Source organism: Abramis brama (assembly GCF_963993115.1).
Source record: "Abramis brama genome assembly, chromosome: 16".
NCBI lineage: Eukaryota > Metazoa > Chordata > Actinopteri > Cypriniformes > Leuciscidae > Abramis > Abramis brama.
The window spans coordinates 29,880,711-29,942,348 of record NC_139978.1 but is presented as its reverse complement, the minus strand read 5'-3'; the positions used below and the strand labels follow the sequence as shown (position 1 = coordinate 29,942,348).

Here is a 61,638-nt window from a genome sequence, read left to right as displayed (position 1 = left end):
CGACAGTGGGTCCTGCAGGTCCAGAGAGACCCGCGGAAGCAGCGAGAGCACTTTTAATGGAAGCTCAGGGACAGAGTGGGATGCGGTTGTGCCGAATCAGCACGTCTTCTCAGCGTTTCTCCAACGCACCCACACAACCTGCCAAAGCACCTCAACTCTCAGCCCATTCCCAAATCTTCAGAAACTAAATGTTCAAAAGCAGCTTATAATATACACACAGCCCAAATGTCTGAGACAACTAATGAAATGGCTTCTATTTCAAATTTCTCTAATTTATGACTTCATTTTTTCATTACAAATGATATAACCAGCATGAGAATTTGAGTGCAAAAAAATAAACATAAATTTCATGATGTCTTAGAATTTGGTTTGTCTTTTGCTTTAATGACAGAAACATGATGATCATGTTATTTAGCATGATTTGAGAATGATCTAATTTGTGTACACTTGATTAGTAACCTAGAAATAGTGCAATATAATAAATATTTCTTCATTGTATTGTGTCATAATATTTCTTTGTTAAAGTTGGCATGAAACAGAATTTGTGATAGTCTTTTCTTCCCTATTGTGACGTATATCAGAGTGAAACGACTTCTCAAACAATTGATTGGATGGTTGGATGTTTGTGGTTTGCTATTGGTTGCTCTCATGTGAGTGACAGGTTGATCCCGCCCTCGTGCCACTAACCACGTCCGACGAGAAGAGACGTCGCTGCAAGAGGGGAGGGGAAGGTATTTTAATTAAAGATTATGGGGCACATGAATAAAAAATGTAAAAAAATGATGATTTACACAGATAAATCATTTAGAATAAATTATGGAAGCTTGTTCCCGCCACTAAATAAAAAATAAAAAAGGTAAATGCGATTTTTATCTCACAATTGTGAGTTTATATCTCTTTATAAAAAATAAAAATAAATCTTTTTTTTTAATTATTTATTACTTCCTTTAATAAATAGTGCAATGTTCCATACAAAAAGAAAACGAAAAAAGAATTTTGATTTTATGGTGACTTTAAAATGTAACACTTACTGTTTATTTCCAGGTTTAAAATGTCAATGTTCAGACTTCTGGACATCACTGTAACATGCTTTTTTTTTTCTTTTCTTTTTTTTGACAATAAGGGTGAAGGAAGAAAATTAAGAAGTTTGTACATTTACAAGATACACTGAGAAAAAAGCATGGACACTATGTTTCACAAATACAGTAAAATTAGGCAAGTTCCTTCATTTTATGTTGTTTTGGCACATTAAAGCAATGTCACACAGGAGAAACCACTTCAGCATACTCACATTTTTTTATGATTAACTATACCTGTCGAATTGACATGATAAATGGAGTTTAAAGTCTGTATATTTACATGGTGCACCGAGAAGCACTTACATCCTTAGGGAGCCAGTAACACAACTCGGCCAGACTCTGATTCAATTTAATTAATGATCAGCTATACTCTGAACAATCATGTTCCTCTGGTGTGCAATATGCACTTGTTTTATTTAGGCTCTAATTAACTTGCCTTCATTTATTTATGATGAATTAAAACTGCTGACTTAGGCGAATGAACATGATTAATAAAGAAGCTGAAAATCCCTACATTTACAGTACATGGTGCCCTACACAAATGCACTACATCAATCAGGAAACGTTCTCTGGAATTCACGCTTTGCTTCTGTAAGCTGTAAACCCCGCCTACTTTGATTTGATTGGCCATCTCAATCATTTTGTCATTGACGAGCGCTGTTAGTTTAGACTAATTTTTTTTATCATTCTAACAACGTACAGGGTGATCCAATTTGGCCATTTCTAATTATTTAATTATTACAACAACAACAACAACAACAACTCAGAACACTCAAGAAACCACGTAGCAACACCCTAGTAACCGCCTATGACACTCAAGAACGAAGCAACATCCTAACAACCACTTATGCACTTGTTTTCAGCCTGGTAAAGTGTTGGCAGTGTCACACCACGTGTCAGGTCGGGAATAGGGACAGATTAGAGGTCTTGACACATTCGGACACACAAACCACGTGAACGAACACAAGGAGCCACACCACTGATCCTTTAAGCGAATTAAACCGGGAACCCTGCGTGTAATGTGAGTGTGTGGTGTTGGATGAAGATTAAAAAGCTGCTGAAGGCAGACACTTTCATTGTCATTAAAAGGGAAATATCACTTATTTGCATTTTATTAATACAACTAAGTATTATTTTATATAGCCTAATAATTATAATAATAATTTTACATTTTCTTTTAAGGTGTCGTAGTTACATTGTAGGCTACTTACTTCCTCAATTAAGTACTGAGCAATATTAATTAACTACATGCACTTACTATAGACTTACGGTTAGGGTTTGGTTTAGGGTTAGTTACTTGTAATTATGCATGATTTACTGCTATTGCAATAAGTAGCCTACATGTAACTGTCACCTTACAATAATGTGTTACCATAATTTATTATAATTTTTATTATTATAACCATTTTGGCATTTCATTTATCAACACGACCATGTATTGTTTTTCTAATCAGAGCATTTAGAAAACTAAATAATATAAAATCTCATTATTTTCTTATGTTTATGCAGAATGTAGGTTATCCTTAAAAAAAAGCATAAAATAAATGAAGACGTCATAATTCTCTTCAAACTCAGAGAAGCGCAATGCAGTCATAATTTTACGCAGGTTCTCGCATATAAAAATGCATTAAGAGGCACCGCTGCTTATGACAGAAGTTTTACTGAGATGAAAGTCACGTACCTTTCTGTTTAACCTTTCGAAATATCCTCAGAAAGTTTTTCTACACAAGCTCATTTCATGTTTGAGCATCTCGAATGGCCTCGCCTCAGAAGTCAGGATTGGAGTGTGTCGTGTCTCCTGGTGACCAATTGGCGCTCGAGTGTTTTTGGTACTTTAGCAAAAGCCTTTTGTCGCGGAGTGTTCATCGATCGTGTATTTCCGTAAAGTTTCCGAACGAAACCGAAGGACTCCTCGTATATTTTCGTAACATTACCGAACTAGGGCGAGTGCCTCATGGAGAGCCTTTTCTGGCCTTGCTACTTAAAAGACATCCAGCAGAGGGCGCGGTTGTCTAGCATTTCTTATCCCATTTGCTCTTACACATTCGACGCATGTCCTAAGTTGAAAAATGTACTTTATTTAATAAATACATACATAATCTTATGTGTGACATTGATATTCAATTAATCTTACACTTTTTAAATTACGTAAATAATTGTTATATATTATAGTAACCTCTACTACATTTCTACTTTGCTATTTGTTATTTATTGCATATTTTCATATTGTTCTGCATTAATAAACGAAAACAAAACTTTACACCGTAAATAACCTTGCTGTAGCTTTAGCTATACTTTCAAAAACAGATCAAACTTAAAATTCAACATTTTATTGAAAATAGAAAAGACAACAAATATGTAGATAAACATAAATGCTGTTATGCACATGAGAAAAACAAAAAAGCATTATCTCATTAACATTAGTTAAAATGCTGAAAATGAATGCCCTATAAAGGTCACTTTTAAATCTTTCCAGTTTTCATACAAAAGGGTAAAAAAACAACATCTGAACAAAACTTATTTGATGTCTATAACAACATAAAATAAATGGAACTTCAATATTTGATCTTGCATAGATAGTTGATTAGTTAGAAATAAGCAGTTGTTATTTGTTTCAAAAATAGTGTGAAAATCACAATAGCCCCAAATGAATCAAATGCAACATAAACATCTAAAGCTACATGAACAGAATTCTTGCATATTTGTACAAATTTGCATAGTGTACCACTGGCACTGTTTTTACTATCACTACTGAATTTAAAATTCCAGTTTCGCTTTGTGATTTAAAATTCCAAATATTATCTTCTTTCACAGAGGCAGTCAGTTGTTTAAAAAATAAAATGAAAAGAATATTTTTAATGGTGTGCAAGTTTAAATATCTGCCACACCTCGGAAACGAGAACTTTCATGGTTTCTGACTTGAAAACAAGCAGTGACCCACAGTTACACCTTGACAATTACAACACGCATTCACAATAAAACACACTTAAGTCAGCTACAGTCATACACAAGGAAACTGACTGCATTGATGTCAATGCAGGTGCAAATTACTCAGTCGGAAAGGATTGTCCAAAGTACATTTCTTTTGCAACAAACTCATGCACCGCTGTAATCAGCTGACCTTGAGGTTAGAACTCACAACCACACCCAAATCACACACAAACAACAGAATGACAATATCTGAATGCTTTATGGCATTTTACAGGCTATATGAAGTCAAGCAGATGTTTCCAGTGAAAGAACATGTTCCAGGAAATGGAAAGACTTTGAAAGGTCCTCGTTTCCAAGGCAACCATCTTTAGGGCTCAGGTTAATCATAAGCACCGGGTGAAGCCAATGTTACAGCAGTTTAGGATTCGGGCAGCTTTGGTCACACAGTCATTTAAAGGCTTCGTCATGGCCGCCCATGATTAGTTAAATGAAAAAATGTCGAAAAAGGAGAGCATTGGTACTGTAGCTTATTACTGACCGCGGTCGTAGATCTTAACTATTCGTTTAATATGGAAAAGCTTGTGGCGCAGTTTGCGACATTGGTGCTTCTTGTTTTGATAATCTGGCATCTAAGCAGAGAGAATAAGGGAAAGAGAGCTCATATTAACATCAAAAAGCAGAGCATCTATTACTATGAATGCAAGTCACATGTTTAGTCATTCTTTAGTTTTATGATCAAGACTCACCCGTTTTAGGTCTTTCAGACGATTATATTCCTCTGCTACAGCCTATAACGTGAGATAAAAAAGAAAGTCACGTATTTGAACAACAGGGAGTTGAACTTTTAATTTAAAATGTTTCAGTCACTCACCTGGTACTTGGACGTTCCCTCATCAAGTGTGTCCAGCTCTCTGCTGAGCTTGTTTAGCTGATCGCTGACGTCATCCATTTCGGCACACAGTTCCTTATAGGTCCTGAGGTCCGAGTCAAACTCTTTCTTATACTCGTGTCGCTGGGCATCAGACGTGATCTCTGGATACAGACTGATTGGGAATGAAACAGAAGGCAGTTAACATGGAAGTACACAGGAACATGGATGTTGTGATGTTACTTGCTGGCTGCCACTTATGGAACATGTATATTCAGCTTTAATGCAGGGCTGCCAACTCTCACGCATTGAGCGTGAGACTCACGCAATTGACACTTTTCACACGCTCTCACGCCACACATCCATTTTCTCACGCACAGAAAAATTGCGGAGCAAAGAGGTACCTACTTTTAATATTAAACTAATTCTCAGCTCTTAGATTTCGTCAATTTTATTACGAAATTCAGACAAAAATACGTTTGGCGCTTGTAAATGTGACGTGACAGATCGCTGAGCGCCTCAGTTCAAGTGCACGTTAACCGATCATCTGTTACTTTTTTATTTAAAGATGCAGTACAACTTACCGAAAGTATACATAATATCGACCAATTAGTGTTTTTAAACCACGGAAAGAGGTCAATATAACAGCAGGAGAACAATTATGTCACATAACGTTACATTTACCTCAGGAAAGCCATTTAATGACCATATCATGTTAACTGAATAGAAAAAATAGCTAGAGGAGATTTTGCTGAGCACTATATTACATATTTATTATACTTTTACTTATGTCATTAAATAATTGTTATTATAACAAAAACTGCATTATATTTAATTTAATTTATTTTTAACCTTTAATAATACCAGCAGATTGGGCCCTCTATGTTTACAGCATTAGGTGAGATTATTTTTCTACATAAAATTTAAAATAAACATGTATCCAAATTAGTCAATATTGAATCAAAATAGGAATCAAATCACAAGAATGGAATTGAAATCTTGAAATTTTTGTCAAGCAATAATAAAAACTGTATCCTACCAGTCATTGTACAATGTAAACATTGTAACATGTTGTCACTAAACTTCATAAAATTCTATTTAGGGGGTCAATAGTTATTTGGTAGTTATTTAATGAACATTTGTCCAAAGAAATGGATAAACAAATACACTTTTTTTTTAACAACAATCCCTTTGGAGCGACCTAGAGTTAAGCATTTTGATCAAGGCAACAATGATGGTATTTAATGGATTAACTGCTGTGGAGTTTGAGCTGACAGCCTTTTATTTGCCACAACGCAGAAAAACACCCACCATTAACAGAGTAAAGGCGCACACATTTACCCTTGCTCAGAGAAATTTTGCCATTTTGCTAATGTTAACTATGCATCACCATTTGCCAAAATTTCACTAATGTAAAATGCTACCATTCACTGAAATTTAGCTTTTGTAAAATTCTACTATTTGACAAGATTTTGCTAAAGAGAAAAATATCAATATTCAAAGAAATTTCGCTCTTCTGAAATAATACCATTCACTGAAATTTCGCTTTTGTAAAATTCCACCAATCAGACATTTTGCTACTGTAAAATATCACCATTCGCCAAATTCGCTACTGTGAAATTCTGCTATTCGCCAAAATTTCCCTTTTGTAAAATTCCACTATTTGCCGAAATTTAGCTAATGTGACATATTTCGCTGAAATTTGCTAAAGTGAAATACCACCATTGGCAGAAATGTTGCTAATATGAAATATCAGTATTTGCTGAAATTGCACAAATTTACTCTCTGAGTAATGTGGCCACCCAAACTTTCATCAAACAAACATTAATATGGCTAGAATTAGCCATAATGCAGTGAATACAATTATTTTATATTGGGTAACACTTTACAAAAAGAGGTTTTTATTTATTAACATTAGTTAACATGAACTAACAATGAAAATAGTTTCTACTTCTACATTTAGTAATCTTAGTTCATGTTTCATGTTCATGTCTCAACATTCACCAATAAATTTTTTTAAGATTAAAAGTTGCATCTGTTAACATCAGTGAACTAAAATGAACATTAAAACTTACATTAACAAATGTCAATAAATGCTGTTAAATGTAAAATGCTAAGAGATTTTCCTTTCATGGTCCAACATGGTCTGTTTTTTTAACTCATCAGAGCAAACCAAACAACACATGTAAACATGCACAACTTTGCAAAAGCCTTTGAGCCTATAACCCAAAATTAGTCTATTATGTTAGCATGTGGACATGCGTGGCAGAGATGATTCTCTCCTAAAAACTTCATTGCGGTGTCCAGGGAATGCATTACTAAAACTGAGCCTACAACAACTCCTCACCGTGCCCATAGATCCTCATCAAAATCGTTGGCCGTCTCTCCTCCCGTCGTGTACTCAGTCTCGTACTGGGACTCGTCCAGCTCAGGGTTCCTCCTGCGTCTCTTGCCCCTGGAGGCGGATGGTTTGCGGATGGTGTCGGTCTGGTCGGAGGGGCTGGAGCTCACTTCTCCTGACGGGGATGTAGAGTGAGATGGGTGGCTGAAAGAGCGCTCAGGGTAACTGTGGGAGGAAAGAACAACGTTACTACTGTATCCGAACAGAGAATATATTCTCAAAATATTATAATCAAAATATTCTTCAGAATACTGTATGACAATCTGAAAAAAGGGGGTTTAAAACTGTGTAGTTATGAGGAAATAAATGAACTGAATGAGGAAATGCATATCAGAAACAAGATTAATGAGAAAGATTCATAAACAAAATATAGGCTATACACATATTTAGGCTATTATACCCTGTTTTTAAATATAGTATTAACAGAAACCTGTTGGCAATATTGTAGTAAAATATTATTTGCTCAATTTATAAGCATTTAAAATATTGAGGAATTCTTTAAATGGCCTCATAAATTGGTGTTCGTGAGGACATTTTAGAAAATATGGCCCTCACAAGTATAGCCAAACCAGTATTTAGCGAAAAAGCTTTTATTATTGTACCTCAATGTGATTTTTTTTGGTGCTTGTTTTTCAATAAATGTTGACTATTTAAAGAAATGAAGAGCCAATCATCTTTTACAAAGACATTGTCTGTTTGTTAAATCTTAACAGGGACTTTTCCAACACAGAAAGACAGAGGCAGACATGGAGGGAGAGACTTAATTTAAAAACAAATTAAAGTGAAAGAACATCTGATTAAAAAATGCAGCTAGTTTGATCTCAGGCCAAGACACATCAAATCTGGTGTAATCTAACCTGACTTCATGAAACTAATGGCCCAGACCATTAGCCAGACTAATGGAGCAGATAACTAATTTAAAAGCACAATAGCACTGCTGACCTAACTTCATCTAGCAAAGGTCACAAAAAAAGAGTCTAAAAATACCACAGCACGGGCTAGTTTTAATCGGTAGTAACTGTACACCATCGTTCCAAAGTTCGGGCTCTTGAGCAGCAAATCAGCATATTAGAATGATTTCTGAAGGATCATGTGACACTGAAGACTGGAGTAATGATGCTGAAAATTCTGCTAAATTCTAATAACATTATCTTATCTAATAAATTGAGCCCCGGTGACCATGAGACTTGTTTAAAAAACATTTTTTCAAAACCCAAACATCTGATCAGTAGTGTATGAAAAACTGGAATGCAATTTCAAATGACTTTAACCTTTAAACAGGCAAGAGTGGAAAATGATCAGCAAATATATCATTTCATGTCACTTTTTCATATCATCTGGACTTTTGGAAATGTTTGATATAGTTTAGATTGTATGAGATGTATCTCCCAAGATATCTTGCCCTATTAGGGTATAAAAAAGTAAAAATCTATGATTTATTTAATGCAAAAAAATATGTAATATGCTAAATATACTGCATGTATGACATGTCTAAGAATCCTAAAATTACGGCATACACATTTCTTGTATGTTTAGTATATAATGTAATTGATGATACAACATATAATTTTCTAAGTAATCCTGAAGACATCATCTACCATGTTCGAGAGAAAAGAAGATAGCAGTCAGGAGGAAAGACAGCTTGTAGGATAAGTGTGCCGAGTAAAGTGTGAGTGCCAAGCAGCATGCAGGTGCTGCCTTGAGAACAAGACCAAAAAAAGTTATGTGCACCCCTGGCAATAATACAATAACCTGTGCAGGGGGCCAAGTTTATCATGAGACACCACTCATTGTCAATACTGTGGATAATCCTTTTTTTTTACCATAATCTGACTACGTAATCTCAGACTCAAAATGCAGTAAATAACATCAGGAGCAACATTTCTTTTTCAACAAAGACAATGTTCACAATTAATGTTAGCAGTTGTTTGGCATTTTTTGCTTAAGAAAGATTAATATATGCCTACTTTCTACAAAGTCAGAATGTCCAGAACTATGGGCGGGCGTGTTGGCTTAAGGTCAAATTGATAAAACGAGAAATGATATGAACCAAGTCATGTAAGCCACATGCTCAAAACAGACTCAGCTATGAAAATGATAACAGGATTGGATGAAAGATTCTTTCTCATGCCTCCTCCAAGAGAATAAATAGTATGTATCCTGTGGTACATGTTACCTGTTTAAGGGTTAAGCAATAAAGTTAGCGGCACAATTTCCTTAGCAGGGTCATGCAATATTGCCTGTTTACATGGAGCTCAGCATTAAATTCTCCAGCTAGGCCAGGGCCGGCCCGGATCACTCACCCGATAATATTGTGGGTCTCAGAGCTAAAGACGCTGCCTGTCTTTAGGGGGATGGAGCCGACACTGGGGGCAGAAACCAGAACAGGAGCCATCTTCTCTGAAAACACAATGGATGCCTCCTGCACGCTCTGTCCATCCTGTACACGGTTGACCTGAAAAAGGAACAAACTTCCTGTTTAGTACAAGTCTGCAAACTTCGATACATATCTGAACAGAGAGTCTGACGTGCGTAAAACCAGGAAGCGACATTTTTTCAGATAATGTTTTCAACATTAAGATTGTTAAGATTAACATGAATATTTCTACATACAGTACAAGGTCATTAAGCAGATGCTCTTATCCAAAGTGGCTAAATAAAATAAATAAATAAAGATCAGTTTTAGAAGATGAATTTAGAAGTATTCAGTGTCACATGATCCTTCAGAAATCATTCTAATATGCTGATTTTGCATTATTATCAATGTTGAAAACAGGTGTGCGGCTTAATATTTTTGTGGAAAACGATGCATTTTTTTTTGGGGGGGGGGGGGGATTCTTTGATGTATAAAGTTCAAAAGAAAAGCATTTGAAATAGAAATCTTTTGTAACATTATTAATGTCTTTACTGTCACTTTTGATCAATTTAATGCATCTTTTCTGTTAAAAATCTGTAAAGTTAAAAAGGAAAAGTTACTTAAAATAAATAAATAAAGATCAGTTTTATTTGTATAAGCGTATGCCTACCTATAAGGATGTTATGTATATTGCTATAATGTAAAACTCAATTATTAATTCAGAAATCTGCCTTGAATGCAGTTTTTTAAAACTGAATTCTGTGCAGAACATTATACAAACACAAACCATTTTGGATCCATTGTTCAGACTTTATTTTCCTTCTGCTAACGTACAGGAAAGTCCGCAGCGAATAAGAAGTAAAAGTGCTTCCTGTTTAAGTTTGATTTCAGAGGATGTTCTCGACATGTACCTTTTGTGACAAACACACAATGCCAATAGTTATGACTTCTGGTACAATATGAGTGTCAAAAAAACTCCTTATTTATAATATTTGTTTCTAAAATACAAAGGTGTAAAAAGGAGTGGATATGTGAATATAAGGAAAAACTTTTCCAAACAGTACACTGCTATAACAATGAAAGCAGGTGTATGTGTCGGAGGGATTGTTTGTCTTGTTCTGGAGAGGTTGTATGTGAATGTATGTTTGTGTGTGTTTGGAGGGAGGACGCAGCAGGAAAGAGGGTGGAGGAGCGTTTCCTTGCAGCTGGGGAGAATGGGAAAAGCCACTGTATAGAAGAGCCCAAGTCATCCAGGAATTCCAACAATGCTTTCCCTGCATGAGCTACTGCAACGACTGATCCGTGATCACGCTACATAAGCAGGGAAAGAATGCTTGAGAAAAAAAGAGGGTCGTTTCATGCTCGTGACCTCCTTTCGCACCAGAAAAAAAGTGAAGGAGAGATAGAAAGGCAAGGAGGGAAAGGTATTCAAAGGGAGTGTGTGGAACGCTGTCAGATCTCATAGATCTACTGAAAGCACCAGGGCAGAGAGAGAGGCAGACCAGTCTCATGATGGTAGTAATTATGTTTCCAATGGACTTGGAACGGAGCCTCAACTAGCAGCTACAGGTTCATTAACAACCTGCAGACTGGACGAAAGATTTATTGCTTAGAAGTTGCTCATTTATAGCTCAGGAGGATTTTCAGTTATAGCGTGTAGCAACTTTGTTTCAGACATTTCTCCTAAAATTCAAACAATAATAAGTAAAATAGAAACAAATGAGGCTATTTTAGCCTGCGTTAAGAGTATAGAGCTTTAGAATTATGGATGGTTTTGGAAATGTAATGAGAAAAGTTTAAATTTATACTGAGATCTCAGACTTTTTATTGCAGACTTTGGTATTTTGGTAAATCTGAGCAGTGAGCACAGTGTGATCTCTTCTGAAATGCTAAAGGAGGCACATTTTTCTAGGGTCTCGAGAGACAATCTGAGGAGCCATTAGCTCTTCATTTAATCTGTCTAGGAAAAACAATTAAAGATGCCACATTACGCCCTTTTGGGGTCTCCTAGAAAAGGTTTTCATGCTTAAATGTTATATTTGACGTTGCTTCATCTGGACTGTGTTTGTCAAAAGCATCGTGAGCTAAGTTGATCGAAGGGTGACAAAGGTTCTTCTATCTACTTAGGGTATGTTTACACAACAACGATGTACTAAAAGTGAAGAGTTTATTTTTTTTGCGTTTTCAGCAAAGGACGACAAGGTTGTCAAAACAATCCCTTTTCACACAAATCACCAAAAACGACTAAAAACACTGTATTATTCATGCCAGGCCAGTAGTTGGCGATGTCACTTTGTAAAGAAACACTACACACCTATAGACTGAACACGTGATGCGCATTACGTCACCGCTTTCATACATTTGCGTTTTACACGAAGACAATAACGGTCGGAATCGTTATCAAAAACTTGCACTTTGAATGTCGTTTTCAAAATTTTGCATTTTCAGACCCCCAAAACGCTGTTGTTGTGAACGCCCATAATGCATAAAAAGTTTTCCGTTTTTAGTTGAAAACAGTGTTGTGTAAATGTACCCTTAGGCTTACAATGCTTTTGGGAAATGCATCCCTGTTTATTTCCTGTCTCTATGAAAACCTGACTTCCGGAAAGCACATTGTGCTCTGATTGGTCGGCTGGACCAGTGTGTTGTGATTGGTCAACCGCTTTGAATATTTTTCTGAAATGTTCCGCCCCTTGGCCCTTGCCATAACTGTGGGTTTCAGCACACTACTATCGCAACTCAACCTGCGTATGCCTTAGATGGGAATTATTTAATTGAGGAATATTGTGATGTGTACGTTCCTGGAAGAAAACTCAAGACTGCAATCAAGGTGTTTCAGGGAGTTCAAACACAGTGCTTACTGATGTAGAGAATAACTCCCTTAGGAGTGACATTGTGCTTTGTAACATTGCAGACATTCTTCAAACAGCAACATTATACACTAAAGAAAGATGAAAATGTAAGAAAGCATAATAGGTCCTTTTTAAGATCCCATTTGTTATTTTTCTTCGCTATGATGAGCTTTGTTCTCACAGTAATAAGATTTTATTTAATTTGATGACAATTAAATTAAAGTAAAAAAAAGCCTGTTTTTTAAATGACCTTTATTGCTTGAATTGCTCCTCTTTTTCAAGAGTCACAATGAGTAATGCAATGTTAATGTGTGATGCACACATACACAAAACATGACTAATGTTCTTTTACACAGCACAAAATGTACTGTATCACTGAAACACACCGTTCTGTAACACAAATACAATCATAGATACAATGCAAACATGCGTTACTATTGTCAAGTGTCAGTTGATGTTTGGGAGTTTCAGTTTGTGTTTTGATTGGTTCCTGTTTTCCTTTGTTCTTTTCCCACCTTTGTTTCTACGGTTACTATCATTATGAGTTCATTTGCCCCAGCTGTGTATGATTAGTTATCTCGTTTCTGCTTGCTATTTAAGATGCACCCCTTCTTTCAGTCTTTGTCCGATCTCCGTTGTGTGTACGTGTGTTTTCCCTGCCTGTCAGCTTGTTCCAGATCACTATTATTAAAGTTTGAGTTTGCATCTATAATCAGAGTCTTCAGTCTGTTACTGAGGAAACCACATTGTGACAACTATATTCTGGCTAGTATGATATATTTTGCTATTTTTAAAATAATCAGCATTAGATGATAACAAGTCTCGCATAGCTGATTAACAGTTTTGTTAGTTACAGGACTTACAATGTAAATGAGTATTCATCCAATTTCAGAAATCTTTGACAGAAAAAAATGGCAAAAAATATGTACATGAATAAATAAGATTTAGCTACTTTACATCTATTATTTTTCATCCATTTTAAATATTTTTATAAATATGTTTTCAATCTAGATAGATTGCATTTACCCAAAATGTATTTTAAGATTGTAAATGTATGTTCCTGCTACTCCTTGAAGTATATTTTGGAATGTATTTTGGAATTTCAAGGTTTAAACGAAATATATTTTTAATTTAAAACTGCCACACTCTTTAAATATCTCCATCAATATTGGCCATTAAAAATACTTCTAATAAATATGTGTATACGTCAACATTTCATTTATTCAATGAATTGCAAACAAATATACTAATTCAAGTATGCTTCCAAACCGTCTGGGTATTACAAACGTTTAACAGTCCACAGTCCCAAGAAGTTAAAAGCTACTCGACTCTTTCAGTTTGGTTAATGATCAATCACAGCGAAACTAGGCTGGTCGTTAACAAACAGACCGTATCAGCGATTCATTCAACCTCGTGACTGAATTATCACCAGTGTCGCACAGGCCACTGAAACTATTAAAGGCTTCAAAACACCTTTAAACCGCTCCCATACCTAAACAAAAGGTCTTGGTTGACTATGACAAACAATTTAGCAGAATTAAACCGCTTGTCCTATGTATGATCACAGGGATGCTAGAGCCTATAACATGCACATTGAAATGTATTGGATACTGTTTGCTTTAAGTTTAGAGACTAGCAATAAGCCTGACACTAGCCTTTCATTTTCATCAGCTTAGGCAAGACACTTCATGCCACTTTGATCTGGGTGTGCCATTTAATTAGTGACCATGTGATTCTTCGTTCATGCAGCACGTCTCAGCCTAGAAGACTAAGTGGTAATATGGAAACTCACCCAATCCTCCACATCTCTGCCCTCGGTTCCTCCCATCAGTGGTCGGTCCCAGTAGATGTTTGGCTTCCCGTAGTGCCAGATTTTACTTCTAGTTCTATAGGAGAAGAAGGCTGCCACAGCCAGTGCCACCACAACCATGAACCCACAAACCATTGCAACTGCCTGAGAAAGATGAAATTGTATCGTTAAGTCCAATGCATACAGAAATGTTTTTATCATACTAAGCTAACATAATGGTAACACTTTACAATAAGGTTTCATTTGTTAACATAAGTCAATGTATTAACTAACATGAACTAACCATGAGCAATACATTTGTTACTGTATTTGTTAATCTTTGTTAAAGGGATACTCCACTTTTTTTGGAAATAGGCTCATTTTACAACTCCCCCAGAGTTAAACAGTTGAGTCTTACCGTTTTCTAAACCATTCAGCCGATCTCCGGGTCTGGCGGTACCACTTTTAGCATAGCTTAGCATAGATCATTGAATCGGACAGGACCATTAGCATCTCTCTCAAAAAAATGACCAAAGAGTTTCGATATTTTTCCTATTTAAAACTTGACTCTTCTGTAGTTACATTGTGTACTAAGACCGACGAAAAATGAAAAGTTGCGATTTTCTAGGCTGATATGGCTAGGAACTATACTCTCTTTCCTGCGTAATAATCAAGAAACTTTGCTGCCGTACCATGAGTCCAGCAGGCGTAATGATATGACGCAGCGCCTGAAAATAGTCCCCAGCTCGGTAACTTCCAACGTGACCGGGACTAAGTTTGTCTAACCTATTAGACCTATTTTCAGGCGCTGCGTCATATCATTACGCCTGCTGCACTCATGGTACGGCAGCAAAGTTTCTTGATTTAACTCTGGGGGAATGAGCCTATTTCCAAAAAAAGTGGAGTATCCCTTTAACGTTACTTAATAAAAATACAGTTGATCATTGTTTGTTCAAATTAGTTCACAGTGCATTAGCTAATGTTAAAATACAACTTTTGATTTTAATAATGTTGTTAGCAAATGTTGAAATTAACATTAACATAGATTAGTAAATTCTGTAGAAGTGCTTATTATTCATTATTAGTTCATGTTAACTAATGAGGTTAACTAATGTTAACTAATGAAACCTTATTGTAAAGTGTTATCATAATAATTTAGTATACTACAAGTATTATCTTTATAATTATCTCCCTCTTATAATTAAATATTCTATATTAAAATGATAGTTCTGGGTTATTAACAACTACATATTATACACAATTATTTTGACTCTTCACTGAATAAATTTGTTTCTTAGCTTGCAAAAATGAACAGAAAAAGTGTTTACAGTAATGCACTCACAATAGAAGCCCAATAATATTTTTAAAGCATTTGGATTTTCCATTAAAATGTACGTTTTATTTATTTGAGGTGTAACTGTTCTCAAACAAAATAGTTGTTTTGAGGAAAGACTACTTTTATTTATGGTTATACTTACAAAATACACTGAAAAAAAATGTGCTATATTAAACAACTAAATTAATCGTTTTAAGAAATAAATCTATTTATTTAATAAATTAATTCTATCTATTCCATTTTGTATCATTAAAGTTCGCACACAAAAAAAAAAGTGTCATCCCAAATCCTCTATACTTTAATTTCGCAAACAATTAGGCAAGTTTGAGCTTCCATTTACCATATTTGATGTGCTCTATGTATGTGCGTTGACCAATGTTTATATGTGAATAAAAGCCTAAATTAACTTCTCATCATATAAAGTGATCGTCTCTCTTCAGAAGAGTTTTGTTTACATGGACTTTCAAATCTGGCAGGTTTCATAAAAAATATCTTCATTTCTGTTTTGAAGATGAACGAAAGGCTTATGGGTTTGGAACGACATGAGGGTGAGTGAATGATAACAGAAATACTATTTAACATCACTAAATCAACCTAAATACACTGAGAAAAAAATTTAGATGCACTTTTCACAAATTGCAAGTAAATTTCATAATTAATTACAAAAAATCGGCAAGTAGCATTGAATTAAACATGAAATTTTTAAGTAGAAAGACTGAAACTTCAAACTTTGAAAAATATTTTTTTACAGTGTACTACAGATTGCTCTTCAAAATGCAATGTTAGGGCTTGATCAGGCTTCCATTGTAGGTGTACATGCACTTCCTGTCAGATTTTACACAATAAGGGACAAGTTATGGTCTGTTGTAATCCTTTGATTGTAGACTATAAAGAAAACACAAATTAAATAAAGACATTTCCAAACATCCTGTAACTTTAAATAGTACCTCCTGAGGGTCCACGTAGCAGTAGTGGTACAAGTACTGGTTATAGACAGGAAAGCCGGCCCCCATTCCTGTCACACTGCTTCCGTAGAGGTTCTGACACATCATAATCATGGGGTTGTAGTACGAGCTGGTGGAGCTTTGGGCCATTGGGTTCACTCCTACAATGTACACAATGTTTATAATGCCCTGAATCACTGCCATTATAGAACTGACAATAAGAACCACCAGATAGAACTTCCTGCTGCGGAACGTGTTTGTTTTGGAGAAGCTGGCTGCAAAGAATCCTAAAGCGATGATGAAGTTTATGGCTGCGACGGCGATCATGCTGGTCTTTGCCGAGTAAGGGGTCGGGTAAGAATTGTAGCTTCCGTAACCATATCCACCACTTCCATATCCACCACTTCCATATCCGTAGCTTCCGTATCCGTACCCACCTCCATATCCAGAATATCCAGATCCGTAACCTAATCCGTACTGCATGTCCCAAACCAGAGTCGAGGCCACGCAGGCGAAGATTCCTAGACAGAGGATTATAACCGTCCCTATCATAATCTTTACAATTCCCGGAGGGGAGAACCACTTGTAGAAATGCTGTGGTACCTCCTCGCCAATATAGTAGGATCCTGGGGGTGGAGGGTAGGGATCAAATTCACTCCGTGGGTCATGGAAGCTACCCGGTGGTCCAAAGCCATTGGAAGGGGGAGTGTACATCGGGGGACTATCGTAGGGTTGTTTCTCAAACATCTCTCAATGATGACCAATGACTTGCTAAAAGAAGCAATTGAAAGTGTCAATATGAATAGCATCACTCAGGTATTGCAAGCAAACAGATTTTCAGATTTTCTGTTTGCTTGCAGAAATTATTGATTAAATTAATATTAGGTTATTAATTTACTGTTTAAGACAAAAATGAAGACATAAAAACACCATAAAAGGCCCAATTCAAACAATGCACCATATTCCAGTCTAAGGCATACAATAGCTTTGTGTAAAGAACAGATTGAAATTTAAGTAATTATTAACTGAAAAGATAAAATAAATCATTTTATAAATAAATCATTTTATAATATCTGACAACTTAAATTATATTTAATTATATTATTATTTTATAAATTATATGAAGTTACATTACACAAGAACGTACTAAAGTTTGGGGCCAGTATGATTTTTTTAAATGTTTTTTTTTTTTTTTATGCTCACCAAGGCTGCATTTATTTCTTTATTGACCAATAATACAGTAAAAATTGCAATATTGTTTAATGTTAATACAATTTAAAATAACTGTTTTCTATTTAAATATATATTAAAATGTAATTTATTCCTGTGATGCAAAGCTGAATTTTCAGCATCATTACTTCAGTCTTCAGTGTCACATGATCCTTCAGAAATCATTCTAATATGCTGATTTGCTCAAGACAAATTTCTTGTTAAAACATTTGTGCAGTTCAAAAGTTCAAAAGAACAATTTATTTGACAGAAATGTTTTATAACATTGATCAAATTAATGCTGAATATAATATATCATCCTTGCTGAATATAATTCTTATTATTTTTGACAGAAATGACAGACATGGTCACTTTGGACAGTAATTATCCTATTGTGTACTCTGGAAAAAATGACAAATAACCGAATACAGGTTTGAAACCAAACGAGTGTGAGTAAACAATGACAGAATTATCATTTATAGGTGAACTGTCCCTTTAAATGTCTTTGGTCAGCACGTCGTCAGTGACATCAATTAATGGACAGGCCAAAATGACGTTACCCAAAACCACAAGCCGTGAAATCACTGTGCTGAAATAACTGTGCTGTTTATCAGTGTGAGGTAACAACAGAGAGTAGAGTGGAGACATCGGCACCAGGGATCAGAGTCTGTCCACACAATGCCAGTGTTTACAGGCCTGACCGTGGGAGTTCAACTCAATCTCAACCATTGTCCAGCACTGACTTTGAAATGCACAGATTTCAATTCCTGCCAAATATGCCGTTTGTTTAATTTCAGATCATATGGTCTAGGCATGAGGTCACAAACAGGGCAAAACTAGACAAAACAGGACTTACAATATGTCTAATAATCGGAGGTTATATTATATTATGGTCGAATGTTAGTTGTAGTTTCATGTAACCATAGATAGATACATATTTCTAATTAAATACAGCGCAATCTACTGTGAGATATTTTGCGTTCGAAAAAATACTCTTACTCAAATACTCAGTTTTAATATAACACAACAACTTCTTGCTATACCTTTTGTTTTATTTGTAGATGTGATATGAAAGTCCTTGTATTGTTTTCTAAATGTATAATGCCTTATGTTATAAATTGTAATGTCATGATTTTACTGACTTCAATATAATATATTTATAATTTATTTAAATGGTTAGTTCACACAAAAATGAAAGTTCTGTTATTAATTACTCACCCTCATGTCGTTCCAAACCCGTAAGACTTTCGTTCATCTTCGAAACACAAATGAAGATCTTTTTAATGAAATCTGAGAGATTTCTGTCCCTCCATTGACAGCAACTGACACTTTGACGCTTCATAAAGTTCATAAAGAGGTTGTAAAACCATATGAATTGAGCGGTTTAGTCCAGACTCGATCACTTTATAAGATGAGCAGATTGAATTTAAGCTTTTATTCACATATAAACATTCAATGATCAGCGAACAGTTTTATCTCTTTATGAACATTTTAAAGCTTCGAAGTGGTAGTTGTGTAGCTGTCAATGAAGGGACAGATCTCTCAGATTTCATCAAAAAGATCTTCATTTGTGTTTCGAAGATGAACGAAAGTCTTACGGGTTTGGAACAACATGGGTGAGTGATTAATAACAGAACTTTAATTTTTGGGTAAACTACCCCTTTAAAAGTCTTCTGTCTTAGTATCTCCTGTAGTGTGGAAAACAACAGAAGAAAGCATACAACACTTTCAGAACTTGGCAAAGGCCTAGATAAGCCATTTTGTTTGCCTGGTTACTATGTGTTCACCTACTACCCAGCCTCCCCCAACTTCTCTCCTTTGTTATAGCAAAAAGTCAAGGCTGCACTCTGTCTGCGCATGGTTACCATGGTAATAAAGGCCTGAGGTAAAAAAAGAGAGGTTTGGAAAGAAAAACACAAGAGCTTCAGTGTCTGAGAGGGGGTGCCTACGCAGGCACATACAGTTGTAAGGATCAGGTGTCCTCAAGAGAATCCTTTCTTATTTACCATCCCGGCACAGGTTTGATTTAATGATTCATTAATGGATCTTTTGAATGTCCAACAACAGGTGAGAGGGTTAAAAAAAAGAGGGGTTTTTTTTTTAGGCTGAAACTGCGGTCTTAGCCTACATAAAAACTATAACAGTGCCATGGTAAAGTGATTGTATATATACACAATAGTAAGTACATGGTAGTACAAGTTGGGTTTTTTTTTTTTTTTTGTTTTTTAAATACTACCACATGACATGGCCAAAAAACATGATATTACTGTAGAATGATACTATGGTATAAAAGTAAAAAACAACATGGTACATGAGTCAAAAAAAGTATGGTATTACCATAATTTAATGCTCAAACGTAATAGTACCATAGTAACGTTATTTTTGAAGCAGATAATGATGTATGAACTCCAGACACACAAAAAGTAGGAGCAAAAATCACAAAACCTCTTTGCTTCTCGTCGTGAAACTGCTGCATGTCTATAACACCCTACAGTTAGTTTCATTTAATTGAGACAACAACAGTTTTATAATTTTATAAAAAGCTTTTATAAATAGCTCAATATTTATATTATATTTTAAAATCTTAACCATAAAGATAATTTTTTAAGCATATGCCTATCTAAAATCTAAAATAAACAAAGAAAAACATTGTTTACCTTTTTGAATCTGTCTTCTGATGAAAATATATTTTTATTATTATCCCAGATTATTCTTCTTCGTCTTCAAATTCAGTTCTTAGCTGCTGTTGACGTCTATAATATAAAAAAAGGTTCAGCAGGTGAAAGGAAAGGTGTTGGTCGAGAGTTCTCCTCTCTCTCTCTCGGTTAAATCTCTCGGGTCCACCTGCGCCTGCACGCAGTGAAGCACATCTTTATTTGTCTCTCTGTGTCAGAGGTCTGATTGTTTGGACTCACCAGTCCTGAGCCCCCTGAAAAAGATGTGGGTGGAAATGCATGAACGGCTGTGAAAATAAACTTCCTTGAGAACAAGAAGTTTACTCGATATAATCTAGGGACGTGACAGTTAGCCAGACCACGTTTAATCCCATTGGACAAAAACCGCGAGGGCGGGTCATTCCTGTCATGAAGTATTTCAACATTTCCTCCTTATGGATTAAAAAAACAACGACGACAACAACAAAAACACCCAGTTTATTTTTTCATTTGGATCGAAATTATCTTAGTTTTATATTATCACAATTAAGTGAACAAAGTTTTTTTTTTTCTTAGATAATTTCACTGTTCGAGCAGGTGTTGAATTTTTCCACCCACGTAGGCTACGTGAAGTGTTAAAAACTAACGCGAAAACTATTATTTTTAAACAAATATTCCATTAGTTTCTTTTTTTTTTCTTTTTTTTTTTGGTATGTTTGTTCCACTACCTTCCGAGAAGTGATATCATTTGTTGAGCGAAAGCAAGTGCAAAACATCACAAAGAAAAACATCAAGGCCTATGATTTAATAAAAGAATCATGAACACATTATGTCCCGTCTGATAAAATTATAGAAACTGGTATGATATTATCAACAATTTAAAAGTTAAATATAAAATATAAAAATGTACTTCAAATTGACAGTCTAATGGCTAAGATAATTCACTGCCCATTAACTAACTTCAGCTGCTTATTTAAATCCCGTTCGACGCCATTCTATTAATTTTCTTTGAGATTATGTAAATAATCAGGTTATATATAGCTATTAAAGCTCCTAGTGTTGGTGCCGTTTGAGCCATTTTGATGTTGAGAAGTAAGGTTACATGAGCGTATAGTTTAGTTTTCAAGTAACCAACATTTTTAAAGAGCAACATTTCATTGCACAGAGCACTTTAATAGCGCCCTCTTGCGCAGAATCAAAGGATGGCATGAGAATAAAGCGAGCTGAGAAGAAGTGAACATGGAGTAGGCCTATTCTAAATACTTGTGCAAACAACCTATGAAATAAAGTGCTACATATTATAATGTCTTATTGGTTGAGGTTATTTACATTATTTATTACAATGAATGACTATATAGGCTAATAAAATATGACAAATAGGAATAAAACACTATATAGGTACCCTATTCAATAATCTGTTGCACATTATTGTTAGGCTACATGTCAAAATGTAAAGGCTGTACATATACAAATGTATATTTAAAAATAAACTAACAACTGCAAACAATGTTAAGGAATTTAAGCCTGGTAAACTTACATTTGATACAAAACAATTGTTATATTTGGCCAGACTTGTGATATAATTTTAAAACAAATAGATAGGGTTGTATTACACAAAATTATTCTCCATGGCATGCCCATCTGTGGACAAAAGAACATTTGACTCTTAGTTTAGGCCTTATTTTCATAGTTATTTAGTTAAATTTCAGAATGACATCAGTTCTCTTTAACCTGCACTTATTACTTTCACATCTGTAAAAGAATAAAAGCTAGGCAATCATATAATAACATTCATGCACCAGATTCTGTTCTCATATAACTGTTAAAATGATTTTAAATGACATTAAGGGATCCCGATAGCCTCTTTTATTGTTGTGACTCATCGAGAGAGTAAAACGAGCATGACAGCAACATGACAAAAAATTGCTTGTTTTACCCTTTATGAACAAAAAGCAAACTTACAACCACTCCACTATTCTAAAAAATAAAATAAAATGATGTAAATAATTGATAAATCCGTTACTTCACATTATTTCTGTGCCCTTGGCTGTACTGAGAGTGTCCCCTTTTAAACAAACCTGCATGAAAAATGTGCCGGGTTTATTTGTTTTGGTTCTGAAATATTAATAAATACTCACTGAGCGAAGCTGTCCCTGGGAAGAGTATTGAGTATAGAGACACGCTTGGGGAAAACACAGAAAGTGCTTTTTTTTTCTTCTTCAAATATTAATGCAGATGGCATTTCCCCAAACCAGAGCACTTGGGGTAAAACAACTTTGTCACAGAAGAATTCTAGTGTAAAACAGCTTTTTGGCTGTGAAAGTTTCATGCAAGTTTCGTTTTTACAGAAAGTGGAGGATGAACCACAAACAACATTCCCATGTTATATCATCTCACTTATTTATCAGCTTGAAGGTTTAACTAACCTGTAATGTGATGTTTACAAGTTTCCCTATAGTTTTCTCCAAATCATCCAAACTCCAGACATTACTGGAACTCATGTGGAAAGGAAATAATTACATTTTTGGACATAATCCCCTCACAGATAAAAATTATTGCCTCTTTGAAAATGCTTTCAAATTCTTATGGTGTTTGACTGCCTATAGAAACAAGGGGTCATCTTACCTTGTGGCTCATTTTACCCCAGTTTTCCCTATGTTGTTGAGAGAGAGAGAGAAAAAAAGAGTTAATATGAATTAGAGGAAAAATGCAGTGAGAAATAATTTTCCAAATTCTTCACAACTCTCGGTGTCTGAGCAAATTATTAATTTTTTTTATATCAAAAGGCAATGATTTCTGAGGAAAGTAAACCTATTTTGCAGTTTATTTTTAAATGTAGGCTTAGTGATATGCCACTAGGGCACAGTCTGTATGATTGTACTACAACCATTTGGGAAAGTGATCTTCATTCTGAGTAGCTATTCATTTGCATTTAACTGTATTTTGATCTCATGTTTATGCGTGCCGTGTGTGTCACTGAAGCGCTTTGTAGCGCTGAAGTCAATTACTAAAACAAGACATAATACAAGAAAGAATATTAATGAGGGCGAGATGAGACAGGTTTGTCCAGATCACAGCACCCACTCCTTTGTACCGACTGAATATATCAACTTTCACAACTGCATATTATGTAAGAGATCATGTATTTTGCCGGCCAATACCACAAAATCACTGTATTTTGCGATAATCACCGGTGTTCGACCCGATGTAAATGGCTATGTCGCTTATTACACGGCATCTAGCAAAATAAATAAATGTGTGGGCATGAAGTAGCCTACTGATTAGGATAGGCCTATATCACATTAAAGCCTATATATGACATTAAAGCTTCCGCTGTGAAAAAAAAACAAAAAAACATTATAGTGTACAAAACAACGAACACTGCCATAACATTCCAGTAATTACACTTAAGTGCTCTGATGACATTTTTACAACAATTTAGGAAATGTCAGCCAATTGGCGTGATCGACCAATCAGAATCAAGTCAGAGCCAGAATTGCAATTTGAAAAATGAAAAAGAAAAAATTAAAATAGATAAAACATTACGTCACAATATTACAAGAAGGTTGCAATCCTTGCCTTCAAATAGACTAATCAAACTTAATTTTGAGCCAAGTCAGAGTTAGGAAAAGATGGATGGATGAAGAATGAGAGAAAAAAAAGCACGAGTGCCTCGTTCAGAGTGACCTCAAACGCTGTCCATTTTCTTCAGCACAAAAGTTCTTTATGGTTAAATGGGAGTAGTAGGAATAGCTATTTATAGGTTGTGTCCCACATCCTGCGTCATTACTGCTGCTTACGCTGTTGTCCTAAAATGGACCAAAGGGTTAATGTAAAGACAACATGTCCAACGAAGACAAAGCAGATAAAAACGCACTGACTAGGTAGTGGATTTGTTCATTTATTTCTTTATGTTGGAGCCCAGCATTAAGTAAATCCGCTACAGCTTGGTCAACAAGGCCAAAGACACACAGTAAAGGCAGTTTGCTGTTTTTCAAACCCGTAATGACAATCACATCTTGACATTTTCGTTCTAAACCTAGAACTGGGAACCAAATCGGTAAATTCATGTAAGTGGTAATGATATCCAAGTGTCGGATTCATCTCCTGTTGTCCGTTTCTACATTTTGTTTAGGTAAATTTTTTAAGTCTTTGGACATGGTCAAGGAATGCATGTTATCAGCTATGTTGCCACTCTGCGGAAACATTTTGTATATCCTCTACAAGCTATAAAAATCTAGGTAAATAATAAAAAAGGAATCTCTGTTAAAAAATGAGAAAGGAAAAGAAAGGAAAAATGAAGAGAAAACCATCCTGTCTTCATCATCATTTGCATTGAAACATGCAAGGGGGTTGGGTGTACAGTATTCCCTTCACATCACATCCCCAGGCTGTCTTGAAGATTGCTTGAGCTAAAAGAGCTAGAAGGACCCTTGGAAGCTCAGCCTGAATCTTGTTTAGTGTTGACTGGACATCTATTATTATGTGGCAGGCTCCTGTAAAACACAAAAGAGTCTGTCACAGCTGTTGCTGGAAAAAGGTCTCTGAATCCCTATAGCACTGTATTGTTTATTGCTATAAAGAGAGCACTTCATGGCAACAATAGAAAGTGTTTGTTGAGTGTCATGAAAACATTTATCCAATGAATTAGACTGGCTTGAAGTGTTTAATCTGCAAAATATGCATTTGAATATAATTTGTAATCTTTGCTTGTTTTTAGCATTCACTAATATTCGGTTACATTTTAATATCTAGTAATGATTAATCAACCTGATCACTGGTCTTCCAAAGGCCCTTCCTCACCTCCTGTGAGCTCGACAATTCAACAACAATTCTATGAGATTCTAGTCAACGGAATAGAATACCAGCTTAGTACTTACTGAATACTCCGCAGAATATACTGTATTATTTTTGAAAATTCCATTGAATTTGCATTATTCGGAGTAGCATCCAGTTATCATTTTGGAAAACATATAGCACTTTTAATCCACTGGTATTTCTCACTTCGACTTCCCTTCACACTTGTGATTCTCGGAAGTCAAATCAGACCGTTTTTTTATTAAATAAATGTACTATGTTTTGTTTAAATAATATTAATTCTTTCATATTTTGTATTTTGAAGGAATAGACTATAGTAGTAGACTATATTCACCTTAATTATTCAATTATTTATTTTTATATAAAATACTATTAGAAAGAATACTTTATATTATTTTCAGTTAATAGTGTGTGTATATATATATATATATATATATATATATATGCCCCCCAAAATATGCTCTGTATTTTCAGTTTTTATATTTCCAATTAATTTCCTATGGCTCATTTTATGACTGCAACGATCACAAGTGTGACTATTTTTTTTTTTTAGCCTTTTTTAGTTATGCCCACATTTTATGTATTAATGTAGTAAGTGCAACAAAATTTACCAAGTTTCATACCATTCCGTTGAAAAATTTAGAAAAAAATTAAAAACGTAAAATGATCGGTCTAAAGTGCCCGAACACCACCAGAGGGTTCATTAAATTTTTTGTAAAAATGTCTTATTTTGGAGTTCTAGAAATACATGTTTACGCTGAAAATAGAAGGTCAAGTCGAGCGCATTGTAGTCTGGGATACGGTACCAATGCAGTGCACTCTGGCAAATGTAGTAGGGTATTTTATGCACACAGAAAATTTGCATACTGTACACTGTATATAAATATATACTGCAGCAACAGTAAGTAGTATGCTAGTATGCTAATGTGAACGTAGCCTACATCTTCAAAAACTGCCATGGACAGGAAGTCTCTCCAGTGACTTCCTCTCTCTCACATTTTTCCTTCCTTCTCAGTCCTCTTTATTTTCAAGGGTTTAGTTCCATTTAATGCTCTGTTTCCAAACTATATCTCTCTCTATATAAATCAATTCCACCCCCTGCAGTCTGAATCCAGTCCATACTATACAAGGGCTTTACAAAAAAGCTAACTTTAAACAGCCATACAATGGCTAAACATAAACCATATCTCTACCATGATGTGTTATTCATTACATTTTATTCCAGAGTGTTGAAGTTGTCATTCTTGTTAACGTTTTAGTACTAAAAGTATATTTAGCAGTGTTAGTTGATGACAGAGGTGTGTAGGAGTGTGTGTGTAGGTTTAGAGTATGGTTTTGAGTGTGTGGGAGCGTGCTAGCCGCTATCCGAGGACGTGTGTGGTGCGGTGGAAGGTGATCTCCGTCGGTGCACGGATGACGCCCAGGAGCGTTCGGAGGTCTGCGAGGAGGGTCTGGTGAAGGTGAATCCGCGCTGGGTCAGCCCGTCCAGCAGGTGTTGCTGTTGCTGCTGTATGGCTTGTGAGAGCAGGCCAGGCAGAGCCTGCAGACTGGTGTTTATGGAGTCCAGTTTTGCCTCTAGGTTACCGATCCGCTTTTCCAGCTCCTCGCTGCGCTCCTGCAGCTCTGAGACCAGGTCGTACATCACATTCTGCGTCTGAGGAAGTGATAATCACAATGAGTACACATAAAAAGACATGAATAAATAAGGCTCACCCATACAAATGGTGTACAAAATGGATACAAAAAACCTGCACATAGTATAAGCAAATTTCCTGACCAAAAAAAAAAAAAAAAAAAATGGAAACATTCAGATTTTAAAAACTAAATATTAAAAAAATAACATTAATATATATTTTGAAAAAAATTCTAAACATAACTGTTTCAGTCAAAAGTGATAAAAGACCACCAGAAGATTAATTACATTTTGAGTAAAAATGTCTAGAAATAGATGGTAAAAATCAGTTAAAGTCCCTGTGAACCGGAAGTTGCAATTAACTTTAAAACGGAATATTTTAATATTACGGAATATTGGAACGGAAAACGGAATATTGAATAGAGGGCAGGTTTTACTTTAGTGCACCTCCTCTCTATCCCTCGCTCATAGAAAACTGACAGCTGAAGGGGAGTAGTTAAAAGGATATTCAACCCCAAACCATCAAACTGACGTCATCAGAGAAGGAACGCCATTCCAGAGCGGAAGCAAATGTTCAGATTTTGATTAAAGATTACCACGACAAACGTTTTTTTTTCTGTGTATTAACTTGCGCGGATTAATTGTTCACCACAAGACTAGTAATGTGCGCTAACAAAGTAAATACGGTAAATTTTGATTTCATGACGACTTTCAGGCAATTTTCATGACGAAAATATTGAGGTCGGGTGCATTGCATTGTGGGATACGGCATTCAACACAGTGCGCTCTGGCAAACATAGTAGAGTATTTTATGCATTCAGAATTTATTTTTAAACACAAAATTAAGACATAATTACACAAAACCATTATGTAAAAAATAAAACTTAACATTTTTTATATTATATTTTTTATAAAAACAGTTTATATTGGTTTAGACACCAATGTTGAAAACAGATGTGCAGCTTAATATTTCTGTGGAAACCGATATATATATATATATATATATATTTTCAGGATTCTTTGATAAATAGAAAGTTTGATGAATAGAAAGTAGAAAGAAAGAACAGCATTATTTCAAATGAATCCTTTCTGAATAAAAGTTGATTTCTTTAAAAAAAAAACCTTACTGACTACAAACTTTTGCATGGTAGTATAGATAATATAGCCTGTCTTGCTAATCTACTAAAACATACAAAATCTAATAGTCTAATACACACACAATCCTTACAGTACAAGACCATGCTAAACAACTAGTATGCAATTACTATAAATCTACTAAGGAGAACAAGCAATACAGTACACACCTTTGCTAAGTCCACCAGCGTGTTTGCTTGGTCATTCAGCTTCCTTTGCTCCATCTTCACACTTCGCAGTCTGGGAAAAAAAGAAGCCAGGGAGCAGGTGGACAGACAGAGAAAACAAGATGGGCCGCAAGGAAAGAAGACACACAGATATACAAGGGAGGCAGGAGTTTATAGAGGAAGGAGTGCAAAAGGAAGTGCAGGAGGTTATGATGGGGTGTCAATGAAAAGAGCAGGGAAAAGAGGAAGAAACAGAGTTTGATAATTAGGCTGAAATCTAGAAGGTCTAAAGTGTCGCATTATGAATGTTTCCCCTGTTACATGATATGCCCACATGCAAACATTTACATTCCAGTTTTGTCCAGTCAGACATGCAAACTTATTCAGCCACAAGAGGTAAAATGAAAAAGAAAGGATTGAAAAGAACAACAATTGAGGCATCGTCCAAAACTCCATAAGCATATGGATATGGATTCTGTAGTACTACCTCAAAGTCAAGAAACTGTGCTGCAGAACTTTTTAGATGGTGATCTGATGCAGATAGAAACTTTCAGCAAAGTGGAATGGACAGTAATGAAATGCAGTTAGACAATTATGAATTAATAAAGGCATGAAATACATTTATAATGTTTTAAAACCATGAAGTTGCTTTAAAGTCAACAAGAGATTTTTGTTTGAGACTGACACTAAATTTGTATGTATATACAGTATGTTTACATTTTTGACAAAACAATCGCTGTAGTCCTGAATCAAGCCCTTAATAATAAATAATATATATATATATAAAAAATCACAAGTAACTCACATACTTGTGGGCAGAATTCACATTTAAGTTATGGCTGTGTTTAATTTATATTGTTAAACCTGAAATTAAAGTAGGGTAATGTTAACCAGACTTGTGATCGTAAATCATAAACCATACACTATAAATTGCTATGTAACACATTATTGTTTTTCGGCAGCTGGCCTATACAACTTGACGTCAAGACTGAACAGCTCTACTGTAACAAGAACGGTGTAAAATGTGTGAAAACACACCTCGAACACCACCTTTGTAAAGTCAGCACTGAGACTGCAGACAATAAAACTCAATGAGATGTAGCTGAAAACATTCATTATATCATGTCAGAATGGAGCCAGTGTAACATGTGCAAACAGATGAACTGAATGTGCTGGACACATGGTCTGTCAGGTCCATGGTAATGGCAGATGCGCTAGTAGTGATGCATTAGCATTAACCTAATTTCAGTGCCAATGAATTCAGAAAGCTGACACCAGAAACTCTCTAGCTAGGCTTTCCTCTAGGAAAGCATGGACAAAACCCGGAAGGGACAGGGAAGACGGCGAGGAGAGTTTTGTAAGAGTAGAATGAGGAACTTTTTGTCAGATCTTAAGAAAATGTCTTGAGAAAAATGCTCGTCAACGATACTCGCATGCAGAATATAAACATAACATGATGGCTTCTTCAAAAATACCATAAATGTCTTCTACAGAGTTAAAGCAACCTAAACCAATCCCAACCATCCATTTAATTCAAACTCTCCCTCCCAACGGAAAATAAAAAACAAGTGTGAAAAACTCAAGTGTGCAAGCTTTATGGAAAATAAAAGGTGGACACTTTGTACTTTTCCACATGTGCTTGTACTGTTTTAAAGATGAACTCTCAATTTTGGGAGGGCCAAAATTGGTCTGTTTTTTTTCTGTACCCAGACCTCCATAGTTCCCTGCACTCCAGATGAAATCGTTACCTTCTCCGCAGTTCGAGAAACACAGGCCGATTTGAGTTTACGAAGCATTTCATGTGCAGATATTTATAGAATTTTATGATTGTATGCATTAGGCAAGGGAATGTTTATGTGGTCTCGTAAAAGTAAAGGCCAAATACATTATAAATGAATTGTTGTGCTCAGCAGTCGCGCTTTCACTTTGACTGCGTGCCAAACAAAAGCAGGACTGGCGATTCACATCAGAGAACCTATAACACGGCCAGAAAATGTTACTGCACTTAAAGGATTAGTTCAGCCAAAAAAAAAAATTCTGTTCATCATTTAATCAACCTTATGTTGTTCCAAACTTGTATGGCTTTCTTTGACAAATTTTGCATAATGCACCGGTCACTCTTTTTTTGTGTGAATACGATGCATAAGGACCAGATCATTCAATTGAATTCAATTAATTCAGAGTCATTCATAATTCATTCACAAATCAGTATGACATACACATTTGGAACAACATGAGGGTGAGTAAATAATTACAGAATTAAAAAATTTTGGGTGAACGGTCCCTTTTAAAAGTGAATCAACCAAGTGAAAGAAAACGAGTACCAAATGCTGACTTGAATGTGTCTAAAAGTCTCATGCAGTCTCTCGACATTCACATTTGGCATTTCTCTAAACGCATCTCGATAACAATTATTTGCAATAGATTTGTGTTTGCAAGAAAACACTGCAGACCACCAGACTAGCAGATTGTACATGGTGGTATGACTAAAAGGATCCAAGTGCAGTGTTCTTTGGAAATCTGGTACAGGCTAGATGAATGATTTTCGGACATTGTGGCATCTGATAAATTTGAAGCTGAGAAGATGCGAAGAACCTTTCCTTTCAAGTACCTTAACAGGTTGGTAAGCCATTCAAATCTCATTTGTCTAAATATCCTTAATGGATATCAAGTATAAACAAAAATGATGCCCAGCTTCAAATGTTTTTGAATGTTCAAATGTTCATCATGTTGGTTGATATTGCTGAATAAGACTTGTAAAAATGAAAAGAGGTTCCAATGGTAAGGAAAGAGAGAAGACATGACTTACTTCTGAGCTCTGCAGTGATTTAAGGCAAAACAAATGGAACACAGAATACATTTTTTAAAAACCTCAAGTTGCACACCACACCAAAAGTAAAAAAAAAAAAAAAAGTCATTTGATTTGCATCGCCAGACCATTTAGCAACATTTTTGTCTCCCTTTAATTTTTCATGGTATTTCCATAAATAGTGAAAAATGCTTCATTGCTTTTGCATGAGCTGAAGGTAAACACTATTCTGTCCAGCACATATTCTGTGTGAGCTGAGAGCGATTCATGTATCCAGGTTACTGTCTACAACACCAGTGATATTTCAGTTTCACACTAAAAACTAATGAACATTCTTTTAAAGATTAAAGATTAATATAAACAAATTAAATTAAAGCAATGGCAAGAAGCAATTACTGTACTCAATTACTGTTGCTTTAAGTTCTTCCAAGGAATTATTCCAGTAAACAGTCAGTTATAAAGAACAAAGAAATAATGAATAGCAGTGAGTGGGTGCTTTTTCTTGCCAGTATTATTGATTGATTAATAACATCATAATAGACAGAGGCAGCCTGCATTTACACTGGAAGTTCCAATGCACTGGTCCGACATTGAGACAAATCTTTTTTGCCTGTTTACATTCACTTAATACAACCCAACTGTTTTTACATTAACATCTCGCCAAGACAAAGGTGCATTTGGTCATTTATGCACACAATTATGTAGCTTGTTCAATAAACTAACCCTTATCCTCACTTGTTTTATTTTCAACATCATCTTGGTACTGAAGTACTGTGGAAAGACTAGTCTAAGCCATTCTCAAGATTTCAGCCCATGATCTGACAGGTAAAACTCACAAAAAATTAGGGATGTGCCTGAAGGCACGGAAAATGAATAACGCATTCTACGGAGACCCTAAAGGGACATGGTGAGGCTTACTCTGGTAGTCGGTTACACTACAGTACATCAGAGATGACTGACAGGGCAATGGAGGAGGATTTAGTGCGCAACACATCCAGAGCGTCATTGACAAATATCTTATCTTGTAAAATATGCGGTCAGTACCCAATACACATTGGAAATTGGAAAGTGAAAGTAAAAAGTGAGTATTCAAAAGCCTTTTTTTTTTTTTTTTTTTTAAACCCTGCATATTGATCGCGGCTTCCTGATACCCAAAAATGATATACAATATTATTACCCAACTATATAATTGTGAGAGAACGCAAAAACTCCTTCAATCTCATATATTTTTTTCAATCACCATGTCCCTTTAGGGGCTCCGTAGTACACATCATTTCCTTTCTAAACATGATATTCAGCTTCGGGAACATCCCTACAAAAAATGCTGTAAATAATTATCATACATTAGGAAGGAAATATGAGGTTCAGTCTATTCAGTCTAAAAGATTCAATTCAGTTTCCAAAACTCCATATAATTTTTGCTATGTGAATAGATTCCCTAAATTGGAAAGAGTAAACTTGAACTAAATCCAGTTTTAAATTACCATAAATTTTAGATTAATCTCTCATCTCACATAAAAAAAGGTGGACAGCAAACGTAGCAATACAAAGATTAAATGTTGCGAATATACGTACTGGTGAATGGCCTGTAGAAACTTGCGCTGATGTTTTCGGACCTTGGCATGGTCAACCTTCTTCACAAGCTTTGTGTGTTTGTAGATTAGCCATGTTTCCCTGAGTACATTAGCAGCCGTGTTTTTCACCTGTCAGCAAATGAAGTCCAGTTAAGAAGATGATATTAAATATTCATTTTAAAACATCAGTACAGCTAGACAGAAAGAGGTACAGGTACAGTATGTTTGGGAACTTACAGCAACATTACAAATTTAAAGTGAATACTCCTGAAATACAGTGTTAAGTGCTAGTTGTAGACACTGCATGTTCTGGTGAATTAGAGATATGGGTGAGATATGCTTGCCAGTTTTTGTCTAGAAAATTATATCATCAAGTGAATGTTGGCTAGTTTCCACAGCTTATGCACCGTCAACATTTGGCATTAAGTGCTTTTTGCAGTGAGTTTGACTGCTCCATTTAACACTTTATGTCAGTTAATTCTGTATATTAAAACATGCTCACTCTTTTGCAGAGTTGAGTGTCCATCATAAAGTTATGGACATGCTTTTCAGCCTTGGTGAGCTCTAGCTTCCGGGCCACGACAGCCACCACTAGGGCAGTGCAGCCGGCCCCCTGAAAAAAACACACAGACCACAACAAAATTCTTAGGCCGTGTCTACACAAGATGTGTTTGGTCGATCGGATCACAAGTAGACGAGGGAGTCACATCCTTGTTTACACCTATTCTCTTTTGTCCACTTTCAACCACTTTCTTCAAGGGGAGGGTCTATGGATGGTAAATGTATGTTTTTTTTCAGATCTTATGATTTAATGCACAAAGTAAGCTTATGCAATTTACATATGAACGCGCATGGAGATGACGAAGAAACAGGGAGCAGCAGCTTTAGTTTCTGCTCTGACAGCCGCAAGACCACGCTGAACGCAGTGAGTGCGTGTTAGAAATCAGAAATGGTGCTTGGTATGTTTTTCATCTTTTTTTCTCCCATAATGTTTATGCATTAGGTCAGTAGGCGGACAGTAGCCGGTATTTTTTGGCTGTTCGAAAGCATTCGAACACATGAGCATCTACACTACGAAAGCAATCTGGTCGAATGCATTTTCGACTGCCTCTGGAAGTGGTCAAAAGTGGATAAGCTCAAAACGTTTTAGACCCCGTTTACACCTGTATTTAGCGTCGTCCACTTGTGATCCGATCGACCAAAACGCATCTTAATACCAGGTGTAAACAGGGCCATAGAGAGATAATTCAGAAAGCTTTTTATATATACAGTTCCTCTATAAAAATGGCTTCACAGCTTGACTACGTTATGGCTGAGTGGATATTAATTACTGTAAAAAAAATATGCAGATAAACCCACAAGGATGTAAATGTCTCAAAAACAGAATTTAATGCAAGACTTGAGATGCATTTTTTTTTTTATAAACAATTCCTCCCCAAAATGGCTTTATGGCCTAATGACGTTATGGCTGAGTGGACACTAATAACTGTAAAATATATGCAGATAAACTCACAAGGACATAAATGTCTCAAAAATAGAATTTAAATGGGTAACACTTTACAATAAGGTTCATTAGTTAACTACATTAGTTAACATTAACTAATAATGAACTGCACTTATACAGCATTTGTTCATCTTTGTTAATGTTAATTTCAACATTTACTAATACTTTATTAAAATCTTGTTAACATTAGGTAATGCACTGTGAACTAACATGAACAAACAATGAACAGCTTTATTTTGATTAACTAACATTAACAAAGATTAACAAAAACAGTAGTAAATGTATTGCTCATTGTTAGTTCATGTTAGTTAATACATTTACTAATGTTTAATAAAGGAACCTTATTGTAAAGTGTTACCTTTAAATGTAAGACTTGTACATAATTAGTAGGGTAAAAGAGTGACGCACCATGATTCCAGTAAGGAGACACACTCCCTTCCCACAGTACGTGTTAGGCACCGTGTCACCATAACCAATAGACAGGAAGGTTATGGAGATTAACCACATGGCTCCCAAGAAGTTACTGGTGACTTCCAGTTTATCATGGTATCTGATGAGATAAAATAACAAGAAAAAAAAAGAAGCTGGGATTAATTCAAAAGAGTGACTAATTAATACCTCATAGAATCAATCTCAAAAGAGAAAAAGTTAAAGGTGACCCCACTACGAGTTTATAAAATAAAAAAGCTAATTCATTAAAAATATAGAAATTTTAAAATTATTAAATATAACACTAGCTACATTTATGCTGACAAACAAAATAAACTTGAAAAAAAAAAATGAATAAAAAATTAAATTATGTTTACAAAAAAATAAAATTATTTAAAATTAAAATAAATAAAAATGTAAAAACATTGAAATAAATGAATAAATACAATTGTAGCTAGATTTATGTTGACAAAAAAATAAAATAAAATAAAATAATAATAATTCTCATAGCTCATTCCAGGTTTTCGGACCCCTACTTGATACGATGTGCTGCTGCAATCATATTTTCATAGATTTGTCCTATACTAAATGATACAATTACAAAAGCTATTTACAATTATTCCACCGAAATTTGAACAGCACTGCACATGGACACTGTTGCACGGCTCAAGCATAAAGAATGACCTGTCCGAATCAGCGGCCAGGTACACTTCACATTAGGGGTCTTTGAGAAGCCCAATTACATTTGAAGGGTAATCTTAAAAATGACCTAAAGTGGAATATCAATAAGTATTGAATGCAGCAGCATATATCAATATTCAGGCCAGACCGCAATGGATAAAAGGCGGACAGCTCAAATATAAATCAAGGTGCCTTTGTGTACATATTTTCAAAGCAGTGGTGTCCATATTATGCTCATATGAACGAGAGGGCAGCCAGGGTCCATTAGATGGCTTGCTCTTCTTCCCCCAGTGTTCTAGCTCAGTCTTGTGTGGAGAATGCGTCTGTGTAAAACTATTGTGGAAGTCACAGTCCATTACACAAGCATAAAGAGGGTATATGGAAAAACATGCTGGCAGTGTAACCAAATCCAAAGCTGCCATGAACTCAGATAATGCACTGCTCTGACAGTATGGAGCACATAAGAGCATTCAGGCAGTTGATTTCAACAAAGGCACTTAAGCATTATCTCAAATCAGAAAACACTTGTTCCGAGAGCTTCATTTGTACACATCAAAGAATCTTAAACATAGATTCAACCCTTACAGAATTTTACCAAGGTAACCACAATTCCCGCCACTTACTAAAGTAACTGCTACTGGAATAAAACTGTGTTAATTTGATATTCGCCGCCGCCATTATCATCAAAAGTAAACAGAAACGTTCCAAAAGCTTCTTATAGTGTTTGTACAGCAGAAAAAAAATTACAGTAACTAACTATAGTATTTTGGTGATACTGTGGTTAGTTACCATGGTAATTTTCTGTTAAGGGAACAGAATGCCACCTATGTTGATTCTTTCAGATAAAAACATTCATAACAAAACAGTCTACTCAGTTCAAGAAACACTCGCCCCAAACACCCTTAAACAAACAAAGGATAAAATTATTAAAAAGTGATGAGGATGATGATGTCAAAGTTTCAAAACGAGGACTTCCTTGGCCTCAAATCCATCTTCCAACAGCATGAACAGTCCATGTGCTGACTACGGGGTAACTCTACATTTATGTTCAAATGAATCAATCAGTGAGTTTCCAGCTTCTATGTCCATGAATTTAACTGAGGACTCATTAGCTTGAGTGCTATTAAATGAGGCCTGTCGACTAGCCTGCCGACAAATGATTTAAAGCGAGGAGGTAACTGAGGCCATTTAGAGGCGAAGCGAAGGGAAATACAGTCTCAGAGGGTTCCAAAGGTGCTGATAAAGCACCTCTCCATTCCTCCGACTGATACATCCACTGTAACTCTAACACAGGACATGAAAATACAAAAAAATAACAAGCTAGCATGACAACTGACTAGCACATTAGCTTAGTTGGTGTCCTCAGCACTTTTTCTCAACCTCAGTGGAAAAAAATAAATTTCTAAATCTGTATTTTTGTCTTGCTTTCCAGTAACGATATGTAGGCATGCTTAAAACAAGATAAATTTATCTGAGAAGCAAAACTGTATAATGAGACCTGTATCATTATTTTTTTTTTTCTTCATTGTTTTAAGTATAAACACCACACATTTTTTTTCAGATTTATTCTCAAAACAAGAAAAAAAAAAAAATCAATGAGGTAGGGGGAAAAATCTACTTCATTGGAGATATGAGTGTTTCACAACTATGGGCGCTTTTATTGTTGTAAATGGTGAGACTTTTGACTGCACTTTTATTTTGTTAACCTTGTTCCAGATCAAGTTTTTTAGACATAAGATATGCACAACCATCATAAGTATAGTATTTTAAAATATATAATAATCAAATAAAACAATATTCTTGTATTTTTATACACTTTAATACTTTTATTTATGTAAAAAGTCTTCAGTTGCATTATGACCAACTGATAAAGTTTTACCTTAGTGTACTAAATCACTATGTAAAACAAAACAAAACTAACAACACAACCATGCTGTAATATTGAGTGGGAAAAAAGTGTGAGAAGTGAAAATGTGAAAAAGATACTTAAAGGAGAGATTCTGAAGAGTTTATGTAAAAAATAAATAAATAAATAAATTAGTTGGATCATTTAAACAATTATTTTCAGTCATAAAATATGAAAAACCATCATAAACCATTTAAATCTATAATAAATCAAACAAACATTTTAACATTTCATATTTTTAATTGACAACACAACCATATTGTAATTATGTGTGGAAAACATTTTTTTGAAAATGTAATTGTACTTAGGATGCACAAAACTTATCCACAGAATGCTATTAAATAATAAGACTTTGTGGAAATGGTGGAAAAAAAATTCTCCTGGCTGTGATGCATTTATGTGGGCCGTTAGACATTGTTAGTGAATAGTGTGTCTGTATTCTAGAAGTGAAAAGTGCCCATAGTTGAAGAAAACCCATATATACTCAATGGACTATTGTTGTGGTGCAGTGCAGTGAAGAGATATCAGATGATGTAGTACATATAGTCTAATGGATAAGAAGTGGGCGCAGAACCTGGCTAAAGGGCTCAGGATGACCTGATTAGCATAGCTGTGCTGCTCTCTCTATGTTTATGGGTCATGGCAACATACTGGATCTTTACTCTCCCCCACGGTCTAGGTCAAGATGGTATCTTGGTAAGAATAGCACTTTAGAGCACCAGAAAAGGTCAAATATCTGACAGCGCTTTAGGAAAAGAACAGGCTGCCATGAACATGATGACCACCATGTTGACACATGGTGTCAGCTGCGTGAAAATCCCAAAATCCAAAGAATGACTCAAAAACGTAATTACCTAACACTAAGACCCCTCTACAACAAAGGCTATAAGATGCCCGACCATTTATAGGAAAAAAACAAATGAATCTGAATTTGGAAAATAAAAGAATTTGGGATTTCCAGGATGCCAGCAAATTGCCGTTTTGCCAGTATAGCTCATCAAGAGAGATGAGCAGAAGCTAAGAGCCAAGTAATAGTTTTTCCTTGCAGATCACAGACTCACTTTGGACCCCTATCCAGCAGCAGCCATGTGGGAGAAACATAGAACAAAACACGCGTGAACAATGAAACACGCACACATTCGCTTGCCACTGACATCACATCACATTTTATAAAGGCAACAACATAGGGTCTTGACCAACTGCATTTGATGGGGAAAAAAATGCATAAATAGTTTAAGAAATCATTCACTCAAAAATAAATATTCTGTCGTTATTTACTCGCCTTCATGTTATTTCAAACCCATAATTGACTTTCTTTTGTGGAAGCATATCCTGGCCACTCTTTACTATATAATAAGAAGTGAATGGGGACTTAAAAAGGGTTTTCTTTAAAGGGATAGTTCACCCCAAAATGAAAATTCCCCCATCATTTACTCACCCTCATGTTGTTCCAAAACCATAAGACTATCGTTCATCTTTAAAACACAGATGAAGATCATTTTGATGAAATCTGAGAGCTTTCTGTCCCTCCATTGGCAGCTATGCAACTGACATTTTGACGTTTCAAAAAGTTCATAAAGAGATCGTAAAACTAATCCATATGAATTGAGTGATTTAGTCCAAATTGAGACACGATCACTTTATACGACGAACAGATTTAATTTAGACTTTTATTCACATAATATTCATCAACGCACACATCAGTCATGGTTCGCTTGACGTACGAAAACCAATGAGGTTCATTCGTGTGTTATGCAGCACATTTGAGCTTCTGTTTTTTTTGCTGATCAGTGTTTTGATGTGAATAAAAGCCTATATTCAATCTGTTCATCATAAAGCAATCGAGTCTCTTCAATAAATTTGGACTAAACCACTCTATTCATATGGATTAGCCAAGTTTTATCTCTTTATGAACTTTTTGAAGCATCAAAGTGGTAGTTGCATAGCTGTCAATCGAGGAACAGAAATCGCTCAGATTCCATTAAAAAGATCTTGATTTGTGTTCCGAAGACTTTCAATACTTCTGAAGCCATTTGATAGCTTTGAGTGAAGAAAAGACTGAAATGTAAGACGTTGTTCCCCTACTTCTACTAAACTCTGAAATGGACAACAAAAGTCGTACGGACAACAAAAACAGTACATCAGCATCATTGGCTCCAGGTTATAATTTCGATCTGTTCATCGCACAAATTATTTTATGACTCCAAAAGACATGGAAAATAGTGCACGAGTCAAATTGACAACTTTTATGGTGCTTGTTTTGTCATTTTGATGCTTGACAGCCCCAGTCCCCATTCACTTACATTATATGGAAATGAGAAAAAAGACCAGCCAAGATTTTTTTTGTTGATTAATTCACATTTTGTGTTCTATTGACAAAAGAAAATTATACAGGTTTGAAACAACATGAGGGAATATTCCTTTAATACTCCAGGTACAAACAGTGTTTCTTAAGAAATCAAAGGTTTATCTCACCTCTCACAGACATGTACTGTCCAGGCAGCAATGATCCATGATGATATGCTGAAAACCAGCAGGACTGTGCCTGGGCAGATAGTCATCAAAGTCTTCATGACAAAGCGTGTGTTAAAGTTGATCTTATTGAGGGCTCCGATACTGCGTGACGAGGCGTCCGTAAAGAGCTTACTGTGCAGGAGCATGACTCGGCCAATCAGATACAGCCGCAGGAACATGGGGATGGAGAGGATGATGTCCACGTCTGCATCCGCCACAGACGGTAGGTAGGAGTAGGCCAGGCGGGCGGTCCATGTGAAGACGTACTGACCTGGAATAGGGTGGATGGCACACACCAGCAGCTCCAAAACGATAAAGAAGATACGCTCGTATGTCATGGCTATCCGCCAGTCATCTGCTCCATTGTCCACCATGAAGAGCTAGACGTTAGACAGGGAAATGTTTTTAAGGAATGAACAGATTCTCTGAACAGGACTAAGATCTTTATTGCAAAAAATATTACATTTTAGCCTTATTTTCCATTAAAATATGCCAACATTTTTAAAACAAGCCAGATTTACCTGAGAGTATTGTGTGTGTGTGTGTGTGTTCGTTCAGTAATTAACAAATGTTTAGATATTATTTAATAGATTAAAATAATATTGTATAAATGTACCATAATCTATTCTAGTCTAATATAATAATACATAAATGATATAAAAACATTATTTGTGGTATTAGTATTAGTATAGTTTATTTATGACCAATAGTTTATTTATGACTATGATATGTATTTTTCTTCTCTTTTGTTTCAATCAGGAATAAAGGTTTTCAATTGTTCATCCATTCTGTAATTTGACCATCATCTGATGTTCCAAGTCATTAAATAATGCCCACAAACCAACTGATTGGCAGGCCTGTATTGAATTACATCTCCTATTAGCCATAAGCCCCACTTGTAATACCATCATTAATCAAAATCAGTGTCTTCTCTATAAAGACCTTTTAATGGATAGGTAAAATGGCACAGACACTGAATGCAGATATCAGGAATTACAAAAGCCAGGGCAAGTTTTCATTCTGCTGCTACTATAAGTCATTAGGAATTGGCATAAGTGTTTCCTCTGCAATCTTTTAGGCTCCTGTTTCAGTCTCTACTCTAGTTTATGGCTTCCAAAGCTGAGTCGGCTACTTACCTGAATCTCTCGTGCGTGGTACATAATGATCAGACAGAGCAGAATTACAGTGGAGAGGCTAATAAGGCATTTCAGTGCAAATGAATATGAGGATTCCTGCAGAGAAAGTGGAAAAAAACAATATTAGTTTAAAAATGTGTGTGTGTGTATGTGTATGTGTGTGTGTGTGTGTGTGTTAGAAATGCCAATAATGACAGTTTGATTCCCAGGGAACACGCATACTGAGAAAATGTATGTCTTTAAATGCACTTTATGTTTTAATTTAATGTTGCCCACAAGAGCAAATGTATTCACAAGGGATAGACAAACACAATTTCTTGACAGCAACAGTATAGTGTGCACAAGTCTTGAGCATGTGCTATATGCAGCATACAACAGTTTGTGGAATTTCAACTGTAGGATTCATTATTTTGAATCCAGGAAGAATTAGCATTTTTGAGTAATAGATTCCATTGAGAATTGAATTTTTAGAATACCACTACAATAATTGAAGAGTACATTAAGGTCTGTGGCTAATATTACTTGTTGTTCTAACAGAAATTACACACAGTCCCACTTTAAAACTAAATGTCAAACAGTTTTTCCCCCAATGTTGCTAAGAAGTTGTCACATAAAGACTACAACAGTTTTGCTGATTTGTCCAGCAAGTAAACTCAGATGCTTGTGGAAGTTGTAGTTTATGTATACAATACAACTTATGCTTTGAAAGTACTTTTACTCATAAATCGAAAACTGCTATTCTAAAAAATTCCCCAATGGAACCAATATGGCAAATTAGCATTCCAGGTTCAGCCCATAAATTCACATCATAACTGATTATTTTAATATACATAAACCAGACAAGAGAATAGGTTGGAGGACCAGCTTAGAATGCAGACTGGTTTAGATGTTCTTTCAGCCTGGTTGAGAGATTTTAGTATATAATACTGTTCAAAAGTTTGGGGTCTGTAATATTTATTAAAATGTTTTTAAAAGGGGGTTCTTATGTTCAGTAAGACTGCATTTATTTAATAAAAAATACAGTAAAAACAGTAATACTGTGAAATATTATTGAAATTTAAAAAAACTGTTTTCTATACAAAAATATTTTAAAATGTAATTTATTCCTGTGATGCAAAGCTGAATTTTCAGCATCATTACTCCAGTCTTTATTATTATCAATGTTGAAAACAGTTGCAATGCTTAAAATGTTTGTGTAAAATCAGGATTCTTTGATGTATAGAAAGTTCAAAAACACAATTTATTTTGAATAGATCAGAATAGACTTTGATCAGAATAGACTTTTGATCAATTTAATGCATCCTTGCTGAATGGAAAGCATTAATTCCTATTCTAAAAAAAAAAGAAAAAAAAAAAAAAAGTACAGACCCCAAACTTTGACCGGTAGTAATATATATCAAATTTCCCAAACAGGCTGAAAACATCTTAAACCAGCCTGCATTCTGAGCTAGTCTTCCAACCTGGTCTGTTGTCTGGTTATAGACTGATTTAGCCAGTTTAAGTTGGTCAATCTAGGAGCTTCAGGCCAACTAGACAATCTAAAACCAGCTTGTTGATTTTTTTTTCCCAGCAGGGAAATATAGCATGTGTTCATATAATTCCAACAGATGTAGCCAACACTGATTTTACAGCACAAAGCACACCCTTTAGTTCAATATTGAGTTTTTTTCACACAATCGTGACTAGAAAGGAACATACCAACAATCATCTCTTTCTGTCCCTCAATCCAAGCTCTTGTTCTTTCTCTCTGGGTGACAATCCTCATTATGAGATCAGTGCAATTGGAGCTCATTAAACCTTTCTGACTCTGCTGATACACTGGAACAAGCTGTGCTGGCTAAGGGGAAGGTAAAAAAAAGAAAAAAGAAAGCTCCCCCCAGGGATTGTCTAACTAACTACAGAGCCAGCCATTCACTTAGGGCAAAATAATCTGCAAACAGATTTACCATAGCACCATATGAGAATGACACACCTTGTAGGTGACTATTTTAATGGTCCGGCTTGGAAACAAGCTAAACAGAGACTATGAACCAACCCAAAATCCTTCGGATTGACAAGATGGCCTACTGTGCTTAAAGGGTTAGTTGACCCAAAAATACAATTAAAAAAAAAACTATAATCACTGGTTAACGGTAACGGCCGTAAGTGAGTTGAGTTCCGGCAGAACAATGACCTCTGACCCGACCGGAAGCCAGTGATTATAGTTTATAAAGTTATATGGATATTTTTCCAAACGCATCACTTCACTTCAGAAGGCCTTTATTAACCCCCTGGAGCTGTGAGGAGTACTTTTATGATGGATGGATGGATGAGCTTTTTGGAGCTTCAAAAACTCAGGCTCTATTCACTCCCATTATAAAGCTCAGAAGAGCCAGGATATTTTTTAATATAACTCAGATTTTGTTTGACTGAAAGAAGAAAGTCATATACACCTTGGATGGCGTGAAGGTGAATAAATTATGGGATAATATTCATTTTTGGGTGAACTATCCCTTTAAATGTCTTCAATGATAATATACAATCATCATCTTTTCTTTCAAAAATAGCATTTTTGAATTTCTGAGGAGAAAAGATCTCTTGCTCTTACTATAGCTGAGCCCATTAAGCTCCCTTAAATAATTAAGTAAGGATATAATTAAGGCCAATTAGCTCATTCAGGCCCTACTTTTGTATACAAGCTAAACCTTGGAGTGAAAGTGTGCAAATGCTTAAATGAACAATTACACGATGTAATGGACATATAATAACATGGACAATAACATGTTATAAAGATTTCATTGATTGATTGATGCTCTTTGATGCCTCTAACCATTAAACAATTGTATTGTATGTACAAGTGTATGTATATGCTTTGAAAGTATTTTTACTCATAAATCGAAAACTGCTATTCTAAAAAAATTCCCCAAACCATTGCAGGTTCAGCCTCTCTCTCTCTCTCTCTCTCTCTCTCTCTCTCTCTCTCTCTCTCTCTCTCTCTCTCTCTCTCTCTCTCTCTCTCTCTCTCTCTCTCTCTCTCTCTCTCTCTCTCTCTCTCTCTCTCTCTCTCTCCTCTCTCTCTCTCTCTCTCTCTCTCTCTCTCTCTCTCTCTCTCTCTCTCTCTCTCTCTCTCTCTCTCTCTCTCTCTCTCTCTCTCTCTCTCTCTCTCTCTCTCTCTCTGCTATACATTGCTAGGAATGTTTTTTTCTTTGTGGAAGTTTTGCATTTGGTGAGCTAAAAAATGATTAAAATTTATTAAAATATTTTGTGTAGTTATTTAATTATGCCATCCAGTATCGCGGACTTGCTCTCTCTTGTTTCGTACAAACGCAGCTGCAGCCATTTTGTGACTATTGTTTTTTAAACTGTTGGATTATAAGATACAAACAGGTACGATTTTAAAACAGTTTAATCGGAAACCAATATCTCTTATCTCCATAATTACTGTATTTATGTGGCGAAATGCTGTGTAATAAGTATACCATATCTCTTATATGTCCGTCTAGTTTGAACTTGCCGCGCTGCAACTGGTTTCTGGTTGTTGAATGTTAGTGGTTACATTATAACAGTTAATGTGATGAACTACACCTGTGGTCACCCTGCTGAAGAAACCATCTATTACCAGCCGGTGGATGGTCTGTTGGCTTGTTTTAGGTTTTTGGGGATTTTTTTGTACTTGTTTGCTAGTCAGACAGGAAAGAACGACTGGTTGCCCATCTAAACCGCCTTGGCCAGGCAGGGAGACCAGCTTAAACCAGCAAACCAGCTTACGAACCAGTTGGCTAAAGTTTAGTCTGAGAACATCTTTAGCATAATTTGCTTGCAAATGGTTACTTGCCACTTGGTTTTATCATTCATTCATCTAATTCATCTAATGTAATGAAATTCAGACAATTTCAGAGTGACTTAAAGGGTTAGTTCACCCTAAAATAAAAATGAAGTCATCATTTACTCACCCTGCTGTTGTTCAAATGCCATATGCACTTCTTTCTTTTTCAGACCACAAAAGGAGAATTTAAAAAAATGTCCATATAATGGCAGTGAATAGCAACCAGCGTCCTTTTTTAAAAGACGCAAAAGTGTCACAGAATGATCCCATGCGACACGTGCTGTATATTCCAGGTGTTCTGGGGGTATATGATAGGGTTTGGTGAAAAACAAACCAAAATTGTATGTATTATTTAACGCAATTGCCGTTGGGCTTCTCTGAAACTCCACGCAATTCACTCCATCTTGCCCAGAAAAAGCACTCAAGTTATCGAGAAATCAAGATTAACAAAAACACGACATGAAATACAACCCATGTAGGCCTACCTTCTTCTCTGAAGTGAATATATCCGTTGTGTCGAAACAAGAAGTTATCGCGTTCGCATCTATCAACTGTCATTCTGACTGTCATAAGATAAACAGAGTTCCAGTCCGGCAATATTTGACTATTTGAATATTTGAAGTACACGGATACTTTTTTAGGGATATCTAGGTGTCATGTCGTGTTTTTGTCAATCTTGATTTCTCACAACTTGTGTGATTTTTCTGGGCGAGTTGGCGTGAACTGCAGTGCTAATAGAGTCTCATGAACGTGCACTGCAGCCATGCACAAGACACCAACGGCCAAGGTCAAGGATTTTGTTAAATAATACATCAAATTATTTTTTTTCACCAAACACTATCGTATACTCCCAGAACACATTCGGAATATAAGGCATGTGTCATCTGGGATCATTCTGTGATACTTTTGTGACTTTTTAAAAAAAGCTTTAAAGCTTTAAAAAGCTATTCAACTGCCATTATATGGACGAGCACAAGCGTGTATTTTTTATTTATTTTATCCTCCTTTTGTGGTCCATAAAAGAAAGAAGGGCAAACAGCATTGAAAAGACAGCAGGGTGAGTAATTTATGACTTAATTTGCATTTTAGGATGAGCTATCCCTTTAAGTGTACAAAAACTCTGAGGCGACTCAAAACTTCAGAATATCCATGTCTGAGGAACTTTTACCTTTGTATAAACTCCCCAAGAGAGTTCAGTCTCCGTCACCATGACAACAATCCCAAACATTCCAAAAATCAGGGCGTAGTCGCTAAGGCGCTTGCGTTTCTCGAACAGCACCCTCCGGTGGCCGAGTTTATAGCCAATGTCCTTGTTCTTCTTATGCGGAGTGCTGCAGGGTCTTTGCCTCACAAGGTTCTCGCTGGACTGCTTACTAGGGTCTTCCCCGTTCCCTTTGGAGACCACCACCTCCAGGCCGGAAGAGTGCAGGGTCTGCAAAGGCTGTGTCTCAGAGTCCAGCTCTGCCAGGTTCCTCCGGGATGCCCCCAGACTGCCGAGTGGTCTGACTATGCCCCCATTGTACTTGCAGCTGTTCATGGCTATCTGAGGATACTGTGGGCCGCCGTGGGACAGGGAAGGCCCCGATCCAGCATGGCTCAGCCTGCTGGCATCCGCATTCACCTGCCAGAAACAAGAACATGTTTTATAGATTTTATCATTGTCTTTTGTGTCCAGGATCTTGTGTACTGGCTGAGAGAGAGCACTGCCAATTCACAATCATGCTTGATTTAATGGATATTTCTTTAGAAAATTACATTATAAATGCCAGCATCTACAGGGTTCACAATGCATGCGGGAGGAGGGTCGTCTACTGACCGTGACTACTGAAAAAACTTTCGGTCAGGTCATTTACTTAAAAATATACATAACAGGTTAATTGGTATGAAAAACATCACAGGGTTAAATAAAGAAAAGCTGAAACTTGTATAGTAAAAACTGAAATTTTCAACAACAAAAAACAGCTGATGGCCAATATATACTACTGGTCAAAAGTTTGGTGTCAGTATTTAGTAAAAAAGAAATACTGTTATTCCACAAGGAATGCATTAAATTGATCAATTAATAGAATTCTATTTAAAAAAGTCTGTTCTTTTGAACTTTCTATTTAACAGGGAATGGCCCCTAAAGGCCCGTTCACACCAAGGACGACAACTACAAAGATAACGATAAAGATATAGTTCTAAAAATCATTCTCAATATTAAATAATACCAGACTCCACACCACAGCTATACCGATAACAGCACAGAGAAACGATATTGTTGAAATCACTTTCAGAGCGATTTTATCCAGCTTATGAACGATAAAAAAACACATAGTTATCGTTCTTGGTGTGAACGAGCCTTAAGGGTTAAAATTTGTCAAGAAAATTGTTTGGTGTTTTGGTATTCAACGTCAGCAGAGTATAACAGACCAGGGCTGCACGATATTGAGAAAAACTGACATTGTGATTGATTTCCTGCAATATATATTGCGATATGAAAACAATTTCACCAGATGATTTGAATAGCTCTATTATATTAACATTGGTGACAAACAGCTGAGGGTATATTAGGCTGCTGTCACTTTAAGACCGAATGCACAGATCCACTATAATGATTCACATCCGTTTTCTTTCTCAGTTGTTTACAACACATAACCGACCGTGTTTACGTGGATACTTGCTGAGACGGGCATTTTGACTTTTTTTTGCGAGTTTTGCGTGTCCATTCAAGCTCAAAAATAAGAGACAGGGAACTGAATTCGGTGTTCATGTTCCAGTCTTCTTGCGCTTGATGTTCAAACTGATAGGACTTAAAAACAGATGCAATGATAAACTTTCACTCTATAATGGTTAAACTTTGCAATTAATCTTCGAATAACATGCATTTTAAAATGGAGGAGCTCTGGCCCGTACGTATCTTGGATCAACTACGATCCCAATACTTCACATCGCCCATCCTGCGATGTGACTATCACAGATAAGCACATCACAATACTGATGCTAAAACTATATATTGTGCAGCCCTAAAACAGACCAGGTTTAGCTTACTAGTTTGGTACAAGAAAAATCAACATTATCAGAGCACCTCATTAAACTTTAAACAATGTAACGCTGTAACATTAAAAGCAAGGGATCATGGAAAAAAATGGGACCATGCAAATAGTTATTTTAATTGTTCAGAAATTAATTATATTAGACCAATAAATGTGGCAAAATACTTGCGATAATGCCTATGAAGATCATACAAAAAAAAGCTTGTTCACAATAATCTCACATTATTAAATTATTTCTGAATTAAATTTTTATTCTACTGTTCTAAATTTCGTGGCAATAAGGATCAGTTTCTGTTATCTAGCTACTGCTGCTGGGCTGACACAATGCCAACTCATTTGCAGAGACCTACTTCTGTAATGTCATTTTCTGATAGGCAGTTCACAACATAGACCCACATTAGAACCGAATAGAGAGACGCCAATGGATTACAAATTAGAGTAATGACAGCTTCTTTAAAAAAAAATATCTAACATACACAATTATCACTGCTGATTAGGCATAGTTAACCAAAGCTAGTTGTGGCACCACCTGGAAACCCGTTCCTGTCACAAACCTGGTTTTGCTGGTTTACCTGAACCTTCTTAAAGATCACATTGAGTCCACGACCACTGCTTGAACCTCCATCCTCCTCAGCATAACTGATAGTTTCGCTGTTTTTACTTGAAAAAATATCTTACTGCACTAGGCTGTCTATATGCAGGAATTATCACTGCTACTACTGTACTGATGATAAGCTGAGCTTAGAAATAATACAATTCAGGACTAGAAAAACTAGCATTTAGGACCCCCAAAAGTAAATTTCCATCAAGGCCCCTCATGTGAGACAGTTCTCATGCAGTCTTTCACAAGGCTTTCTGCTCACATGGCAACAGAGAATATTTATTTTGTACAGCTTTTTGTTTGTCTCACTTGTACATGTTTGTTTTTCAAAAAAATTGTGGGAAGTTCTCCAAAAGTACAGTCTCGCTTAAACATAGCCACTATGTTAAGACTGTGTCTTAAGAAATATTTTGACCAACCATCAGTTAGGACTAGTCTTGAAAAGAAATACAATCAAAATGTATGACCTATAAAAAAACATACAAATAACATACAATCTAAACTTAAATTGAACAAAACCCAACCCCAAAACCAAATCATCATTGTAATAGGAAATAGTTACAGAACTGTAATAGTTTTCATACGATCAAAATAACTTTATCATACAATGTCAAGGCGTACAAAACAAGCTAGCAGAAGTATGAAACTCTAAGGACAGAAAGGACACTTACTGTAGGAACACACACACACACAATTATATTTGGAGAACTTCTCCTTCAACAGATGTCTCTGAAATACTGTAGGCTACAGAGAAAAATATTGCCTATCTTGTCCTTGCGCTGCTTATGTGAACCTATAGTACCGTGGCCCAGTAGTACACAACACATGAAATTTAAAAAGCAAACAATAGAAATGAGCCACAGCACAACGGAAAATGTACAACACAATGGAAATAAGCCACAACACAACGAAAATAAGCCACAACACAACGGAAATGCTCCCGACCACTAGAGGGCTCTCGGAGCACGGTAAAGTTAGTTTTTCATGCCACTGTTCTGAATCGGCAGTCTAAAAAATATATCAACATCACGATTAGTTTTAACAGTATGTAGCCAACCATTGTATATCGAGTCGACATTTATTAATTCAAAATCACCTATGTGCATTATAGCTGCATATTTATACTCTAGAATGCATTGACGCGCTACCACGGCGCATAATCCGGAACATCTGCCAATACCACCAAGTGATTAAAACTTATAATTTGTATTAATTAAAATGACTTTTAACATTCAAAAACAGACATGTTTAAAATCCAAAGCTTGATTGTATTGGACTTACTACAATCGACTTTTTTCCAATACCTACCTTCATGTTACAGTAAACAATTATTTTTAGGAAACTTTCTGTAACAAGTTTTTTTAATTTTTTTTATCATGTTTTAAAGGTTGTAGTACATTCCTAGTAACCAGACTGACTTACTACAGGTGATTACTGGTTTTATTTTTAATTATCAAATTATATTATAATAAATATATATATGTTTTAACCACTTGGTGGAATTGCCAGACGCTCCCTTAGGGATCATGCGCTGTGGAAGCGGGTCAAAGCATTCTCGAGTATAAATAAGAAGCTATAATTAATGTAGGGGATTTTGAAGTAATATTTTATGTCGATATACAATGGTTACATACTGTTAAAACTAATCCTGGTATTGATATCTTAAGACTGCCGACTCTATAGACCTTATGTAGCCCCGCCTCTTTTCAGCGCTGCGCTCATTGTCTTTTGACTTCCGGTCTGTATTTTCACAGCGATTCTGCGTGTTTATTAATGAACGGCTCGTTTTAAAATATTCCCGGTCGACTGACATTTGTTAAGTCATCTGCTTTAAACATCACAGTCCTCATGATAACTTTCGTTAACTTTACATTAAGTAAATCCACTTCAAAAGCTAATTACTCCTGGACAGTGATGCCAGAAATATACAGAGCGACCGCAAAAACGGAAGTTAAAAGACAATATTCTAAAGATGGCGGCGCCCTCGTTTCTCTGGCGCATAAGGTCTATAGAGCAGTGGCAAGGAAAACTAACTTTACCGTGCTAAGACAGCCCTCTGGTGGTCGGGAGCATTTCCGTTGTGTTGCGGCTTTATTTTGTGGTGTTGTGGCTTTATTTCGTTGTGTTGTGGCTTATTTCCGTTGCATTGTGGCTTTATTTCGTTGTGTTGTGGCTTATTTCCGTTGCGTTGTGGCTTTATTTCGTTGCGTTGTGGCTTATTTCCGTTGCGTTGTGGCTTTATTTCGTTGCGTTGTGGCTTTATTTCGTTGCGTTGTGGCTTATTTCCGTTGTGCTGTGGCTTATTTCCGTTGTGCTGTGGCTTATTTCCGTTGTGCTGTGGCTTATTTCCGTTGTGCTGTGGCTTATTTCCGTTGTGCTGTGGCTTATTTCCGTTGTGCTGTACATTTTCCTTTCTGTTGTGGATTAATTTCGTTGTGTTGTGAACTTATGACTGCTTTTTAAATTTCGTTGTGTCGTGCACTACTGGGCCACCGTACTATAGTACTTCAAATACAATGGAGGAGAAATAGACATAATAAAACAGACCCAGAACTGATTTCCAACAAGCAGTGACTATCTCTCTGATGAAAAGGCTCCAGGGATCAATTGCAATACATAGCAAAGCTTCTGTCAAAACTTCCACTCTTTCCAAGGCCAACATGGTCTGCCACTTGCCAAAAGAGCGCTTTTTTTCTATCAATGTCCACAGAGAGCCAGCAGTCATTTGTGTTATTAGTCATTTATGTCTTTCTTCCTGTAAATGTTAAAAGGTACAATAAACTAAAATTTGTTCCGGAAAGATCAAGTTGAATATTAACATTATCCTGAGGTTTAAAATAATCCAATCTCAGAGCAGTTTAAATACTCAGAGGATCTTAGTTATGGTTCAATTGAATATAAACTTTGTCTCGGATCCTTGAGACTATTGCTGACGTACAGTAAGAGTATAAAGCTAGAAAGTGAATGCAATTTATATACTGTTCAATGGTTTGGGGTCAGTAAGATTATTTTTTCTTTGAAAGAAGACACTTGTGCTCACCAAGGCATTTATTTGATCAAAAACAAATAACTTTTCTAAAATGTAATTTATTCCTGTGATGGAAAAGCTGAATTTTCAGCATCATTACTCCAGTCTTCAGTATCACGTGATCCTTCAGAAATCATTCTAATATGCTGATTTGCTGCTCAAGAAACATTTCTTATTATTATCAGTGTTAAAAACAGTTGTGCTGCTTCAAAGTTTTGTGGAAAACAGTGACATTTCCCCCCCCAGTATTAACTGATGAATAGAAAGTTTTTTTTGGAACAATGAATAAAAGGTAGCCTAACACTTTAGTTTAGGGTCCAATTCTCACTATTAACTAGTTGCTTATTAACATGCATATTACTAGGATATTGGCTGTTTATTAGTACTTATAAAGCACATATTAATATCTTATTCTACATGACCATAATATTCTACATCCCTTAATCCTACCCCATACCTAAACTTAACAACCTTACTAGGAGTTTGTTGAGGCAAGGCTAGTGGTAGTGAGAATTGGACCCTAATCTAAAGTGTGACCAGATTTCATGCATTCTTGCTAAATAAAAGTACTTTTGAATTGTACTGTAGGCTATACTGTGTATTTTATACATGCTATACATATTTCTTATCCAATTTCCAAATGAGCTGTTCTATTCACTTTTTTTTTTTAAATATAAATACCATACATAGAGAAATCCCTGACTTTTCATTGCAGACTTAAATCTCAGCGCAGTTAGTGACATTGATCTCTTCTGAAGCTCAGAGGAGGCACATTGATTCCTGCATTTTTTAAGCAAAAGTCTCCATTTGCTCTCCATTTAATCACATTGCTGTCAAGAGAAACAATTAGGATATTGCAGAGATCTCATTTGTGATTTTTCTTTCCAATGGGATGCATCACAAAGTAAATTCCAACACAAATGACAGCACAGCTGCTGTAACGACATGACACACAAAGCTAGAAATTCTTCGCATGACCTTGGAAGAGTCAATAAAAACACACAGCTGCAAACTCCGGGTACAATTTTATGCTGATTTGGGATACGTCTACAAAACTGATCATATATCAGTCACAAAAAACAACATCTGCACCATCTCCATTTACTAAATTTTGATGCAACAGGCTAAGCATTTACCACATTGCAATGGCGTTTTCATTGTCTCAGCCTCCCAATTTCACAGATTTTCCATATTAACCAATATTCTCTTCTGTGCGTGACAAAACTGAAGGGCCCTTAGACTTCACCCTCCCCTGCTCCTTCATTCTCCTCTCTGCAAGCTTTGGTCCGTACAAATCCAATTTAGCAAATCTATTTTGACATTGAATTTGCACTCATTCAGATGTGGCATCAGACTCTGTTCCTCAGGTCTCTTTCTGTAATGAAATGTCTGCAGCAGACCTGAGAGCTGATTACAGATCCCACTATTCAAGAATATCTTTTCTAACTGCTCACCACTATCAAAATGTGATCTTTACAACCAGACATCTTCCCACGTCTCGTGTTGCCAAAATGTGCACCTCAGGGCCCGTACGATGTAGGAGACAAAATAAGAAAAACATTTACAACATCCAGTATGTGATTTGTCTCAGCAATTGTGATTTTTATGTAGATTGAATCATGATACCTGGAGAAAGCTATCAGTTAGCATCTCAATGCCAGTTGTCTGGCTCACTCAGGACCCTCGGTCGGAAAAATGCAATAAGAAATCTGCCATCTTTGTTCATGGGAAGCACAGAACTTTTTGAGTCAAGCAAATGAACCGTAAAGACCATGTGACTTAATCACACTAGAGCTGCTAGATGCTGATGGCATCACAAGAACACACCGTCCCAAACACTTCTTCACTAGCAGCTACCCAGAGATGTAATAGGAAAAATAGTGAAATTCATTTCACTATTATTATTATTAAAGGCACAATATGCAAGATCTTTGGATTAAAATATCCAAAAACTATATAATATATTTTGTTGACTTGTGTACTTACATTATCCCAAATGTTTCTAACGTTTAAATGCTGTGAAGTCAGTTATTGTAACCAGTGTTACATCCCGTGTCATTGCGTCACCTGTGAATGATGTCATATCCGCATTACCCTTGATTTCCCGTTTTACATCCATAGAAACACCAAAGATGCTTTAACGTATTATGTGTTTTATTAGACAGGTGACCTTTATCGACAGAAAATTAATCAATGTTATATAGCTCAACACGCTTAGTTTTATTGTTTGTTTTTTTATTTACTGCGAGTAACATTTTTGTATAATGCCTCAAAAACAACACTATTTAGTCAAGTGACTAACATAGCATAATCAGAAAGAGCATTATTTGTAGCGACAGTAATAAAGCATTTTCTCCATCATACAATGTTTTAAAATGAATTGCATTCATCCAGCTTTTACTAATATGATCTTCTAATATTGATCTAGCATACTGCAGTGTGCAACGTGTGTCATACCAGCCACCAAGCGAACGCACAGAATAACATTATAAAATAACTTTCAACACACTCATGTATTTTTTATATTATTTTTCTGACCAAGTAAAACAGCGCTGCGTTACCCCACAATTTGAATTTGTCAAACAAAGTGACCTGTCTGAGTAGTAATTGAGTAGGCTGTTTATTTCGTATTAAATAAAATAATGTGAATTTAAGTTATCAAACGTAACTGTAAAAAAGTTCAAGTTCAGGGAAGGAGGCGAATTTTAAACGTAATTTTAATCGTAAAATATACATGAACAACAAAAACGAAAGAAGCGGCAGCGGCATACAAGAATAATAAAATATTTCCCACGCTCTCGGCCCCGCCCTGCTTCATTAGCTCATCCATGAACACGATTTCTGTCTGAGTACCGTCGGATTGCTTTTCATCAGCTGTGGAGGTGAAGACGACAACTCCCATGATTCCACGGCATGCTCATTCACAGCGTCATCAAGCTAGGCTACGCCTTTGTTATTGTTTTGCGACCTCTAGCGGCAAAACTTACATACTGTGCCTTTAATTAGATATTATTATTATTCCAAACCTTTAGTGCACTCTTAAGGCCGATTCACACTTCACCGACGAACGCCGACAGACAATTTGTCAGGTTTTTGTTGAATCTGTCTGTTGGCATCCGCCTGAGCTTTTTTCGCCGATTGAACATGTTAAATCTGCGCTTGTCTGGTCGTGGAATGTATGAGAAGTGACGTACTGTAATCTGGTGGTTGACCGTGATGGTTGCATCTATCGCTGCAGTGTGAATTGGCCTTTAAAAATAAAGGTTCCAAAAGGGGGGTTTTCACAGTGATTCCATAAAAGAACCATTTTTTGTTCCTTACAGAACCTTTCAGTGAACACTTCTTACAAGAACCTTTTTTTTTCTTCAGGCCAATTCACACTGCACAGACAAACGCAACCAGGTTTTGTCAGTTCAGTGTGTTCCCCCTGTCAGCGTCTGTTGTTGTTGGTCGGCTCTTGTTTTCGCTTGTTTGTTGAGTCGTGGAATGTCTGAGAAGTGACGGACTGGCCATAGTCCGTATTGGTCAGCGTCTGTCAGTACAGTGTGAATTGGCCTTTAGTTTGAGAACATTTTAAACATCTAAATAACCTTTTTCCACAATAATCTTTTGTGCAATGGAAAGGTTCCATGGATGTTAAAGGTTCCTCATGGAACCATTGATGGCAATAAAGAACCTTTATTTTTAAGAGTGTGCAACTCATCCTGCTACAGTGATACAGATATGAATATGAACGACACCATAAAATCATGCCTATTGGCTAATTACATTTCTAAGGTAATGGACATGTCTTTTGCATGCATGGCGGGTGATAAAATCCGTGAGCAAAACAAATCTTTAGATTTACATTTAAAAGGTACTTCGCAACAACTTAGAAACCACATAGCAAAACCTAGCAATGTCATTGAAACAAGGAATACTGGGAAAGCTTTACAGCCAACTCCATTATCATGGAAAGTAGTAAAATATCGATTTTATAATGTTTCACTTGCAAATCAGTTTAGGGTAAAAAAAGACAGCATTTACATCCTCAAGTAACTGACTTCATAACATTACTTCCATCCTTTTCCCAACTGAAATTTAGTGCATTATCACACAAATAACTGCAGAGACTCTCATGGGCTAGACAACAAGAACAACAAAAAAATGCAGAATCAAGAACATTGTTTCAAATCAAAGGTTTTTTGTTGTTGTTGTCCATAGACAACAGAAAACAGGAGAATGATCAGGTATTTAAAAATGGATGGATGAGTATTCTGAAATAGCAGTGTTTTAACTGGTAGTATCAATAATTCAAACCTATGCCCAAGTATGCCATTAGAACATAGCCTATTCTTTTATAAATAATCTATACTATCCCTGCAATAGGACTTAAAACAGTTTGACATAGTAGACAGACACACACACACACACACACACACACACTGTAGGTATTACAGAGAGAGCCTTTGGCTAGTTTCAGTTCGAATACACACAGAGACAAGAGAGCTCAGCCAATTATACTCTCCACAAATTACCCTTGATTAAGCAGCAGAACACCAGCTGCAGAGCAACAACACCCAGAGATTCTCCCTTCTGCCTGCTCGCTCATACTGAACCAGTCATTCCCTCAACATCCACAGCACATCCCAGTGCTTCCACTCAAGAAGAAGCCTTACTGTAAACTCTGCGTAAATATTTACATAATTACAACCCCTCCGCCGAGAGAATTCAGCATGGTTTTCCTAAAAGAGTGATTTGTACAAACAGCTAAAGCTCCAAGGGTTATTTTACTTCCTACCAATGCTGTTTCTGAGCCTTGCATTAAAACAATTCATTCAATTACAAATTAATCAAATGGCACAGGCTGAACAATCACTTTTTTTTTAGAACAGGCACAATGCAGTCAAACACAAGAACCAGTCAAGCGGAGAAAGAAACAGACTGACGCAAACAACGGGAAAGACTTATGGGAGATTTCATGAGAAGAGATCGGTGATGGCTTTTACCTCAATCTGCTGTGCATTGTGAACTAAACTAATACTAATGTCTCTTCGCTCTGGCAGTGATGTCTAACCCATCATGAATAATACAGGCCTGAAGTACATGTTAGTGCCACTCAGGGGGGCTTTCCCTTGGCTTGCACAGGCAGAAAATGGAACAGCGAGGCAGAAACAGGGTCAGCTCTCCCACAAGGAATGAATGACACTGATTTGCCTTTCTGCCTTTCTTTTCTGTCCCTGGTCCTTTCAGGCAACGGATGCATTGATATAAGGATGGATAGATGGATAGATAGATAGATAGATAGATAGATAGATGCATTTAAAGCATAATTCTAAGCTGTGGCTCACATAATGAGGTAGGCTAAAAATATTCAGGGCTAGACTAAATATGAATGATGCAGGTGTAGGAATAAACGAATGCTTCATAATGTTTACTTACTATTAAACGCCATCATGGGAATCATGGACAGCCTGTTGCAAGCACCCCCGCCTTTTTCTTTCTTTCCATGCTTTCGAGGTTAGCACGAATACCAACACCTAGCAACTACAAACCAGCCTTCTGCATCTATACGGCCGAAATGTGGTGTTAAAAATGGGAAGCGATATCAAGCATGACCTCCCAGAGTCGAGCTGAAGCCTGCGTAATCGGGTGCATTGATAAAACTGGCCACCTGTTAAGCATAAACTTCACAGAGTGCACGCATAAACGATGCGTATTTCATGCGGTCTGTGCGCAACAACAACAAAAAATGAGTTGGTACATGCAGGTTTACCTTATATCCTTCGTGTCTATGTTTATTCTCCTCGAGGCACACGCGACTGTCAGAAGACAGCGGGCTGCTTTTACTCCGCGGAGAAACGGAGTTCCTGGCTCCCTGGCATCTATCAGGCGTGCATGCACGGGCGTGATGAGCTGGATTCCGCTGCTCGCCTGATCTCAGGCTGTCGTTTTCACGGTGCTGCAGCAGAGACGGCTGCTGGCTTCTCAGCTCCCCGGATCCTCGAGCACAGCAGTTGGGCAGGCTACTCCTCAGCACCCGCTGCTGCTGAACCTGTAGCTGGAGGGAAGGTTGAGGGTTGTGACGCTGGCTTGGATGCTGCTGTTGCTGCAACAGATGCTGATGTTCATGCAATCCGCAGCTGCACGAACAATGATCTGGTTGGCAATTCGCAGTTTTGGCAGCCCCTCCAATACTCTGCTGCCGACTTAGGGAGGGTTTGGAACAGTCTGTGAGACTTAGGTTGCTTCCTTGGCTTTTGACTGGTGCTTCCTGGCCGAAAGGGCTAGGCAGGTTCTCTTGGCTCTGTTTTGGCAAGGGGTGTGCGGTCTGTCTAAGGCCACCCCTGTGCTCCGCGTGTTGTTGGTGGTGGTGCTGCTGATGGACGGCTCCCGAGTAGCGATGCTGCATCCCCGCCTCACCTGCGGCGGAGTGCCGCTTTGCGTTGCAATGATCCGGCACCCTTTCGCTGCGCGCAGCCCCGGTGGAGTCAAGAAGGCCCGTTTCATTGGTAGGTTTAACCAAGACCAGCCTCATCACGTCACTATGGAGTTATAGGGAGCCCCACCTACATGTGACAGTCGAAGTGTTTATATGAATGAGTAGCCTATACTAGGGGAAGTGCACAGTACGAGGGTGCGAATTATGGGGAGGTTGGCGAAACCAGAGTCCCCGAATTAAGACTCGAACCCCCTAAAGGAAATCAAAACAAAAGGTTGGGTGGGGGTCTTAGTTTAAATATGTATACAAGTATAGGTTTAACGAACAAACGTTAACGAATTAAAGTTGTGTCCGCCTGATAGTGCAACCATAGCAACAGGAGGCCGCTCGTGCAATTCATGGACCTTTGTCACAGACTGTGATGACGCGTCATCAGCATCGTAAATCCTGCAGCTTTTCATATATCTTCATTTAAAAATTTTATTTAAAATGATCATTTGTATTATATTACCTTTGCATCAAATGACAAAAAAACTAGTTAACGCTGCCGTGAGGGTGTTTCAGTGTTTCAAGTGACGGAAAAAATGGCATTTCTCTCTTCCGACAGCCGTTTATCGATCTCTCTCTATTTTCTTTTGAAAGTTCTGAAAACACTATTGTGGGATTTTTCTTTTGCTATTTGAGCAAATGGGAGCACACACAAAAAATATATTTAATGTAGTCATTCACCGCTATAGAATTAAGTTTACCCAACTATGACGACTTCTGAAACCCAGAAATGTTAAGGGTTTGTTGTGGTCAGATTCTGGTGATATGTCCATAAAGCGTGAGAAGTATTGTCATTATTCCAATCACTTTCAGATTTATATATCACAAAAACCATTACCATGGTGTTTGAAAATAACTTTAGGATGTCAATTACGTTTAGCTAACTTTCGATAGATTACAATTTTCGCTGCGCGAGATGAACCACAGCATGCCAAAATTGCAAAAAAAAAGTAGCTATAATTCATTTAAAATCATTATCCATGGTGCTCGTCTAAAAAACCTTATACTTAGGAGGTGGTGATGGCTAAGTAGTGGTGGTGAAGGTTCTAGGTTGCTAACACAAATCCTGCTGGTTCGTTCCCCTGTAGAGTTGATTCAGGAACTGGAGGAATACTAAAATCATAGTCCTGATCTGGCACCATTGTACTCATGATGTTTATATGAAGTTGGCCAAGGGCAATTGTCCATGTAGTAAGTGTCCTTTTGTGAGATTTATCAGCTTAATGGCAACTTAAGCTTGGCCATTTTAATAAAATAAAAATTTAAACTCCAAATAATTGCGTAAAAAACAGACAAATTATTGTGATCAGCTAGTTTTTTTGTGAGTTGATCACATATCTAATCTTAATGTGATGTGAGGCGATGATGGGTCAATCTGGTGGTCAGGCAGTCATGAAACTCCTAGTAACCTGCAAAAATATCAGAGAATAAATGCACATCAGTTCCACTGAAACCTGTTCTCAAACAATAAAGTATACTTGTATTATTCTATTGGTTAGCACATGCACCTAAACCAGTATCAAAAAAGCCTTGAAATTCAAGAGTAAAGTTGTTTAGATTTCAGGATAGTAGTTTCGGTTTTCACAGGATTGAGTGCTGATGTCAATGAAGGTGATGCCAAAGTTTGGAGTTGAACTCCGGAGTGGATCTGGGGCGCAGATGAAGGAAGCTGGTAATTTGATCTTTTTCATTAAGTAATTAGTCCTGGAGACCTGTATGGGTTCCTGGGCAGAATGAAGTATCATTTGCTTGCTGGTTTTGGAGGCAATGTTGCTTACAACCACATGAATTATTAATTTCTCTTTCCCACTCCATGTTCAGTGACATATGTGAATGGGATTGCCTGTTGAAATGACCCCAGTGTGTGTGGCACTTACAAACAGCATTTAAATTAGGCTAAACAAAATCTTCTCAGTTGTCAATGCTATTTAGATGTTGTTTTGTGGGGTTACAGACTGAAAATTTAAACCAAAAGGGTATTAGTTGAAGTAAATAGGGAAATGTTGACCATTAAACTAATACATTATACATCTACACATTTTCAATAATAAATAAATAATAATAATACAGATTTAATTGGTTTACCTTAGGTGGTAATAAGTATCATGAACTGACAATGACAAATACTGGTAACACTTTAAAATAAGGTCCCATTCATCAACTTTAGTTAATACATTAGTTAACATCAGTAACGTGCGGTGAAATCTTGTCATGGGTAGGCTGTGACCTATCAATGTGGCATATATTCATATTCATTCAGTTAATGAAGCAACCCAAGTTCATATCAGGCATCATCACATCGCTGCCTGCATACAGCAAAGTCATATGTGAGGCTAATGCACAATCAAATCTAATAATCAAATTAATTGACACATCTATCTTATGATAGATATATATTATACAAACAAATGTTTTGTGCGGGACACAGTAAGAGAGGGAGGCGGCGCGGTGTCAGCGAACCGACAAGCAGCCTAGTCATTGTGTAGTTTGTATTAATGCCATGGTTCAAAAAATAATGTAAAGGTTAAATAATAATTCACTTAGACTTTATAAGAAGCAATTGCGACTTTATTTCACACAATTCTGACTTTATATCTTGCAATTCTGACTTTATAACATGCAATTGCGACTTTATTTCACGCAATTCTGACTTTATATCTCGCAATTCTGACTTTATAACACGCAATTGCGACTTTATTTCACGCAATTCTGAGAAATAATGACAGAATTGCGAGATGTAAACTCGCAATTGTGAGATAAAAAGTCGCAATTATCTTTTAAAATGTTTTATTCTGTGGCGGAAACAAGCTTCCATACCTCCTGGCCTCTTCCTCCCATCCATCCTCCCTGACGCATAGCTACCGGGCCGGCCCAGCTATCGGTAGGCGCCGGCGGTGCCGCGGTAGCCTTCCTGAGAAAACGTTTTGGAAAAGACGGGCTATGGACCCAACCAACTCTATAGGAGGGGAGGGGAGAACTCCCTCACATGGTACAACCTATGCAGAGGCTGCGCGCTGCGGTGTCAGAATGCGGAACGTGTGTAGCCTAATGTAACTAACGTGACAAATGTGAAAAAACAAAAATCCTCGACCGGCCCAAAAGTGAAGCGGCCCACCGGGAATTCTCCCGATTACCCACCCCGGGCCTGTTGACAGCCAACGCTAGGCGCCGCTAGATCGGGAAGTGCGGATTGAGTGAGAGCGAGTGGATCACGTGACATGAAGCAAGCTCGGTCTCTGCCTCAATGTTGATAATTCAAGACAGCATGAGAACTGACTGCGCATGCGCAAACCTACGTAAACTACGTTCTATGGACCAAAGAGGAACTGCTAACCTCTGCCTCAATGGTCATGGCCTTGAATTTCCTGCATGAAACAATGGTTTTAGGAGCAAACAATGGCAAAATGAGTATATTATGTGTATTCCTGAAAATTTTTGTTACAAAAATTAATATTTGGAATAAAATAAATGCAATTAATAATGTGGTGAATTAATAAAGTTCTTGGAATTAATAAATGTAATGTCAACATTTCCTTTGGTGAGGCACTGCCTACCCTGCCTACCCTGACCGCACGTCCCTGGTTAACATAAACAATGAACACTATTTGTAATAAAAGTACAATTCATCATTGTTCATGTTAGTTCACAGTGCATTAACTAATGTACTAATGTAACTAGTGTACAACTTTTGATTTTAAAAATGTATTAGAAAATGCTGAAATTAGATTAACAAATGTTGTAAATATTGTTCATTCATGATTACTTGAACTAATGTGAAAAAAATCAAGTGATCAAAATACTTTTACAGCATTTATTACGGTAATTGGTCTAGATTAATGTTAATTTCTGCACATACACATTTGTAATGTTATACGAGTTAACAGTTAATGCATTACGAATTAACAGTAATTCACAATGAATAATAGTATATTAATAAATCAACATTAATCTTGATTAATAACTGCTGTTAAAAATG

The 61,638-nt window shown here is 36.5% G+C and overlaps 3 protein-coding genes across 4 annotated transcripts in view; all 3 read right to left on the bottom strand.

Annotated features, from left to right (window-relative positions):
- LOC311098359 (butyrophilin subfamily 1 member A1) overlaps positions 1-2,981 on the bottom strand; it is a 15,748-nt gene extending 12,767 nt beyond the window's left edge. Inside the window, exon 1 of the mRNA XM_084138516.1 lies at positions 2,718-2,981. The gene's annotated coding sequence lies outside the window, so the exon portion shown is untranslated. The remainder of the gene's footprint in view (positions 1-2,717) is intronic.
- Positions 2,982-3,393: 412 nt separating this feature from the next.
- LOC311065916 (occludin) lies at positions 3,394-20,753 on the bottom strand. 2 transcript variants are annotated; one of them, XM_084086769.1, is made up of 9 exons: positions 20,423-20,731; positions 17,160-17,327; positions 16,560-17,077; positions 14,280-14,441; positions 9,583-9,734; positions 7,226-7,444; positions 4,882-5,053; positions 4,757-4,798; positions 3,394-4,639 (listed from the first exon to the last, which is right to left on the bottom strand). In XM_084086769.1, exons 3-9 carry the CDS (start codon positions 17,037-17,039, stop codon positions 4,541-4,543), a joined length of 1,326 nt encoding a protein of 441 aa, XP_083942895.1. In that variant the 5' UTR covers positions 17,040-17,077; positions 17,160-17,327; positions 20,423-20,731; the 3' UTR covers positions 3,394-4,540. The 2 variants fall into 2 exon arrangements, with proteins under 2 accessions (XP_083942895.1, XP_083942894.1); XM_084086768.1 differs by having other exon boundaries at positions 16,560-17,327; positions 20,423-20,753.
- A 5,036-nt stretch (positions 20,754-25,789) lies between these two features.
- kcnn1b (potassium intermediate/small conductance calcium-activated channel, subfamily N, member 1b) lies at positions 25,790-57,724 on the bottom strand. Its single transcript, XM_084086765.1, has 9 exons — positions 56,949-57,724; positions 45,698-46,150; positions 40,725-40,820; positions 39,550-39,968; positions 34,467-34,608; positions 33,057-33,167; positions 32,556-32,683; positions 28,175-28,244; positions 25,790-26,891 (listed from the first exon to the last, which is right to left on the bottom strand). The coding sequence occupies exons 1-9, from the start codon at positions 57,708-57,710 to the stop codon at positions 26,592-26,594; spliced, it is 2,481 nt and encodes an 826-aa protein (XP_083942891.1). The 5' UTR covers positions 57,711-57,724; the 3' UTR covers positions 25,790-26,591.
- Between the last annotated feature and the right edge of the window lie 3,914 nt (positions 57,725-61,638).

Coding starts and splice junctions, on each gene's coding strand:
- LOC311065916 (XM_084086768.1), bottom strand. CDS start 17,303: ATGTTTGAGAAACAACCCTACGATAGTCCCCCGATGTACACTCCCCCT. Junction 7,445..9,582: donor GAGACCCACAATATTATCGG/GTGAGTGATCCG, acceptor TTCCTCCCACAG/TTACCCTGAGCGCTCTTTCA. Junction 4,799..4,881: donor AGGGAACGTCCAAGTACCAG/GTGAGTGACTGA, acceptor CTCACGTTATAG/GCTGTAGCAGAGGAATATAA.
- kcnn1b (XM_084086765.1), bottom strand. CDS start 57,710: ATGAGGCTGGTCTTGGTTAAACCTACCAATGAAACGGGCCTTCTTGAC. Junction 32,684..33,056: donor ACACTCAACTCTGCAAAAGA/GTGAGCATGTTT, acceptor ATTTGCTGACAG/GTGAAAAACACGGCTGCTAA. Junction 28,245..32,555: donor TTTCTACAGGCCATTCACCA/GTACGTATATTC, acceptor TTTTTTTCCCAG/ACTGCGAAGTGTGAAGATGG.